The sequence below is a fragment of the Dermacentor silvarum genome, chromosome 6 (assembly GCF_013339745.2).
Source record: "Dermacentor silvarum isolate Dsil-2018 chromosome 6, BIME_Dsil_1.4, whole genome shotgun sequence".
Classification (NCBI taxonomy): Eukaryota; Metazoa; Arthropoda; class Arachnida; order Ixodida; family Ixodidae; genus Dermacentor; species Dermacentor silvarum.
In genome coordinates, this window is record NC_051159.1 from 120,319,511 (window position 1) to 120,391,599 (window position 72,089).

Consider the following 72,089-nt stretch of genomic DNA (forward strand, 5'->3'; position numbering starts at 1 on the left):
GCTAGTGAGCAGCAGATGTTTGCCAGTACTATGACTCTAATTTTGGTGGTTCTATCGTGAATAGAATAATATGATATTGCATAGGCTGCCGCACCCAATTCCAGCCATCTATTATCGAGTTGCCTTTAGGAAGCAGAGCGGCAAGAAGCATACGTCAAGAACGCTTCGCGTGTGGATCAATTCCACCACTGGCTGGCGCCTGCAGTTAGCTGAAGTTATGAGCGGGGTGCGTATGCCCTGCCGGTGAACAATGCTACCGCTCTTCATGGCGATAAAGAGGCGCCGCGTCATTACGAGTCGGCGGCATTCATTTCAGAACCTACCCTTGACCGGTCGGGTTGCAATACTGAAGAGACAGTAACCTTGAATGCTCCGTCTGAGTAAACAGAGGAATGTGCTAGACATTCCCTGACAGAATATATACACTGGAAGACAGAGAGCCAAAACTTTATTGATTATCCTTCCTGTGGTCAAGGGAGGCTGGCAGGCGTCAGGGAGTATTATAGAGGCCTTCTTTAGGGCATTAGGATTGCTGCATAAGACATATTGACGTATTCAGAACAACGCAGAAATAGATCCCGCGAGAAATCGAATTCTAGCGAGGAAAGGCCTCCTTCAGGATCACCTTAGTCAATTTCCATCTCACTTGGTAATGTCTACGGACGCAACACTAAATCTAGAGAAGGTCGGAGTGGGCATCTTTTCAAATCAGCTAAACTGGTTATTTGCTCCCAGTCTCGCTGATGACACCCCAATATTTCTTGCACAATTTCTGGCAATTTTTCTGGCCATAAGAAAATTGGGCCCACATAAATCTAAAGTAATAATTGTTACCGATGCGCTTTCGGTTTGTACACATCTAACTTCTAATAATCGGACACACCTGCTGAGCATATTTTCGACTCTTGCCCCGGGCGATTTGTCTGAAGTTCCCTTTGTCTGGGTCCCCAGTCATAGTGGAATCTTTTTAAATGAATCAGCTCACTCGCTCGCATCTTCGTCACTAAACTGTGCAGTCTTATGTATTCTTCCTGATTTCGCTTTTATGACAGGAGCTCGACTTAAACGCCTTTTATTTCCCAATTGTAATCAACCAACCCTACTTTCCCCATATGATTTTCGACATCTAGTGTTCTGGGGGAACACCAACAAACAATCCTTTCACAACAATGAGAGGTGACCTTAACAAGCTTCTGTTGTAGAGTTCCCCACCTAAATTTTTACCTTTACAGATATGGTTTATCTATACCTAACCTCTGCTCTTTTTTTTAATACGAAAAATTATGGGCCATTTCTTTTCTTCCGCCGCTTCTCCTCCATCCGCAGGACGTTCCTCATATTTCCAGCTAGTAAGCTGGGGTTAGCGCTTACTGCTCCAAATATTTTATCCTTTGGTGCCTGTCAATTAGGCAAAAGCCATAGGTCGATAAATACTGCTCTACACAAGTTCATTGAAGCGTCGGGAAGGTTTCGCTGCTAGGGTACCGACCATGAGACACTATTTTTTCTCCCTAAATTTAGGGATAGGCCCTCTCAAACTATCTGTTATTAATTAGTTGTTTAATGCTTCCTTTTCAATGTTTGCCATTACGCCTTTTCATATATTGTTTGGTGCACTTTTCAATCAACCCAGTGTGGCCGATCCCCCCTGTGGGTACGAGCCATGGCTTGAGGCAACAACAACGTATACCCATGCCTAGCATATCCGCCTTTCGTGCACGAGTGCGTTTCAGGGCGCAAGAAGTCATCCCTCCCTCGGGATCCTTCAATCAAGGCTCGAGTCTACTAATAAACGTTAATATGAGAATATTTCGAAGATCATTCGCAACATTTGGTGATATATCGAAACAAATTGTAGCCTTCCTACGCGTTTACGTTGCTTTACGTATGCTTATTTGCTGCTCATGTAGCAATCTCCAGTCTGAAGTAACACCTTTTTTGCGTGTAGTTTGCCCTATGGATACAAAAGAAAAAGCTTACACATGATTATGAAGCTCCATATTAAGTCCAAAAAGGAGCGGTGACGAGGGCCATCAATCCACTTGTGTAAGTCGGGTTGCCGGTTGGGATGGAAACCCACATGGATCAAATAACGTCGACGAGCCGCTTGCAGGTCAGGGCATGTCCATAGCGAGTGCTGCAAGTCTGCCTCCAGTACTGATGCAGGACAGTACGGGAATCTAGAAGAGGCATCGATATATCCCCACTGCGCGCAGATGGACGTTGTGACAGCCGCACTCACGCGAACTCTTCGGAGTGATACCGCCAATTGACGGGTGAGTGATTAGATATTCCTTTGGGCATAAACAGCGATCACACTGCTTGCCTTTACGGGATATTATTTACAAAAGAGGCACATCCCCGTTGAAGCTAATTCCTTTCAAAGCTTAACGAGTGTATTTTAACTGCCTGCATAGTGTGTCGCGTCGTTTCTCGAGACGAGCAATGCCGTAGCACTCAAATTCTGCGCCTCTGTGTGAAATGTTCTCTGTGCAATTGCTAACACTTATTCTAGAATAATCAATCGCTGTTACAGCGGCAAAGTAAGGGCCGGCGTACGGGACCAGTAAGATGCAGTGACCACTGACCGGTCCTTTTTTTTTTTTTTGCAGTTTCTATGGTTATTCCGCATATACTTCCCAGGTAATTTTAAGACCCGCTTATGCGCCAAATAACTATGTGCGCGTCATGGACGCTAGGAGGCCAGTTTAAATGGACGCTATATTAGCTACTGATACTCGATTGGTGGATGGCTTCAATGAACAAATCGTCAGTATCTCCGTTAGGAAACGCTTTCAGATTACGAGCAAAGACAAGACGCCACTACTTTGGCAACCTCTTTTTAGTTTTAGTTACCAGGAGCATCATTAGCTTTACAACTGGTTCGGCTTTGAATTTCAGCGGACGCTCTGAGCTTCTGCAAGGTGCGTACACAAATGCCTTGATATGGAATAATGACGTGGAGTAATGATAAGGAATTAAAGCCGCTTATGAAAAACGGTTCCAAAGATGGATGTGCTTCAATAACCGCTGAATTTTTTCAAATTTTTTTTACTCGCACACTATATCCTAATGACTTCCGGGGTATTTTAGTATTACAAAAGCGGAGAAGCCTGTGGAATGTACGCCCGAGACAGTCCGCATTATTACAGAAACCTGCGGAATAATGAGAGGTGTAATGCTTTTGTTACGCAGTCAGTCGAAGAGAATAACAGGCTATATGGCCCCAATGCATACGCAATTTTACGGTCATAGACTATGTTACTTTACGGTTGCATTTCCGCCATGTTAATTATTTATTACCAGCATATCACGTTAATCTCGATGGTGAAATAAGCGAACATGAGATGGTGCTAACGAAGCTTCATTCACTGCGGCCTCGGCGCAACTACAACACCGCTTGACAAGGCTGAAGAGGGCATTAAAACGGTTGAAATCCGCGCAAAGAAGTGATAAGCGTCTTCTCATCAATATCCGTCTTCTCAAAGATTTGATTGGCGCAGCTTCAAGCAGCATATGCCAGCACAAGCTCTTCTTCGTTCGTAGTAGCCAACGCCATTGAGACAATTGAAACGTTCACTGACTAATACAAACGCGCGAACGTGTAAAACCACTTATTATCTAAGCGAAATGAGCAATAACACTAATGAATGTCCCGGGTTCTGCGGGCCTTCTAATAAATTGTTAGAATGAACATTACAAGCCCCACAGCTTGTTGTAGGGCAAAGTCTGTGTGTACTAATGTCCTCGGTTTATTTTTTACCATTGTATTTATATGATAGATATTGTATATGTATATTAACTAGGCAATCATTCGTACTATAGCAATAAACTTACACATGCACGAACAATTATGAGTCCTGGTTCACGTCTCTGCGTACGAGCTCGCCTGCCGAGGCAAGTTAAACACACATAGAAGTTCACAAACAGACGAACGCATCAGGATGTTTGTACAGATCTTTGCCCACTGCTAAACGCGCCTTTGGAGATCAACTTGAGCAGTGAGAGAAGAAAACGATTAAGGAATTGTTAGAACTTCCGGTTCAGTTTCTCATTTCTAAGTCACAGGTTAGCACCTGGTTTAGCGGTGCTTTATGACAATCCACCACGAATCCGTCGCGAGAATACACTGCGTCAACGGCAATGAGAGCTCGACTGGCCAAGTTAAGTAGCACCACCAGAGGAAGCATCATGCGGAAAGTCTTTGAAATGAGCAAGGAATGATTTTACTACTCTAGCCGAACAGACGAACTATCGCCAACCCCGGACTACCTGAACACCTCTTCGTTACTCCTTTGTTTCTGTAGCACTCATCAGGCTCAGCTTCTGTCGTGATCTATGCTAGTTAAGAAATTAGGTAACCCTGCTTTCTTTTTCTGCAACAAGTTGTGGCAACCTGCGAATATGTTTCCGCTGGGTGCTGCTCTACAAGACTAGGGGGCCTTCAGACGACGACGATAGCGAAGTCAGGCATGGATTAAAACAATTTGGAAAGAAATATATTTACTAAAGAGAATGTATCCAACGAGCTACAACGAGAAATTCTAGCACTACAAGGTGCCCATTACCCTGTTTCATATCATGTAAGAACCTGACGTCACAGGCGTACAGTGCAGCAAGAAGCCAACCATCAAGCAGTAAGAGGCTCGGCTGACCAGCCCCGACCCTTAGGACTACGTGAGCCAGGATGACAGGGTGCGGCGGAATGTCAGGGCGCACGTCGTCCAGGACTGAGTACTCCACCCGCCTAGAGCAAGGACTTTGCCTGCTCTTTTCATCGATAACGTTTACTACTACTATTACAATACATCTTTAAAGATTGGTGATTTGTGGAGTCTCTCTTGAACAAAGGACCGCTCCAGTAGGGTCACGCACGCGGCAGTGACCAATCAGCGTGCGAGTTCTTGTGGAAGGATAGTCAAGAAATGACAGCAGTCATCGTTTGGTCCGCAGCCCCAATCGTTGGCTCTCACGTGCAGGTATAATCTTGCCCTTATCCGATTGGCTTCTGATGCTCCAATGTGTCGCGGGAAGCTACCGGAAGGAGGCAGTTGCTCTATGTTCTCACCCTCACCGCAAGCGTTCCCGGTAAGGTGACGCGACTTCCGGAAACGGAAGTGATGGTCCGTCTCAAGATTGGGGGCTTTTGTCCCTCATAAAATGAGTGCGGCACAATGAGGGTCTTGCCACTGGTCACCGGCTTGCCACAAGCGTCCCCGATATGCCAACGGCCCCACCCCCCTCCCCCAGGGGAACGGAAAGCAAGAGCCTGGCTCAACGTGTTGCACAGTTAGCGTGGGTGCGCAAGAGAAACTCATCAGGCACAGTGGCACCAGGTTCATAGCAGCCATTTTTGGAAAAGCAGTTATTGCGTCACAGTAGTTCGTAAGAGCAAACGTTATCACGTGCAAGCAGTGAACCAGCACGGCCATTAGCAAATACAAGTCAGGCTGTGTGGCAATCGTGAATGCAGCTTGACCATATATGTAAGAGCGCAGTGGAAAAGTCGTGCTCATCTGTCACCTCTGACAACTACCGGGAGCGATAAATAAGTTTCCCGGAAAATCGTTCACGTTCTCGTGAGCAACTACACATTACATGGTCGGTAGTTTGTAATGTTTCATTTCACTTTCCATTCTTGCTACGCGCTGGGCCGATTTGCCGATTCAAGTGATAACAGTTGCGCGCTGACTTCGTGCCCAATAACGAATGTAAAAACGAGTGCAAAATGAAATGGATCGTTGTGAAACAGCGCTCAGATGCGCATCTGACTAACGCCGAACATCAGCGTACGGGTTACGTTCCGATAATGGCAGCCTTCTCTCATCGTGCATAAGTTTGCCATAGCTAAAAGCGCTTTATGAAACCTAAGAGGACTTCGGTCGATGGCGCTGACCTGCATTTAAATTCAACGAACATAGCCCTAAACATTCCTCATTAGAGAAGCTGTTCAGAAACAGATATGAAAGAGGAGTGCTGTTTCTAGACGTTAGTATATAGTCGTACATAAGGTAGAAGATAGGCACGGCTATTTTAATACATAATGACCCCGAGATAAACTTCCTTGTTCAGTTAACGCTTGTCTATGCTTTAGTGGGTTCATAATTTGTATTGTTAACGTACCAATTTCGTTGCTTCTTCATGTTGCAGCACAATATTTTTTTTCGCGAATGCTTATATCTCTACGACCGTTCCCTAAAAACGAGTTCCAGTAATTCATAACTGCAGGCGCATATTCTACGCGCATCCACTTTAGTAATAAATTAGTACTAAGTACTAGAGCAGGTTAAATGTCAGAACGTATATGTAACATGGGTGTAGCATCAACCATATAAATATCTACTAATTTACCAGACAATACATAAAACAAGTTTACTTTCATTTCCGTGATAAAAATACGGGCGCACTAATACGGCGCCGGTTATTGGTTGTCTCTTGTGCAGCTGGTAAAGTTACACGTTTAGATTTCTGCACTTACACATAGCTTTGCAGAATGACCAGTACAAGAATAGTTATTCCGAATTTAACGACGTCAACATACAAAATTCATAAAACCTATAGCGGCATTGCAACAAAACTCTGAATGAGTCAACGGTAACAACAAGATGAATTAACCAGCAAAGCGGCAACAAAAATAAAGAACAATTTTTAGAACAAGACGCCTTTTGCGTCAGTTAATAATTCCGAAGAATGACACTGTCTTTAGGAATTGTCTTCAATATTTTCGAAGTGCCTTTTGGCGTAGACCTTCTTGGCTACTGGCCCAATAATGTTTTAAAACCTAATTGTCTGTAACCTGGTGTCATTAGTGATGATTTAAGCAAATTGGTGGTCTATTATTATTCGGGCATTACAGAACAACGCGATTTTTTATCCGCAAGGCCAAAATCACACTGGGGCATTTTAGCGCACCAAATGTATTTAAAATATTTAGCGCAGTGGTTCCAGGCCGTCATGGACAAACAAGTTTCTACGTTTCTACTTAATGTTAATGGAATGCTGAATTCCACAAAGGCATGAATATAGAATTGATTCAATCTGATCTATTTTACATTCATACATTTACGCCAAGTGCACGAGCCCTTAGTATTTTGTTCAATGCACGTCTTTCTACATAAACAGAAAGATGTCATCTATGTAGTATAGAACCATTCACGCCATGACAGCTGGAGAGAAATCATTTCGTCGCTTGTCGTGCTACGGTATCAGGTTTCATCAACACAGCTTCAAGTACTGTGTGGCCTAGAATATTGCAATCTCCTGATATGCACTCAATGTTGTTGAAAAATGCGCTTGGTTAGCCTTTGTGAGCTCTAGAGAGAGAGAGAGAGCAAGCAAGGAGAGGAAAGGCAGGGAGGTCAACCAGAAGAGCACCCAGTCCTTGTGAGCTCTAAGTTTTTCATGAACTATAATAACGTCAATTATTTGCTTATATGTCAAGTCACACTAAATTAATATGCGCCTTAGCAGTTGTGTTGTCTGCAATCTTTCTCCTGAGGCCACTCATTGAATTTGTCGCTTAAATCACCATTAGGGTGCACAGTATAAACGCAAATTTCTCACAAACAGAAAGTTTGCTAAACAATTAATTACGAAAGTGTGTCGACGCTTGAAAAATGGAAAACTAAATTGCAAATAGTTGACAGGGAGCATCAATCGTCACTAAATCATTGGGGAAATTACATGTGGCATCCCAGTGCAGGTCTAGATATATCGTGGTTTTCATGAAACATAAATAGCTTAACGATTTTATAATCACTTCACGCAAAGGCTACCAAGTTGTAAAAATACAATAGGGGGAGGTATTCGCGTGATATTTGATATGTGACGCAATATGATGAATACTTTATTTTTGATAGTGAGGCACTTATACCTTTGGGTCTTTCTTAGTTTTGTTTTTATCGTAACGTATTGCTCATTTTCTTTATATTGATCCGCACGGACATTTGCTTGATATACGTGCACATATCTTTCAATACCTTGTTTCAGTTGCGATTTGCTGCGTATGCTGCGATTCCACCGCGTCTAATCTTTTTTTGTTGCGCTAATAACAGAAACTTGGCGTTCTTGAAAGAGTTACTTAATCTTGAGGATAAATTACTTTTTTGGGGGGCATTCACGAGGCCTACATTTCTGGTGGATCGCGAGAGGGATTATATGGACACTCCTTCGAGCCTACTTCTCTCTTTCGCTTCAGAGCATTAAGCTTCTGCAGCAGCGCTTCTAAGAGGATACACCAGCAGAGTTCCGGGAGAACTGCTTCGATATAATCCCTGCCCATAGGCGGCTGTGATCACTTGTGCCTCCGTAGAAAATGCTACCGTTAGTGCCGATGCCAAAGACAAGGCTGCACACTCACACCGCTTCCTTTTACGAAGCTGTTAACGCTTCAGCGGATGAAGAGAAAAATATTTAGCCAAGTAGAAGCCACCCCAAAAAGGCTATCATCCAAACGACTATGCAGGCGTTCGTAAATTGTTTGCCTGTTTATGTCGCACCAACGAAGCTTGAAAGCTCATACGTGCATGATGCGACATATCAGTTTGTGTGCTGTTTCAAAATCTTGCATGCAAACTTTAATACATACGAATAGCGTGAAGTACGACCATTAATCAGCTGTAGAATCAGCAAACCTAACTGGCAGCAAACCTTTGCCAAGCAGCTTGTGTGCTACATTAATGACTTTCTTCGAAATGCTACGACTGATTCCTTGGCGCCTGATTATGGAGCAAGTAGATCCGTATTCTTGATAAATCCTTTCTCAGAATACCTTCACTTTTCGGGGAAATGGCCGACACTGCGACATATCGCTTGACAGCGACACTGCCTTTGCACTCGTCAATTATGAGAAGAGAAAAAATATTGCTCATGGCATGCTAACTGTGAGATGTCACCGAAAGCCTTTCAGGGAGAAAACAGCTTCTGTGGACCAAGATATAAAAATACAGAGACTGCTTCTGCATTTTTTTTCTGGTCAAAGAAGACGATGTTTAGGCTGAAAGCTACCAATGAAGTGCATTTTCAAATGTTGTTTACAGATTCGTGAAGCGTACGCACCAGGAATCCACCGAATGCCTCACACACCCGTGATCACGTTTGCTTCCTTGCCGTTGCTGTTCCCAATAATAAGATACGTGTTTTAATGTACGAGTCTTATGGGGTTGCATGGTTATTAGTGTTTTTTCTGCATTGGCAAAGACGAAAAAGAAAGTGCTGACCTGCTTTTTGATAGAAACAATGTATTCAAAAGGTATTCAATTGCGCGCTAGAATAGTGAATACAACCTTCAGACGCCCAAGCATTAACGCTGAATATTAAGGCGAGAGCCTTCGGTTTCTATGCTGGCGGTGCTCTTGGCCTACTCTTGGCAGTGACCTTGCTGAAACTGTACCGTGACCAAAAGTGGCCGACGCCGCAAAAAAAAAAAAAAGAAAAAAAAACCGCCTGGATTGACGTCACATTTCTCAGGCAGGTTGCTGTCAAGAATGTAAATTAGTTGGTTTGAGAAGAAAATTTGGTACATTTTGGTCTGGGTGGGAATCGAACCCGGGCCTCCGGGGGGCGAGATGAGCACACTTCCCTGAAGGTTCTGGCTTACTAAAGGTGCGCCTAGTGCGTGCGTGATTGCAGAAGTTACGTCGCAGCCATCTGGCTGACTAAAGGTATGGCCTAGAGCGTGCACTAACATGCTGTACGTTAGGTACTACGTTAAGTTTTCATATGCGGCGTTCAGGAGGCCGCCTTTGTGCAACACTTGTACTTCTCATAGCGGCTCGTTATGTCTTGAAAGAAGTATAGCCCTAATTGTGTAACTTCATATATTACCAAATGTGCAGCAGGCTTTCCTCTTCTCGGGTTACGAGAATGTAAAAGCTTCCAAAATTTTTATTTATTTATTTAGTTATTCATTCAATACTACGGACTCAAAGTGCAGGCAGGGTGGACAATACATATAGAAACAGCAGCAAAACACAGCTACCATAGAATAAGACCGATGCATGCTCAAGAATGCTAATTCACTGTCTGATCACTTGCTTCAGTATACAAGGCAATTTCATTCACGAATCGTCCTTGGGAAATAAGAAGATTTAAACAGGTCAGTGCGAGCAAAATATGGCGTAAGTTGGCGCGTTTGTTAGTGCGGTCGGGTGGAACTGCTAGTTATAGGGTTGATAAATACGGGGATAGGTCTAGAGCTTGCTTGTCATTCGAAAGTTGGGAAAAAGATTCTAGTCTGAATTTCTGCCTAACCTAGAATGGTGTAATCGATTGTCCTTGCTCTTAACGACGCCGAAGAGGGGGCTGAACTGAGTTGTTCAGGGCGCGCAGTGCGTACTTTCAATGCCATGCAGTAAGCTGGGGCTGTCGCCCGCAACGACGTATTGAGCGGCGCTAGTTTGTCCGCCCAACCCGCGAAATCGCTCGGCGGGACCTGAGGAACCGCAAGCGTCGGCGGCAGCGCCGGCTTCGCGCTCCGAGGCGGTCCGCGAGGGGGCACCTGGGCCCAGTCGACGAGGTTGTGACGTCATGCACCGCTTGCGAGACCTCGTGTGCCCTCGCCTGCTCTGAAAAGAAGCTGCGACCGGCTGGCGAACACGAGTGAGCGCCAGACTGCGGTCGAAGATGCGTCGCCCGTTTCTTTCATCTTACTAGAGCGGAGTTCTGTCTCTAGGGCAACTAAATGGCGAGCGGCGCCGTCGCGCTCTTTGGTTCGTGTTGGGACGTTGCGGCGACTACGCTATACTCCACTGGTGACACCTCTGATTTGCCTTTAATAGGAACTACTTCGACACCAGACTAATACGGAATACGTCGGGCAGGAGTGTGAAGTCATTCAAGCCAACCGGATGAGATACAAAGAATGCGCTGTCACGTTCCGGACCCGGAAGTGGTATTGACACTTCTCGATTGCTCGAAGAAATAGTTTAGCCCCATGGAAACATAGCCTGGCAATGAAGTGCCAGCTTTCTTTGGTGTTCCCGTTCGTCGTGCTCCTGTTGGCAGGTGAGTTGTGCTGGACGCTAGGTATTGCTGCCCTTTGCATGGTCTACACAATATGGGCTGCTTAGTAAAGAATAAACAAATAAAACTTATAGGCTTTGTGAGATGTTGCACGTCGGGTTCTAAAATACTTATTCAAATAAGAAACACAATGATTGGCCTGAAGGTGGCTATAGTGGGAAACAATATTTAAGCCCTCAAATACGAGGGTTGCTTGTCAATTAGGAACTAATTAAATGCACTCGCCGCATAGCATAACCCAGAAAAAGCTATGTATGAATGGATGTTTGTCCAGTGTTCGGTTCATTTCATGCTAAGGCAACATCTGTAGCCAATGACTCGACTAACGTTCTTCTAAACATATAACATGACGAAGAGTCATGCAATGCAACAGCTGCAGGATACCTTAACTGAGCTACCCTAAATTAATGTGCAGCGAACTGTCATGCAATAAATAACCTTCTCCTGACATTTGCTCAGCAGGCAGTCACTTCTAACTGGAGCGATGCCTCTTGCTGTAGAGACACGTTCACCAAAAACTGCACAGAAGCACATGTATTATCAGTAACGCTACCTTAGTTTTAATTGCCAGCAAGCATCTTTCGCTTACCCATATAAGCGGGTCAGTGGCCATAGTATTATTCAGCTCTTCACGAAATTTAAGGAAATTTCACGACTTCATTAGGCTCTTCAGAACACTTCTGCATCATCTATATCAACCAGGTGACACTTAATTCTCTCAAGAGTGTGAACTGAAGCAGAGGTGAGCATTAACTATAGTATTTTAAGGGAACAGTCCTGAGCGTGTTCGACACAGTACTTGACACAGACAGTATTCTCAGGCACAGTACTTGAAAGTTGGTGCATCGAGTGCTACGACCAAACAAAACTAAAAAAACGCGACGAAGTTTATCTCTCCAGTTAGCACCGCTTCAGAACAACCAATCTTTATTTTTTGATTTGCGAAGGCTATTATCTAGTTTTTCCGGTTTTAATTTTGTAGCGCAAGCCTTAGCCTTTCCTTCGTAATATTATTCTGTCCTAATGTTTCCGGCAGTCGGAATTTTAGCATTGTTTAAGGACGTAAACAGTCGAGGAAAACTAAAGTCAAGTAATATTTGAACGGTGTCACCGCACAACGACAATTAAGGACGAATGTGTCTTTTTCTCTGTCTACACACTTGAATACGAGATATTCAATAACACATTTCTCGCGCTGAAATTCTACTACGCAGTAAACAAATAATGACGCCAATGAGCCCGTATATATTATGACATCCACGTCACAATCTCTCGTTCGTGAATTGTGACATCGGTTACCATGCCTGAGCAAAACAGAACAGAAGCGACAATCATGCACCCACACTTGCATGTCTGAATTACCACCCGATCGTAAAACATTAAAGACATCAATAACGCGAGTAACTAGTGGCAACCTGCTCTCATAACATGACAACATTGGCGAAAGATATTGGCTGGCAGTGGTGGGAAGTAGGAAACGAGGGAAACCTTCCCGGAATTTTAAAACAATTTTTTGCTGTACCACTCACCAGTTTCCCCGAAACGCGCCGAATTGAGCGGTTCATCGCATCATACCAAAGGATAACGTTGCTTCTTCGCGCACACGATAAAGATATAGGGAAGTTTGCGCCTCACCGCCACCCTTATCGTTCGCCCTGCACACCCCGATGACAATAGCGCGTCGACGTTGCAACGGTATACGAGACTTCGCAGACTCAAATACGCGGTTTGTAAACTGCTGTGCCAACCTACTGATGTAGAGTATGTACCCATGGTGTAGCAAGCGATATGTTACAAGTTTCAAACGTGCTCAAGACGTCATAGCGTATTACACTGAATTCTGCAAGAAATAATACGTATTTCAAACGAGCGTTGAAATACATCTTGAGCAAACAGTTCTCAATGTCTATAAAACGTAGCAGTAGGTCGACTGGGTGAGGCAAAGCTGGCATTGCCTTGAGTCATTCATAATGACAACTTAAAAATTAATGGCTGAAAGAGACCGGTGATTTGTTCTGAAAACGCAGGACACGTAAGCATGAGATAAACTCTGATATAGCATCCGACTCTGTTGAGAGGAAAGACGCGACCCGGGAGGGAAATTAGGTTATTGGGTGCGAAAATGAACACAGAAGACAGATTCAAAAAAACAGAACAAATGTATGAACCAAAAGGCAAGGAGAAAGACTCCACGAGCGTTCACTCTTACATTAAATAATTATTTGTTTTAGAGAAAAGGCAATGCGAGCACATAAAGAAACGCGAAGACATTCTCCCGCGATATGCGCCCCCTCGGCACGATCTTTACTACCATATCTATACCAAAATGACCACTCCGACCCGTTTCCCAAGTCCCTGGGTAAATATGTAGTGGCTCGGCCCTCCCACAAGGCGTAACGTTTCGAGGCGCGCAGTGATGGCATTCTCTAGGAGATGTTGAAATATTGCGGCGCCCAAGTCACCAGAATGATTGCGGAAATGGGCTTGAGCAACAAAATTTTCTAGCTTTATATTTGGGGAAACAGTTCAGCAATTGAATAACAAAACTAACATTTTAGCGCTTCGGCGATGTTCTTTTTTTTTATCGGTTTCTGTATTTTCATGCGTTTATTCTGTGAATATGAACCAAGTGCCTAGTGTATTTATTCTCAGTTTGTCTAGTCCGCCGTAGCCTGGGATGGAACAAGAATGAGCGGTGTTGCTTGAAAGGGCAGTGGGGTTCAGCGCAGTGATTTGGATGTTGCAGTCTTCACCGGGCACTTATTTCGGGAATGTGACTTTCCCAGTGAAAAAAAGGGAATTGGATCAATAAAACAATAATGAAAGCAGCCCTTCTGTTGTCGCCATTTTCGTTGATCTTAACTAACTTTCCATTGCGTGTTTGATAAAATATTCAATCGTCGTATGAACATATGGTGCCGTCTCGCCTAGTGTTCTGAGCGAACTTTTTATTACTATATTTCGCAAGGTTAAACATCAGCTCTTGATAGCTGTCGCTGATATGGTACTTTCGAGGTTAACGAGTACTACTTGCATTTAGTGCATATAGCCTGAAGAAAACTGCGCAGTTCTTTGTCTTTCATGATAAATTTCACATTTATTGTATATTATAAATTCTTTTGGCTACATTTTGGCTACAAGCGTAGGACCAATAGGTCTTATGGAAGACGTTTTCGAAATTATCATAGGCGTTGTGCATCGCCTCTTACGTCTTTAGGCCCCTCTTGAAGTTATGAAAACGCAGGGCCAAGTAATTTTTATTGCGAGTGTCGCTGCGTGTTGATTCAAGTGAGGATGAGTATACGGCGACTCAGTACGGATCTTTGTTAAGACGACGATAGCGCGAAAAGACAACGATGGAGAAGAATAGGCACCTCAAGCGCTTGGGTTCCTATTATCTTTCTTGGCGCTCGGTGGCACTCCCTGGTTCTTGCGCCATAATCAAAATCCTCCGCTTTTGATAGTCTTACGGGCAAACTCACCACGCCCGGTAACAGCGCGTGCACGTCCACCGCTATCTCCGAGCTACATTTGTTCACTGCTAATTTTTAATACACATTTTCGATGCATTGCAAGCTATTCGTGAGACAGTAAAGATTCCAGATTATTTTTTTTGTGATGTTTTTTCAGCACTTTTGCAATTAAAAGACCCGATCGTTTTGCTACTCTAACCAGAGCAAAGCGAAACAGGAGGAAAAAAAAGGAAATGAATGGCGACGACAAGGACGGGCCGACTTTGAAATAAAGCTTTTGTCAAATAAGCTTACTTCCTTTCCCATTCATATGAGCACGGAGAAAAATAGGAGCTCAGTCAATAGCTGTCGGCAATATGCAAATCGCGCAATTGCTCTTGCGTTTCTCTCTGGTCTGATCCTCTAGGTCAAGAAATAGTGCGCGTAACACGTTATCAAACTTTTAATCGTAGACATGGCACACAGTTCACTCTCTCCACTTTGTATATGCTGTCCGCTGCTAGCTATGCGTTCATTGTGAATGAATAGTTACACTGAGCTTTTTAACACGAAAGTGTTTTATTCCGGGGTCCACCAAGACTTCACTGACGTATTTCCGTCACGGAAATACGTCATGGAACATAATACAAAGAAAGAAACCAGAAGAAAAAGTTCCACAACCATGCAAAATTTGGGAATCGAACCCACGACCTCTCGGTCCGCGACGATAGATCGCCGAGCGTTTAACCCATTGCGCCACAAACGCATTTGCAGAGAGCTACACAGACGCGCCTTATATATCTAACTCTCCTCCGTGTACCCGCGCTCTTGCTCGGGGCGGTGCCGCCGCCTACGAGCAGAAAAGAGAAGTACTGCATTATGACACTAACGCGCACCGACAGTGAACGCTTCGGTGGTCTCAGCTCTATGACGCCTCGATGCCAGCATTCGAAGGGACGCTGGCATCAAGAAGCACTACCAACGCCACCTAGGTGGCGTTGGTAGTGGCGTTCACCGTACTCAGCACAGCGGAGCGCGGCCTCCGCAATTAGGTCTGAAAATGTTTCTGAAGTTGATCGCGGAGGCTGCAATTACGACGCGCTGTACGCGCTGATTTGACTCGGTGACGATTCAGTTACGTGCTTTGTCTTGCGCGTTGTATTAGTGTGTCAGTTACGTGCTTCGTCTTTCGCGTTGTGCTAGCGTGTGCAGCGTAGTGCAGCTTCCATATGCACGACGGTTGCTCATGGTCATCGACGTTGGTAGTCGTGATGGAGGAGACGTGCCACCAGGCGTCAGCGTGGGTGCATCAACGCCTAAGGGCGCTTTAGCCACAAAACACCAATAGACATTATATATCAATGTGCAATAAACATTACACTACTTCTGTGAAGACACGTTTCACTTTCGTGTTCTATACCGATTCCTATATAAGAGGGATCAACCACATTTTGTTCTTATTTTCGAGCTACTGTGTAAAAAAAATACTATTCAATAGCGCAATATGTATTTGCGAAGTATTTTCTCTTTTTCTCCTAACCGCTTTCTTTCTCAAATCGATCAGCGGGAAGAAATGCAGCGATTTAGATTCTTAAATTATTCAATGTTTTCCTCGTCGCGAACATTCGCGTTTTAGTAGGTAAAGACCAAGACTTTCAGCGGCAGCGATTGACGCTGGTTGACACAGTTGCCTAGCAGACTTTAGATTGTCTATCCCACGTTCGAATATACGTTATTGATTATTAGTCGGAGCGGTACGGTAAAAATTTGAGAACTTATAATGCCGAATTAGTGAAGCACCAAGTTTATGGCACAAGGGTGAAATTGTCTGACCTGTGCCACCAACTTGACAGGTGGGCGTCTGCTCTTAATGTAAATAGGGATCTCTTGTAAGAGAAATCATGAAGACCCGAGCGCAATCTTCTAGGGGCATGGACAGAATCACGGTGCTCGCAGTGTCTCTAGGGATTTCCCTAACTTCATATCCTAATTAGTACAATATTACCATCTTGTTACCAACTTGTTCCTAAATGGACCATAAAGGGAGAGCGTTTCCAATACCTAATTAAATGAATATGTAACTTCCTTTCCTAGCTAAGTGAATGTTAGCAGCGGTCACCATTACACAATGGCAAGACCTTAATTTTTTCCAAACACATCATTTAAAAAATTTGAAGGACACTTTGTAAATTCCAAAATGTGTTCGGCGAAAGCCTGTGGCCATTCGACTGGCTATGTCTTTTTCTGTGTGCATGACACTCCCAGTGGAATAGGCACAGGCTTTCGCTGAACACACTTTGGAATTTGCAAAATTTTTTGACAAAGGTTGACATAGTGTGGTTTGAAGTAAACGATGGACTGTGTATTCATGAATTCTTTGTGCCTATGTTTTAATGCCCCATGAATTCCTAATGCTTGGCTGGGTCAACGTCTACGATAGCCGCCTTGTGATCACTGAAATTTACTGATATGTACTCGAGATCTTTGGGGGTAGGATTTGTCTGGAAGACGAGAACAAGACTGCCGCCATGCTGCGGGGTGGCTGTTGTAGTTGGTGTGACCAACTGTAACGCTAGTGAACTTTTTAGACCACTGACAAATGCATGTCTGTTCCAAACGTCTTGGTCGAAATCCCCGACAACGACCACCGGCCGATGCCTGACACTTGTTGGTACGACGCGATTCACAAAGGCAATGGCTGCTTCTTGTCCGAGGTTTGGCCACTCGCTGCTGCCGCTTTCGTTCTGCTTCCTTGGCCTTGGTGCCCGATGACATGTTAGCCCACCGCATACGCATTCGCTCATTCTTCTTGTGGCGTTTGGTATTGGGGGAATCCACATTCTTGGGGCGCTTCTCCGAACCGCTTGCCATGGAATCATCATCGGCCACTTGGAAGCCATCCGACTAACTCGACTGTTGCAACAAGACGTCCGATGAAGGAGCGTTGCCGCGCGCGCCGCTGTGCCATCACGTGATTGCTGAGAGAGTGTAAGGGGGAGAGGCCACAGCTGGCACTGTTCCAGGGCACGGACGGACGGATGGTTGGGCGCCGCGAGTATAAGCCATTAAAGGCTTTCGCCTTAAAAAATTAAAACCCCTCCCCTAGCGGGAACAGGGGTGCACGCGAAGCTTGTCTGGACCTAGGGGAGGAGTTCATATTTTTGAGTGTATAAGGCGTTCATGGGCCCGCGGCTGCTGTTGTTGCTTCAACGCAGCCTGCTCTTCGGCAGAACGAACCAAACGCGGTCTCCCCATCTGACTGCTGGGCCTGAACTGGCGGGAAACGGCGGGCGCGAGGTGAGTGAGCACGCGATCACACCCTTTCTTTCCAGCGCAGAGAGGGGATGCCTGTGATTGGCTGGGGGTATGGCGTAATCGCGCGCGCCATCTGCGGTCTACGCGTCTGCTTCTTCATGGATATGGTATGGTGCGGTAAAGCTTCATTGAGAGAGGGGTGGCTCATCGGCCTATTAAGGGTAATTGAGCGGGGAAATGTAGTGATGATGACAGGGCTAGCCACCGAGGAATGCTTCCCTGCACGGTTACACCATGCGGAGCATTCCCGATTCTGCAGCAAAGGTGAACAGCGCTCGCAGGACACTGTCGGCCTCCGTCGAGGGACGGATCCACTCCTCGGAGCTGGCCACTTGCTCCCGGTGCTTTCGTCGCAGGGGTGCATAATTTGGGCACTCTCACAGCAAGTACCTGATGATTGGCGCAGCTGCCGCTTTACACGCTGGGCAACTTGTTTATATAGGTGGTAGCTCTTCCGTAGTTTGCCCGGAAGGCGTTTTCTTTCCTTGTGTGCACGCCAGCGTGCAAGTACATCCGGCGTCAGTGCAGTACCGGTGCGTGCCTTAAAATTAAATTAAATTATGGGGTTTTACGTGCCAAAACCACTTTCTGATTATGAGGCACGCCGTAGTGGGGGACTCCGGAAATTTTGACCATCTGGGGTTCTTTAACGTGCACCTAAATCTAAGTACACGGGTGTTTTCGCATTTCACCCCCATCGAAATGCGGCCGCCGTGGCCGGGATTCGATCCCGTGACCTCGTGCTCAGCAGCCCAACACCATAGCCACTGAGCAACCACGGCGGGTACCGGTGCGTGCCATGCATGTGCACGAGTACTTGACACGCGCGCGACACGCGCGCGACACGCGTGCGACACGCGTGCGACACGCGTGCGACAAGCCTGCAGGCAGTGAATCTTCCTTCGGTGTATGCTGCTGTAGGCGTTCATAGAGCTGTCGTCGCCTCAGTCGTTATAGGAAGGATGTATCTTCATTTCCGTCATTTGGCAAGGGTAGAAAAGTTACTTCGTCGCTGCGGCGGTTTAAGGTTAGTATCGCGTTTGCAGCGGCGTGAGCCGCTTCGTTCCGTGGTACTCCGCAGTGGCCGGGAACCTACCATACCGGAGTTTCGACTGCGTATACCGTACGCAGCCTCCTGCTTGTCTCTGCTATCTTCCTTGCGATGCGGTCAGTGTAGGGGGGTTCGGAAGACGCGTACCACCGCTTGACTGTCGATATATATGTAATTTGTGACGTAGCTAGAGGTTCGCTTCGAGCAGTCCGTCACAGAGTGCCAGCAGTTTGACCAAGGGTATGTCCGGTGGTTCTTGATTACCAAATACGTACTCTTCGGCGTGCGTGATTCCGCTGTGTAGGCGGTGTATTCCAACTGCAACTTGCGTACTCTCCGGTGTCGTGCGGAAGGCAGCGTCCACGTAAAAGGGAGTGGCACAGGAGCTGGCTAGGCTCTCCACGTCCCGATTTGCGTAGCACTTTCTGCGGTGCGCGTACATGTGCCCTGGCAAAGGTCGTAAGTCAACCAGCTGCGTATGTGTCTCCCACGGTGGTGTAAGTAGAACGGGCTCCAAATCCGAGTCCTGAGTTTCGCCAAGAGTGCGTAGGAGAGCACAGCCCTCGTGAATTGAGTGGCGTCGGAGCTGCTCTACAATGCGCCTATGTTCAATAATGTGTTCAAGTGGTGGCAGTTAAGCATAGCATCGCAGATTGTCGAGCCGTGCGTGGCGCGGCAGCCCGGTGACCACGCGGAGTGCTTCGTTGTACAACACTTCCTGCTGCTCGACGTGTTGTTTCGTCAGTCGGTACGCAAGCGCTCCTTATGTTGTACGGTACACCTGCGTAACCAGGACAAGCTGGCGGGCTGTCTTGGTTCCGGCCCCTACGAGGCTCCACGGTATTCTCCGTATAAAATGAAGGATCAGGCGCCAAGTTGGATGTAACTGTTGGATCCATACGTTGGGCCAACCGTCTGCTGCTATCGGCACGCCAAGAATTTTCACATAGCCTTCAGTCACTGGGTGGATGGGCGTGCCCACGAAGTGTTAGGCCACATTGTTTTCAAGCGCGCGTAAGATGAATCGGCAGTGGCTGAATCGGTTAGCGCGGTGTTCTCCCAACCCGGAGGTCAAAGGTTTCAATCCGCTGCCCGACGAGCATTTTTTTTTATTTTCGCGTGCATGTGTTTTTCAACATCAACACCGATGCCGACACGAGCGGGGCGTCTGGTTTGTTCAAGTTTTCCGGCAACGGTATTCTTAGGAAAGCGGTGAATAGCATGGGTACAGAAGGGGTTAGGTTGAACGTGTTTGGGCCAAAATGACATTTACATTTGACATTTCCAAGGCTCAGAAGATATTGATTTTATTCGATAACTGTCTTGCTCGCGCGGCAAATCGATTGTCACGTTCGGCTGCTCACCTGGCTCTCCTCCTGCAAGTTCCAGATTTGATACTGACACGTGTATCTGTTTATCTTTCTCGGCTGACCGCGTTTCACCGTCTAACAAGTGTTATCGCTGAGCGCAGGACGCGCCTGCGTATATCGGGAGTTTCTCGAATGTTATCGATGGTTCTATCCGCTCTCTGTTGTCACCGAACCTTGTGTCATCTGATTGCATGTATGCGCGACGCGAATTGTGTAGTGCTTTCTGGAAGACATGTGGGCCCTAGCGATTATTCTGGAACCTTGGATAATACGTTTATTAGCCGACGCATTGGACCCGTTGATCAGATTTTTGACGACCGCTGACTGCGTTCGCCGTGGTCGTTGTTTTTTGAGTGCACCCCATTTTTGTGGGGACAAGTTCGCCCAATAAAAAGCTAGTTTCGTCATTCCCAGTATTGCTGCTGTTTTCTTCATCGCCACTGCTACGTGCAAATACGTTACAAAGCTGAATACAATTTGAGCGTTAATATCTGTTTGGCTAAGTAGAGAGCGAATGCCCCGACCTAAATCGCATCCAGTCCCTGCTGAGTGATTTTATCCCAAATGGAAGGAAAGCATCGCAATCGCCATTTATTGTCGCATTGTTGACGTTACTTACCATATATCCAGCTTATTGAACTTATTTCTTAGATTATTAACCCAACAACGTTCGCATGAATTGATAAGCTCTAACATGATTATCAATTACGATAGCACCTGGTTTGCAACTCATGCCAATTTTCGTTTACATTGATGTCGCACCAACTATGGAAAAATAATACCCTCTTTTCCTGCATTAAAACACTGGAATAGTCTTCCATGTGCACTTAAGTCCCCTTCATTCTTATATTCATTTAAATGTCATCTCAAAGATGGTTTTCTATAAAGCTGTATTCGCAAACTTGGATATGTTGTGTTTCACTACTTCTTTGTACAAAATACAGAACGTTCTGCATTATTTAGTGTTATTTGTTATGTATATATTGTGTGTTCCCGTTGCCACACAAAATTTCTGCTTATGTTTAAATGTATTCATGTTTTTTCTTCAGTTATCTGCTTTAGTGTTTTAAACCAAGGGTCATGGTGCAGTCTTCGACTTCGAACCCTTTTTGGTAAACTGATTTTATTTAGCAAATTGCGTCACTAATGAACAATAAAGAAATTTAAACGGAATACCAGCATAACTTCAGACTGTTCCTACAGCGTCAGGCTTTTCATCTCATGCCTAGAGTAGACAACCGTTGGTGTAATAAAGCAACTTACAGGAGCACAGTCGAGGCTAGCAGATAATCACGGTGATAGAGCAATTTCAAATATATTTACGTACAACAGTCAGTCATGCTTATGCTACATAAGGGTCAGCGAAGAGCGTTTCCAGATGCCGTTGTCCTACACTGTGAACATATATATATATATATATATATATATATATATATATATATATATATATATATATATATGAGTATGGTTTCTATCCCCTTCGTTTCGCTACCTAACGGCTGGCAAGTCAAAATAGTTGCACCTCTCTTTAAGCAGGGCTTATCAACACTGCATCATTGGAATTACCCTCCTACCTCCCTTACTGCTGGTACCTGTAAAATCCTCAAGCATATAACAGCCAGGTATGTAAACGACCTTTTAGCGGAAGGAAGTATATTTTCTAGAGCACAACGTTGTTTTGGCGAAAATACGTGCCCACAACTCCGGTAATAACTGCTGTTAATGAATTCACTGAAATGCACGATGAAGGCAGCCAGGTTGATATAACCTTGACATCTGTAAAGCCTTTGGCAGGGTAGTGCACACGAAGTCGGTATCTATAAACTGAAGGCAAGCAGTTTACCCTCTTAACTTACAAAGCTGATTAGGTATCTGTCTACCCGCAAGGAGTATGTTGACGTGAGTGAATCCTGTTCCTGATTGCAATATTTATGCGCAAATGTTCCTCAGGAATCTGTTCAGGAACCAATGATACATAAATTACCGACGTTGTCGACCTTCGGGTTGCATTGCAAAGATGAAACGACCACAAAAACAAGAACAAGACAGCGCACAAAGCGTTTTGCGTGTCGTCTTGTCCTTCGTGATTCGCCGCTCTTGAGTTGCTACCTCGACTACGCCAACGGAGCTTACTTCACTGCTGCTTTTGATGCTCTATATAGCTAAGAAGCGGTACAAAAATTATTGTTAAACATATTTCACATTAATCATTATAGCTTCTTCTAATTGCGGCATCAAAGAATGGGGAGCGAAGTCTGGATGTATAGGAAAGTTCGTTTGCAATAAACTCAACTGGGTAAAAGTTCTTTTGTTTCATTTTTTTTCCTTGATACAAGTACGACGCAACAAAATCGCTAGTCAGCGTAGCTCTAGAACTCGTCTGGTGTCCTCCGAACTACCACAACGCCTGTTTTATTTCGCTTATTATAGTTAACTGTGAGAAGAAAGGTGTACGAATATTTTTTTAGAAACCAGTCAGCGCCGAGCCGTCTCTTTAAACGACGGAAAGGCAAAAGCAGACGTCGTAAAGGACTGACGAACGGACGGACGGATGGCTAAAATTATTGCGACCTTTGGCTGATGTCACCGCCATTCCAGGTCGGCACGTCGTAAGGAAGTGGGCGCTATGAAAACGACCGGGAGGCGAATAGATTTCCGGGCCGTTCCAAAATGCAAAAGTAAAACTTGGCCAGTTTTAAATAATTGCCGGAACGTGCAACCACGTTCTCTATATTTTTTTTGTTCTTGTTTTCATGTGGAGGAAACCCCGTACATTTCTTCAATTCGGCCACTTTCCTTTCAGGTGAACTACAAAGGTGTTGTCTGAAGAGAAATGCATAAAGAAGTAAGAACTTCACAGGAATGTGGAAGTTTGAAGCGTTGAACGCTGGAAGAAAAAAGAATTTCGCTCGAAGACAAGTCGCTTTGTCGGAATGCTGGCTTCAGCCTGAGGCATGCATCCTGTGCTCTCTTTGAACACAAGCGTAGTGCAAACAAGGCGAAGACACAATAAGATTGCATGAACACAGGTGCGGCGCCAACTTCAAACTCCAATCAATGTACAGCTGCCATGTCGTACATTGTGGGGTTTGTTGCGCTCCCCATCACCCCTGGGCAGGCATTCGCTTATTTTGCCGTCCATGCACCTCTGCCTTTTCACCCGCGCTTAGGTGAAGCGGCAGCCGGGATAACTCACCTTTCGCTCCGCCCCGGAAGGGCCCCTGGGTCATTTCCACCGCCCCTAAATTTGTTGTAGGAAATCGCACCCTTGACATCCGGCCGTGGCGGCCCTACCGGCGCGACCGGCCGATTGAGCGCGCGGAGGGGCATCTCCGGGACAGCACAGAGTGCGTACACACGGTTTTCGTGCCATCCGCCGACCACTTTGGGCATATAGTTGTGACTTGAGCTCGCCCGCGGCGCCTCGCACCTACGGCGCGCGCGTGCCTGGTATAGCTCCACTTCGGAACGCTGAGCCAAAGAGCGCTGCCTGCACTATGAGGCTCGTGAGTGGTCGCATACTACGCCGAGCCGCACTCACCAGAGCCTCAAGCCGACCAAGATGGCCCTACGCTCTTGTGAGCAAGTCTATTTGTCAACGCGAGAGTATACGCAGCACAGCCGCCGGGACACTTTTCTCGGAGATGCGTCGCTGGGAGCCATCATTCCGCTGCGACGTACCGGCGGCACCATTTCTGTGCTTTTATCTTTTGCGCGGTAGCCTCTTGGCTCACCGCGCCGCTCCGGGACTGGGTGTTTGTGCAGAGTTGGGCGTCGTCGGAGGCAAATAAACGTGTCTCCGTTAACTCGGGGCCGCACTGTGTCTCTTGCGGCGAAGCCTTGGGCGTCCTTTGCAGGTTGAACGCGCCGGCACCGCGGCACTGCAGAGCGGATCACTAAGCCTGAACCCGTGGTGGTCGGTGCTGTCGTGAGTATATGAGACGCCACGATTTACATCTTCGGCCTCACGCGTGACAAAAGATGCGTAGTGTGTACGTCAGTACTTGCATAATAACAAAAATCAAGAACATGTAAAGAAATGTTGTTGTTAGTGACGTATCTCTGTGTTATGTCGCTGTTGTCGTGTTTACGTGTCCTCGTCTGGTTTGCGCTGCACGAGTATACCAAGCGGGCGTACCAACGTGCCAACATTCCAACCGCAGATGAATCGATTGAATAATGAATTTTATTGGTACAAGGAAGAAATATGGCCCGAGAGTGCCGGAGCAAAATTATAGTTACAACCTTGCTTGATTGTCGATCACTTAACAGTATCTCCACAATCTAGACCGATATGCACAGTGTGCATTTAAGTGAAACAGCATGATATGCGCTTAGCGCAAAGCCTGTTCGTAACGACGTCGTGTGTGTATTTAGACTATACACCATACCGGCAACAAAATCTCCAACGCTCTAACAATGCAAACAGTAGAACTTAGCTTCCATTGTTTGTGTACAAGAAAGAGGTCGGGACTTTACCGTGTGTCCCAGCTAATGTTAGCTAAGCTGCTCAACAACAACAAAAAATATTTAGAGGACATGGTGCAAGATACAATAGTAAAACCTATCCGAAGACCCAACACCGTAGGTCTTAAGATCGTATCTTGAACCGCGCATTTTTACTCTTTTGTTGCGTTGAACAGCTAGGCTAACGCTAGCTGGGACCCCCCATATAATGACAGCGGCTGGCCGCGTTTTCCGAGTACACCAAGATCGATGTGTTTGAGTTCACAATGGCTTTGACTGTCAGTGTAACAGACAAACACATAGATAGCGTGCCAACGTAGAAGCTGCGCGTTGTTGGTACGCAGGCGTAAACAGAAGGAAGCGGTGGCAAATTGCACTCTCTTTACGCAGACCTTGTCAGTTCATTCAGACTGCGTGGTTTTTGTTTGCTCCATGTTCCGATCCCATTTCCGAGGAGAAACGCGAGCTCCGCAAATTGTCGGCCGCGTCTTTGTTTTCCCGCACAAAGGGTGTCTCATTCGTGAACTTAATGGCACCCAGCTGGGAAGCAAAGGTATAAGAAGACATGAATCGTTTTCGTATCTAGGCACAGAAAAAACCGTGGCTAAGAGAAGAGAAGCCGACAGGAACATATAATGCAGCTAGTGGCGTCCCTCTTGCTAACTCCCACTTTTTTTTTTTTTTTTTTTTGCCGCATAAAGGCGAATAAAGCTTTCGCAGTAAATCCCGGTGTTCAGCAAAGGAGTGGCAGATAATAGGTTGATGTTACCGTAGCAAACTAACGCGTTGTTCTGGGTGGGTAGACAAAAATAATAGGGTCTGCACAACCAACAATCAACAACAAGTGAGATACACCTTATGTGGAATTTGGTCAAATATGAAATACTTCTCGAGAACATTGTCGAAGCGACACCCGTATAATAATAATAATAATAATAATAATAATAATAATAATAATAATAATAATAATAATAATAATAATAATAATAATAATAATAATAATAATAATAATGACAAAAATCACGCCTCCTTACACTGCTGTGAAGGTGGATGGCCAGCGAAGCTCTTTAGGGCACGACGCAGATGTGAGAGAGAATTTTGAACAAAGGAACGAGCATATTTATTGTCCTTATTGATTGTCATCGTGGCGATAAGTACGCACACACATTCACGTATCACCTCTGTTATTAAATCTATCCGTCACGTAAGACAATGAATGGCTCATACCCACGTAAACGCGGCCTCTCCATTACGACGACAGAAGAGAAGGGAAATTCTACGCTGGAATGATGAGCCGCAACGCAGCCAGCTGTGGAAGGAGACAACGACGATGAACGCGTGAGCAGAGGCACGAGAGCGTTGGCGCGGTTGCGCCGAGGGTAGTTAACGTGCCAGTTCACAGGTTGTTCGCGGAGGACGGACTCGCGCGTTGTACGCGGACGACGGATTTGCCCTTGCCATATGCGCCTTCACTGTGAAAAAAACAACAACAAAAAAACAAAAAAAAAACACCGCATATCCACGGGGTGAATGATGATGAGTGGGCGAAGCTCCGGAGGGAATCATCGGTAAACCGTGAATCTTCCGTGTAATTTGCCCAGTCTCGCCGCACTAAATCGAACGATTGACTTCCACCAATGACACGCGCCATATGTGACGTCAATCCTATTTTATAACAGCGCCCTTCATTATAATTGCACCATCTCCCGCTTAAGGGGACGCTAGCACAAACGCGTTAGAAACGTGCAGTACTCTAAGGGGAAGAGGCCACAGCGTCTTACGCAGCCGTTTACACATGCCGGAACGTGCACCGCGTTTGCCGACGCCATCAGCGTTTATGAATACGGGGGTAAGGCGGAGAGGCCACAGCGTCTTACACCAGCTTCTTGCACAGGCCGTAACGCGCTAGCACAAACGCGTTAGAAACGCGCAGTCTTTCGTTAATGTTGGGTATTTATTGCCATCGTGGTGCGTCTGTCCATGTGCGCTTCGTGGCGTAGTGATTAGCGCCACGCGTTCAGAAGCGAGGGGTCCCTGGTTCGATTCCGCTACGGCCACAACTCCCGGAATTTTTTTTTTCTCATAAAAGTAGACGTGGCTACCTACTACGACGACTACTACTACTACAGAGGAGGGACAGACCCACACCCTAAGGAGCTTCGCCCCTAAAAAAAAAAGCAAAGGCGTGGAGATTAACACGATGAGTTTCCGGTTTACTAAACTACACTGGGGTGGGGTAACTGGGTTCGGAAAGGAGGGCAGTAAGAGAGATAAAATAAGAAAAGGAAGGTCGTTCAAATTCGAGCTGTTCACAAATACCGGCCACTAAAGGCGCAGTATATAGCTTGCCGGCTTTCTTGTGTGATGCTAGATCCTGTCGATGCCGCAGAATTATTTCTTTTGAGAGGGGACAGTCGTGCAACGTACTCAGCCCGACGGAGAGTGATCGTCTCTATTGGTACTGCTGCTACCGACAGAGCACATAAGCCTTTGTTTTCAAGTCACCACAGTGGTCACAGGCTGCTCGGTCAGCCATACCTATGCGGAACGCGTAGGCATTGGTTAGCACCATTCACGCCCAACCATAGCCTTCACAAAATGCTAGCACGTCTTAGGGGAAGTGCTGATGGAAACTGAAGGCTAAAGGTATACGAGTGAATAATGTAGGATCTGGGGAATATAGTCAGTCGCGTCTGATATGTGGTCCACTCCATTCACGTGTACTGCACTGGCGAGCAAATACGGGGAGCTTTCTTGCAGTTTCTGTCCTAGAAAGCTATCTTGATAGTGGTGGTCTTCTTCGTGGACTGAACGAGCAACATCATCTTCCTGTTAGTAGCCTATAATCCTACAGTGACATGGTATAGCATATACAGTCGAACCCGGATATATCGAATCCGTAGGAGATCAGAAAAATGTTTTATATTTGGTAATTCGATATGTAAAAGAAACATTTGATGGAAAACTTTTGAAGGGTATTTTACTGTTGTTCGTTATACCCAATTGTTCGTTATATGTAGATTCGATATGTGCGGATTCGACTGTAATAAAATTATTTTTCGCCCTTTCTGAGCAAGTGGCGTATGATCTGCAATTTCAGACACAAGCTGGCTAATCCGTATCGCGCCGCGAGCCATACGGTGAAGACTGCAGTGCCACCTTCGAGTCGCAGAAAACTGACCATATGTGTGTCGGCTCGTCATCAAGAAACGCTGCATGTTAGGCTGCCGTAGACGTTGCCAAGTGCGAAGTTTCCTACGACGTAGGTGGTTTCTGCGATTGTATGACAGCGGTGGTATACAGCGTTTCGGCACGACGGAGCCGTTGGCGCATATGAGCATGTAGGTATAGGTGTGGTACTTAAGTTCTTCCGTAAGGTGGCAAATGTTATCTCTTTAAGGACCAGCGACAACAAATTGCATATATTTGGACATCAAGTATTGTGATGTTTATCTGGGGTTGAATGGAGCGCGTGAGGCACGAAGCCGGATGGAAATATCTCACGATGCCCGGTCACCGTTGTGCAGAACGGGCTATGTGACTTGTCCACAGGAAGAGGGGACAGATGGTGGCGAGGAGTCGGTTCAAGGTGTATTATGTGCACCCTTAACGCTTCAACTGGGATAAAGGTCGTGGCAAGGTCTAGCAATAGCGATAGCGCTGTTGACGCGCTTCGAGGGAAAACCAGAGAAATCTGGATGATCTGGAAATTAACAACTTTGCATTTATATATACGCCTGTTTTGATTGCGTTTGTTAGGGCTGGCAAGCTGCACCATGCAAAGCCAAGACAAATAGCGTCCTACATATAGCAGCGCTAGCGGCGGCTCCATGAAGGGCGTATATCTATTCATCATCCCTGTCATCATCATCATCATCTTCTTCTTCTTCTTCGTAATCATCAGCAGCATCTGCCGCCGCCTATGTCCACTGCAGAGCGAAGGCTTTCTCCCAGCGATATCTAATTATCCCTGTTCTGCGCCGGCTGGCCCTATCGTATATCTGCAAGTTTTCTAGTTCAATCGCACCACCTAATTCTAAAAAAAAAAATCAGCTCTCTGTCTCTCTGATTATTATGAGAGCTGGAAATCCGCTTTATCTCGCGTACGTTAACGTATGCGCATTGATTGTTATACTATACTGCGTCATAGACTTACGTGCAGACGCCACAACAGCGACAAAAAATTATGAAATTTCGAGCAGGTAGGACGTCCGGAGTAACACGCCTGCAGATAGCGCGCGAGGCTACAGAAAGCTGCCGCTCAGACTACACTTCACCGCCGAAACCAAGACGGGAGAAAAGCTACACCTGCAGGCCTTCGATAGTATCGACATTAATTTTGTGAATTCTACAACTTAAAATCTATTAACTGCCGGCAACGTTTGGCTGCATATACCCGGCATAGAAGAGTAGCAGTAATCATAATGGGGGAACTTATTTGCATGGGGCTGTGCAGAGCGCTCGCTATAAAATTAGTGGATAGAATATCACCATAAGTGGTCTACAAATGCATACCTGAAATGGAAGAAAATGAAATATATATTCAGTTCGCTTCTAACAAACTGAAACACAGTATGCCTGTTGAACACAGCAGGCATGCTGTGCTTCTATTCTTGCAGTTTTTTGACACAAGACTCAATAAAAACTCAGAAATTTTGGATAAAGCGTATGGACCAGTTTTCTTTGAGGCCTATGTGCTTCACTAGATTCTTGCTTGCTTTTTCTAAAGGAACTGCGTTTGAATAATGAGATGTAAATGAAGTTGTGGTTAACTTCTGGTTTGCAAAGTGAACGCCATCATTTTCCCTAATGATTCTTGCGGAAATGTACTTTTCATTTTTTTTATTTTCCTTTAGATATGCTAATACCTACTGTTATTGCAGGCCTTCTGTACATTGGAAATAAAGCACGAATATGTTCGCTCTTCGAGGAACGAGCGCCCACTTTTGGACATTTATCAACGCTGTCAAAACTTTTTGAGATAACAGAAAACCTTTCCAACCATGAGAACATACTGGTTAATGGTAGAGGTACAACCTGTCGCAAGAAGTTAAAGGACAGTCTGCCGTTGGTAGCCTTTACGTTCTCGTTTCCTTTTTTCTTTTTTTTTTGTTCTCGCGAAATGCCTAATTTGGTAACTGTGAAGAAGGGTTTGCTACCCGCAGCACTTTTTTATTTCTGACCGAACAGTAAAGCCTGATATTTGTTCCATGCATAAAGCATTGGCAACGCGTAGCGTGTCTATTCATCCGTAACCGATCGAATTAAACCACATGGTAGTCAATTTCGAATCATTTGTATTGGTGCAATATATGTCGAACATTTCGTGACGGGCGATATACCTAACATTAAAATTTAATTCGCGGGTTTTGCTCGCCAGAACCACAATCCTATTATGAGGCATGCCGTAGGAGAGGGGAGGGAGGGGGGAGTGCAAGGACACCGGATTTTTCACTAACTGGGGCACTAACGTGCACCTAAATATAAGTACACTGGAATTTTCGCATTTCGTCTTCAAAGAAATGCAGCCGCTGTGGCCTATATTGAACCCGCTTCCTCGTGATCAGAAGAGCAAGGCTATAGCGTTTCGTTTTAATTTTCAGCACACAGAAGACAAAGAAACTAAGCTACCGCACTGCCTATCGTTCTCAGTGAAGGGCGCTTGGAAATAAATTTGTCATTGAAGAAACTGCAAATAATTCGCCATCGAGCAGGAAGCTTTATGCAGAATTTTTTATGGTCATGCTTGACGTATCTTCAAAGTGTTGGGAGATAGCATTTCACGCGGCTCTACCAGCGCTACAACATGGATTGAAGCGTATTGCTTCATACCTTGCAGGGTGAGACGATTTCAGCATCACTGCGACAAAGATTTTGTGTTCCCAGAAGGCTGCCAGATTGTGTGAAAAATATTGCGCCTTCCACTGGTGCGAAAGTGGCGCTGCAGGCAATACAGGAACTTCAGGTGGAGCAATTATCGGCCTCGAGCACCAGACATTACTCGCCTGTTCCCCGACACCCCCAACCACTACTATCTTTGATTTACCACACATTCTTCAGCCGATAGAACGGATGTCTTTGTTTGAAAATAATAAACGCGAGCTCTTAAACTATTGCCTGCGAAGACTAACTATTTTCCTTAATTGAAAATTTAGTTTCCTTACATTTCTCGCATAATCAGAATTATGAAAAACGTACAGCTGCAGATAGAAATAAGAATTTCGTTGTTCAGCGAGTTTTGTCATCCGTACAGAATCCGCACCCCGTGGAAGAACTCTGTACTTCAGATATGAGAGCATCAACTGTTTCCTCTGTACAGCACACTTAAAAAGCAGCTATCCAGTCAGTTGAACAGTATGCCGGATGTAAAAGAAAACGTTAAGAAATAGCAGAATTTATGCCGTTAATAAAACCAAATATTGATATAGAGAACAAACACCCAGCATTGTCCTTCTAACACATTTTCACAAAAATAGCCTACACTAAACTTTCAGACTTGCTGCAAAGATACAATCAGTGATATTTCCAGATGTGTGCCACACATTTATGTCTTTGTCAATGTTTTTGCTTTTGACGCATTATTTCGGTGCGCACAATTGTACATACAGTGCTTGAAGCAGTTATGGCTATTTTTCATGTCTCCCGAATTATCCACTCTTGCGGCTACGTTCGAGACCACTCCGCTTTCTTTCGTGGTGTCGTCCAAATAGACTCCTCGTGACGATCCAGCTTACGGGAGCGCCAGCGTATAGAGGCCCCCCGAAGCTGTAATATGGGCGTTGCTAAGATCGGCGTGATTGATATGGCTCGAGGGAGGGCTGAAACACGTCATTCAATATTCTGCCGGTTCCTACCGGCGCTTTTATCTTTGCCTCCTCTGTCGCCTTTGTTATCGCCGACATGCCAGAAAATGAGAAATGCCTGGCACGACATACATTATTTGCAGGGCACATTATTTGCAGGGCACATTTTTTGCTGTTATTTTCTTTGCGTACAGAAAAGGTTAGAAAGAAGCAAAGCGGCTCGGCAGGATGCGGTGGCGTGCAGCCGCCAGTGCACGAGTTATACGTGCCCGCCATCAGAGCGCAGCCACTTCTTTCTGGGGTTTTACGTGCCAAAACCAGTTCTACGTGAGCCTGTGTTTATCTCTTAGTTGTTTATCATTCTTTTTTAAGTCGTGGATCGTTGCGCGTTTTGGTTCTGCATTTGCTTTGTACCGTGCCTTTTCGCGTGACTGGGGCGTCCCATATAAAGGATTAATTTTGCGCTGTGTCACGTCGGTTCGGGGATTGCATGTCCTGTTTGCGTTCCGTACCAACCGCCTCTGCCTTAGCGCTGCTTGTCACGCGAAGCAGTCAACAGGGTTTGGGTCGATGATGAAGTACACCAGCATCACAATTAGGAAACGAGTACCCCACGGAGAGCTGACGATTGCTGGTTGGCAAAGCCTGCGCTTGTGCCTACAGAGCAGTTCAGATGCTAAAGCTTTGCTGAAGTACGGATGGCGCCCAATTCAGATAACGAACATTAGCAGACGATTAGATATTACCAGCATAACTTGACATAAATATATAAATAATATGTTCTTGGGGGTGCCAAGTCTATTAAAAAAGTGCAGGTTCGACGGGTCAAGATATTATACATATAAATATATTGCCAAGTCAGGTAAGTCTGAAGACGACCAATACAGTTTATCACCAGAAGTCTGAAAAGAGCCTGTTTATTTGATACGTGCCCTTGACTTCTGTTTTCAAAGCATCCCGGCAATGTACCGGGTGTTCAAAATAATCTTTATGGTTTTGTTAAAACTAGGCACTGAGAGGCATGCGAAGATCACCTATGCAATAAAGTTATGTGGCCAGGGGGACACAAAGTGAGAAGATAATTATCACTGTCAGCAGCCTAATTAACTAAAATTGAATAATTAACTTTTTATTCACTGCAGTAAGTGTGTATGTTTGCATTCAAAAGTTAGAGGCAGTCGTGTTTTTACACGGTTTCACTTGGAAGAATTCTTCTAGCATGTCTGTGCTCCGAGATATCCGACTCCAACTTTCAATTGTCGTTCGCATGATTACGCATGCAAAAGATGTGTGGATCGGCGCAAAGCTCCTCCCTGATGTGATGCGGCTGTTCCGTGCGGCGTTTAGTCTGACAACGGGGCGGAGGCATTGACAAAGATGATAACTGTCCCGCTCCTCCTCTCGGCTGTCGAAATCAAGATATGACAGCACTATGTGCCGTACGCAGTACGCATGATCCTATTAAAAGCGCTAACAGGAGATAATTTTTCGGCACATTTTTGGAGTACTGGAGATCGCACCAGGACATCATGGGAACGCGTTAGCTTCGCTGTCATCTACTAGAGTGTTTCTGGATTAGTGGTGCCTCTGTATGGAAGGATAACCAACAATATCTACGTGGAGTCCCTTCGTGATAATATGGCTGCTTCTGGTGGGACGAGATATTCTACCAAAAAAATAGACGTGGTACTTACAATGGCTGAAATGAATGGCAACACTTCATTGACAATGGAGCTGTACGCGGCTCGCCACCCACACCATCCCATTCAAACTAGGCCTACCTTCATAAACGTGTTTCTGCGTTTTCGCACAGCAGAGTCAGTCCATCGTCCAAGACTACCAGGAAGACAATCATCGATGAAGACTTCGAAATTGACGTTGTCGCATGCGTAATGTCGATGCCACAACTCAGCATCCGACAGATTGCCGATCAGTGCGGTCGCAGCGTTGGAACAGCCACAAATGTGCTATTAAAGCATAAGTTTCATCCCTATCATGTTTACCTTCCCCAGTACCTAAGTGAGGCGGACTTTGAAAGGCGTGTTGACTTCTGCAATTGGGGCATGATCAAAATTTATGAAGAAAAGGACTTCTTACAGAAAATACATTGGAAAGATGAAGTTCCGTTTTGCCGCAATGGCACTGTGTATATTCACAACGCGCATTATTGGTCACAAGAAAGTCCACACTGGCTGCGGCAGCACACGCATCAAGTTCGCTGGAGTGTTAATGAGTGGTGTGGCATGCTGGGAGACTGGGTCATTGGACCTTACTTTTTTTGGGACAACTTGAGCGGAACGTTGTACACGGAAGAGATATTAGGTGTGGTCGTCGACGACTTCGCCTCCAATCTATCCCCGAATGACCTGCGCCAAGTGTGGTTCGAGCACGACGGAGCACCAGCACATTTCTTCACCACGGCAAAAAGCTGGTTGGACACACGTTTTCCACCACAGTGGATCGGGCGTGCAGGAGCGATGTTTTGGCCACCGAGATCCTCTGACCGTTTCTCCGCTTGACTTTTTTTCTTTGGGGCTACGTTAAAGATGGAGGTTATGCAACAGAATCCAATTATAATGATATCAAGCACAGGATAACATCTGCCTGTGCGAGCATCCGTCCAGAAGTACTGCGCAGAGTTATCGAGTCAACGCAAGAGCTTCTTCTTTCTGGTCGAGAGCGGTTTATGCTTTGCGTTGCTGTGCAAGGGAGGCATTTTGAAATATTTTTAGGGCATTCACATCTTGATGGGTGAAGTGTTCATGAGATTTGTGCATGACCACACCAAGCTTGAAGCGGCAGTATGAAAATATTCGTTAGCTAAAGTTGTTTTTGTTGCTGATGGTGCAGTTGTTGCTCTTGATTTGAATTAAACTTACAATACTTGCGAATCCGCAGTCACTTTATTTGTGCAGCCCAGGAAATGACCATGCCCGCTCGTCTAGTCACCATTACGCACGCGCACTGCCCTCCGCCTTCTCCGCTCGCACCATTATCTCGGCATGGCAGCTGCCGCCATCATTGCAGGCTTTAAGGGCGCGTGTTACGACTGCGGTTCTGGGTGCTTCGATTTCTTTATTTCGCCAGCCGAGAGGAGAAGGGGGTCAGTTATCATCTTTGTCAATGCCTCCGCCCCGTTGTCAGACTAAACGCCACGTGCAACAGCCGCGTCACATCAGGGAGGAGCTTTGCGCCGATCCTCACTCTCTTGCATGCGTAATCATACGAACGACAATTAACATTTGGAGCCGGATATCTGGGAGCACAGACACGCTAGAAGAATTCTTCCAACTGATACTGTGCAGAAACACGACTGCTTCTAACTTTTCAATACATATATACCCACTTACTGCAGTCAACAAAAATTAATTCAATTTTAGGTAATTGGGCTGCAGACAATGATAATTATCATCTAACTTTGTGCCCCCCTGGCCACATTACTTATTTGCACAGGTGGTCTTCACGCGCCTCCCTGTGCCTCATTTTGAGAAAACCATAAAGCTTAATTTTGAACACCTTGCTTATTTTTACTGAAGTTTTCTTTGCCGGTTTAATTGACGACTGCACGAAGTCCTCTAGTGGCATCTTAGTGTGCAAACGATAATGGTGTCATGGGCTATATTGCTGCCCAGAAGCCCAACATAGCTAGACACACAACAGGGAGGGATTATTGTACAGTAACTTTCAGCATTACACATTCCCAATATCACCGATAACGTGCTCGAATTCCGACTAGGAATGGTCACAAAACGAGTTGAAGAAACCAGCGCAAAATATGGCTGACGCCTCGGAGAGGCTGTGCAGGGACAAAGTAATACCTTAATTTTATCTCTGGAATTCCTGCATCGTAAAATGGATGAAGCAAGGCACAAAGTTTACAGAGCGCCGTAATCTTGTGCCTTTCATTATGTCTTCGTTTTGCTGGCATTTGTTCCCTAAGGTGCTCCAGGATGGGAAACAAGAATTGTTATATCCTTGTTTTCAATTTTATTCGCACTCAAAAGAAACTTTTGATCTCATCAAGCTCACCAATTAGCTAAAAACGAAGAACTAGCACAAAATTTAAAATTTGTCTGTTGGTGTTCCGTGTTCATGTTGCCGTTGCTTGTGCTCAGTTTTGGCACCCATTCTTCGTGGTATCAAAGCACCAACTCGCCAGAGAAGAAGTTTTTCTGCTATTTATGTAAGCGATGACGAAACATCCAATTATGATTGTCAAAGGGGCAATAAAGGGGAAAATAAGGAGCTGTATTATAATTTATCATTCTACAATATCAAAAATGCCGCTTGTATTATACAAATTGGCTGAATAAGCCAGAAAACACGCAGAAACAAATGACGGTTGGCTGCACTGTCTTAAGTTGGAACGCCATTTAGCCATGACGCCATGAATTATGACGGCGTCTGCTTGCGCCTAGTGAAGTTTTTATCAGTAGAGACTGAAATTATATTCTAAGAGAGACATATATTTAGAAAGTTCTAATAACTTTCACTCAGCCACAATGAGAAATATACGAGAGACAGAGAGAGAGATGAAAAGGGAAAGGTAGGAAGGTTAACCAAGGACATGCACGGTTGGATACCCTGCACTTCGGGAGGGGGAAAGAAGAAGAATAGATAAGGAGAGAAAAGAAAAAGTATCACAGTTTCGCTTTAAGGGCGAAACAATGAATGCGATAGCAACACAGCAATGTCATACGAAGTAAGGTGAGCGGCTTTGGTAGCAATATGAATTGTAGTAAACATGAGCTGATTAAGTAAGCAGGTGTGCTGCGGCGTAAGTAGACCGACATGAAGAGAGACTCGATGACCACGAGAAGGCGCGTGTGAAACGGTGGTGTTGATGAGAAGCGCTTACCGTGGGCAGCGCTTGCGAAGGGACACACCTGTAGTGCTGCACTGCCGATCTGGGCAGCATTGCATGTGTAGCGTGCCTTGGAAAATGTGGCCCGACTATTGCTAACTGAATGAACAAGCGTGGTGTGAGCGCGCACAAACAAACATGAATAGATCTCACTGAATGACTGCAGCCAACGGCTGTCAAAACGCTGGCAGCGAGCGCATACGCCGCGCAGCGGGCGAAGGTACGTGCGGTTTATCGCTTCAACGGAAACTGAGGGCGAATGCACGGCGCATAAAGGTCAGAGCCGTGTGAAGACAAGAGACTGTGCGGGCGAGCGAACGACGAGCGCGGTTGTTGGCAGAGTAGAAGTGCACCCCTCCCCTCCCCCCCCCCCCCCCCGCGCTTTCTCCGGCGCTGGCTTCCCGCTTCCTTGCTTGCGCGTGGGTGATTGAGTGCGTTCGCTCTCCGTGATAGCGCGCGTCCCCGCACGCTTCCGCTCGGGCATACGGCGCGCGGCGAAGATTTTATCTATAGGGAACCTCACGGCGACGGCGACGGCGACGACGACGGCGACGCCGACGGCAGAAATCCGGTTTAAGTGTCCATGTAATTGCTATCGCAATAAAATAATGAGTGTTATTCGCAGAGACCGTCACGGAATAATCTCCGCTGTCACAAGCGTTCATATTATACAGTATTATTCACGAACTGCAGAAGGGATTTTGTGGTCTTTTGCATGTAAGAATGCATAGGCCACGGCCCAAGGATCTTTTTTTCCGAGAGCGTTCTGTTATCGAATAGGTTGAGTTAGCTTTGAGAGTACGTCGTTGGGTGTCAAAGGATGGACAGTGGCACAGAAGGTGCTCGAGAGTCTCATCGCACCCGCACAAATTGCACGCCGCACTGTTGGTCATCCCTATAAGGAACGAAAAGGCGTTGGTGAATGCGACGCCCTACCACATCTGACACAGTTGTTTCGCGACGGGGCAGTCCAAGTGGTCGGCGAAGACTCAAGTTAGGGTCAAGAGAGTGCAAGCGTGAGTTGGTGAAATCCGGTGAACTCCATCGCAGAAATGTGTGGCGAGCAAGCGATTGAAGTTGCCGCGCAGCATCCGTTCTTGAAAGTGGTAAAGGAGCCCGCTGATGTTTTTGATGAGCCAAGCGTTCAGCTTCATTTGTGCTGTCGTTGCCGACAATTCTACAATGGCTGGGCAACCATTTAAACATAATGTCGTGACCTTCTTCGAGCGTGTGATGACGAGCGTGCCTTATTTCGTGCACTAGCTGCTCCCGTAGCCCATGACGTAGGGAAAACTGCCAAAATACGAAACATTACAATAAATGCATGACCTCACAAGTAATCTGAAAACTGCTATGTTCACCTTCATTTCTGCTAAGGATATTCAACCCTTTACTACAAATAAACAAAAGTTGAGCTTGAAAGAATACTTAATTAGTAAAAGGTGATTTACAGTTTCTTACTGGTGTCCTCTAGGCTTCGTCAAATCTGTTATGAATAAATAACATGTGTTTGCGTGCAACATATCGTTTCAGATTGTTTCGCGCTTTGTCCTTAGGCCTTCCTTATAACCTCGAACACCTCGCCCATAAGTTTTGTTTGTTCATTGCGCAGGTTTTTGCCGAGCTGTGACCATTCGACGCCTAATCGTGCCGCGCTGGGTGCGCAATGGGTCCGAGACACCCGCTGTTCTCGACTGCGAGTACGTGTACAACGAGAACGACCTCAAGCTGGTGGTCAAGTGGTTCTTCAATGACGGCGCGGAACCCGTGTACCAGTGGATACCAGAGATGGGAGTCCGCGAGGCGTTCGGAGTGCTACGGCAACGCCTGGACGACACGTTCTCCGTAAACTCTCGCGACGCGTATTCCCAGTACCGCGCCATCCGCATTTTGAGGCCCACCTGGGAGCTTAGCGGCAAATACACCTGCGTCGTGACCTCGCTCGCTGGCCAGGACGCACGGCACCAGCACATGACCATATTCGGTAGGTGGCCTCCCCTTCCACCTCCCCCCCCCCTTTTTTTTGTGTGTGTATGTGTGGAAATGCTTGAAAAAGCAGATTTAGTCACCGAACAATGGCGAATGGTAGTATTCTGCGTAACAGGGTTGAAAATAAATAACATTCTGAGAAGAAGCAGCGAAGGTCAGCAATTACGCAAGAAAAAATGAGACTACAAATGTCAGTCTGATATAAGTAGGACCATATATGTAAAGGCGACAAACGCTGCATTGACACGTTATAAAATATTGCCATAGCAGTTGTCGCCATCACGGTAAGCTATAAGGGTTTTATAGGGGCTTGTTAACACTTCTGACGACTGTTTAATAGCGCATATTGATAACTGATTGAATGCTCTTTTCAGGAACAGCGCCGATTTGGTGGCTGTGCAACGTTGTCACTCCCATAGGCAAGCCAACGGTTACGATAGGAAAAGCGCCATATGAAAAGCGCCGATAGGTAAACATGGCCAGAGGGTATATGCGAAATCCAGTAGAGTGTCTCACACTATTAGGTTACACTACGCAAGATGGCCGATCGATACCTCAGGACACTGTTGAGCCGAGAACAAGCTCAGCAGGCAAACTGGAAAAGATAGCGACACCAACTCATGCGCACCTAATTCGCTCTTTTAAGGCGACGCCCCACATAATGTGCAGTTTATGCGTGTTCATGATGACGGTTTTCGCAGAGCGAAGGCACCACTGCAGTTTACAAATCCTTATACCGAGGCCTCCCAAAAGCAGTCTAACGGCAGTTTTCATAACTAAATCAATAGTCCTTCCAGGTATATTTCGTTGAACAAGATTCGCACGTCGATAAATTATTGTCTTCTAAGAGAGTATTTTGCGATGTTCATTGAAACATCTGAGGTGAAGAAAGAAAGCCCGATAAGCTGCTTCCTCGAAAAGCCGGTGGGTTTATTGACAAATGCAGGGCACGTCGTCGTAGCAGGGGCCCAGTGTGACATTATTGATTAGCTGTCTGCGAGGCTCATCGGAAAAGCAATGCGCCGCCGGAACAGAGGCGTGCGCCGAGTGCACGCTTTGCGGCAACCTCTTTGGTCCCAGAGCTCCGTTGCTTTGGGACTCAGAATCGATCAATGTTGTCAGCTGATTAAACACGAGAAACGGGACTACGCAGGTCCCATTTCATGCGTTTTACTGTGGTTGGGGTTTTACGCATGTTGGATTTGTTTTGCACGTGACGATTATGTATGCGTTAGGTGTCTCTTTCTCGCACGAAAGAAAAAAATTACTGTATTTGATTGTGTACACGTTAGTTGTTATTTTTTGCACAAAAGAACGATTACCCACATACAATGTACACATTGGAATCTACACGATGCGAAGCATCAGTTAAGTTGGTATTGAAATGCTATACAACTAACGATAATACGCAGAATAGTGTTTGCTTTTATCCTACGCAAAGTGTATTACCATGGAATGTTTATTTTTATGCACCGCTAGCTTGGTAGCTTAAATATTATGCAAGAACTTGTGTTTATGTATTATACCTTTCACAAGCTCTACATAAATGCAGCCATTCTATCAGGTGGATATACAGCGTGAGACGTCGGTGGAACGACGTCATGAGCACGAAGGCGAAGCACGACGGTGTAGAAATGAAGAGTGGTGATGAGAGGTGTATGGCACTGAGAAGAGAATAATTTGGTCACGTGGGGTTCTTTAATTTTCAGCTAAGGCTAGGCACACATGCGTTTTTGCCTTCCTGTCTCATAGCGGCGCGGCCCCTGCCGCCAGGACAGGAACCGGATACCTCCTGCTTAGCAGCACACCGCCATATATCTGCTGACCAGCGGTTAGAGAGACAGAGAGAGAAAGAAAAGAATAAAATGAAGAATGAAAACTGCGATGGGAAAAGAAAGACAGGGTGGGGTGTTTCGTTCAATCCACCCGGTGGCTTCCTTTGAATGATCCTTTTTTTTATCAGAAGGAAGGTAAGTTGGGATGAGTTAAGAGAGGACCTCGACAAACTGAGTCTGCCCACTTGTTGCTGGAGCAAAAAAATATGTGTTCTACTGAAATGTTCTAAATGATCGTGCACAACAATGGCTCTAGAATTGCCCTGTCCGTAGGAAAACATTAACGCACGCAAACAGAGCAAGTTAAACAAAACAATACTGAATAAAACCAGCGAGCCAGTGTAGGCAGGTAAAAGAAAAAGACGACGTTAGAAATGCGTAGGCGGTGCGAGATGACCTCCCTCTGTTCGTCTCCCACTACTGCGTCTAAGCGCATAGATATATGTGGCGCTGAAACCCGGAAAGAAACCACCAAATAGAGCCTTTCAGTATTAAACAGGTGAACAGTCAACCGGCATTACTGCGTTTGGCAGATAAAGCCTAGGGTAACGTTGTTAACTAACTGTAAACAGCAGAGCCGTATAATATTAGGCATAATTGTTTTGTTGGACCAATACCCTCAGGTATAAGATAATGGTAGACACAATGGTATACCGTGCCTTTCCGCCCGGCCGCTGTATCTTTAAAGCCATCTGCGGCGGTTGACAAAGTCCGCCTTGCGCCGTGTTTTCGCAGCTTAGTTCACGTTGATGCGAGTGGCCGCCGAAGGTCAATTCACTCGCTGCTGCTGCCGCGATCACTCACTGCTGCTGCCGCGTTTTGACTGCGAGCTTCCGTGGTCATCGAGTGGGATGCGTTCATGTTTGCTTGTGCGCGCATGACACCATGCTTGTTAATTTAGTTAGTATGCCTCTGTTGGCAAGTTTGTACGGCTGATAAAGCTACTATCCTTACTTCGTATAGCTGTCCACTCCTTTTCGGTCACAATCGATGTTTCGCCTTTCGGGCGAAACTGCAACATTATTTCAGTCATATCAATACTGTAAACTGCGCGTGATTTGAAATTTCTGCTTATATTACTCGTCTGAACTTAGGCTTCTTAGTTTGGCTGCACCCGCAGTAGTCAACCGAATGCTATGGCAACATTCGTCTGAAGAACATGCATCTTTAAGTCCACATCACGAGAACTTCACAGCGATTCTACAACAGCAACTGCACAGCAGCACAATCCCAACATCGTAATATGCACGTGTTGACGTCAATGACGCCTATCGCTTCAATTCCAACACCTTGTATCAGAAGAAGGAGCTTCAACTATCCTATTGGCGGAACTGCGGCGCCGGTAGCAATACTTAAGTTAAATACTATAAATTGCGCCGCCATCCATGATTCTAATTTAGCCCTTCAGTGCTTCAAATGAGTATTCTCTGTGCCATTCACAGATGCAATTGTTTTGAAATAGGCTGTAGTTAACTTGTTCCTATTGCACTAGTTTACTGCCCTCAGAATTCATTTTTTCCGGTCTGTTACATAGATGTTTATGTTCACTTAACTGTGTATTTATATCTGCTTGCTTACCATTGGGCGAATATTTCTGTCAGGCAGTGCATTTTTTAATATTGCACTACTCATTGTATCCTCTTTTGATTGCCCCAAACCTCCCTAATGTGCCTATATCGAGGGTCAAATAAATAAATGGCAAATTAAATGGATATGCTGTTTTCTATTCCATCTCCTCGTATGCCCTTTAACGCAGTGCCGGCCAGGTCATTCTCGTTCAACTACAGTAACTCACGGCCTCCACTAGACCGACTGCCCCGGCCACAATCTCCGGAGCTCCCTCTGAGTCTTCTGTGCGTGGCACGAGGCACGTACCCAAAGCCGGTGCTGACACTGTTCCTACTCAAGGCAGGCAGAAGGAGACCTGCCACCGAGGCCGGCCTTCGAACATTCACGACGGCGACAATCGAAGACGGGCTCTTCGACGTCGCACTGCACGCCGACGCATTCGAGAGTCATCTCTCCTCACTCGCAGATCTCTTCGAGTGCGTGCTGGAGATCCCGTACAGCAACTATGTGCTGACGCGCAGGATGAGCCTCGCGCACGGTGAGAGAGTGCATGCTTCGATCCGTTCTCTTTTCTATGATTTTTGCAGTCGACCGCACTTACGTCCTGGCACTCCACCTAGTCTGTTAAATAGTAGCGGCTTTAACTCCGTGCCCTGCTTTCCGCTTTCTGAGTTTTTGTACGTTGTATGCGCACCAACAGCCAAGAGAAGGAAAGAGCAGTCGAGGACGACGTAGAATTAAATGGGGCGCTGAACTTGGGAAATTCGCAGGCTTAAAGCGGGGTCAGCTGGTGCTAGAAAGGGGTAATTGGGAGATCGATGGGAAGAGCCTTCGTCCTGCAGTTTGCATAAATTGGTTGATGATTATTAGACACGAAACCTCCACAGTCATTGGCCGAGACGTCTTGTAATTTCAAAATTCCTTTAGGTCTACCAGTGGTGGTGGCTAGCTGCCTTTTCCGTTTTCTCGTTCTGTTCAAAGGCAACACGCGTCTGCTGCTGATTTTTATTTTAGCACGTTAACGAAACAGTATTAAAGACAAAGGAAAAGCAGAATGACTGTCATGTTGAATACTGAACTGCCACTCTTTTGGTTTTCTGTTCACATCGTTGCCGCCCACAGAGAATTCTTTTTCTTTTTCTTTTTTTTTTGTCTTTGCATGTAACTTTATCGCCAACAATTTTTTTATTCTAGCGACGACACCGGCGGACATCGAAACGACCAGGGGAGTGACGAATAACAAATATCGCTCTAACCAAGCCGCGTGCGATGTCGTCCTAAACACCGCAATGTTACAAAACCTACGGCAGTTTTTTTAATTTTTTATAAAACAAATCGAGTGTTTGACGAACCCGGTAAACAAACCAAATTCTAAAGTCGGGTAGGCGAGCATTGGGACCTTTTCTTTTAATTTTTTTATCGCCGTGAAGACAGATTTCACTAGAATATAACTGATATGCATAATATACGTAGTTTAACAGCAAACGTTACGAAAACACATGGGCTAGACGAGCGACTAGCACGTTTTGTGTGTAGTTTCTGTCCGGGTAATCTACATGTTTGCAGAGCAGTAGCGTTTGCAGAGCAGATGACTGCATGTTTCTCGTTCCACTTCGCAAACCGAGCCGCCTGCCTTTCTAGACACGGTGCAGCCGTGTTTGCGGGACACGCTTGCCTCGCACAACTGATCGACAAAGCAAACGTCAGTTATCCTGAGCGTAACTCGCTCGCTACCCTACAAAACTGTTTTGACTCACAATTCAACAGACGCGTTCTGAGCAATCTTTTCAACAGAAAAAAAAACCATTGTGCAAAAAAAGACAGAGCATTCTCTCGCATTCGCGCTATTCAAATATTGTACCTTGAATTGTTCAGGTTAAGCATGGTCGCATGCTTTTATGTTTTACCGTAGGTGAGATGTGCTCTCGACAAGCTCGGCACAGTACCTGACGTATTTGCACACCATCAACAATGCCGACTATACGACTAAGTAAACAATAGATGGCGCGACTCATGGAATCGAGTCTGGCATACTGGGCGCTGTGATGCTGCATTTCTTATCGTTTTAACTGTTGCAGAAACACAATTTATTTTTCAGCAAGAAAAATAAAAATAAAGTAACAACGCGGTGCCTTTTCATGCTCTGCGGGTACTTTTGATATGTTTTAAGCCATATAGTTTCTTGCAAGAAGCTACAAACCATTCAATAACAACTGCGACCAAACACTCCTAACATGAAATTTTGTTAGTATACACCAAATACTATGACTTATCTGTTTGATACCGGCTGCCGATTGTAATATGTAATCATGACAACATATGTTGATACTAACATGCGAATATTTCACCGGTATTGTTGAGAAGAAGAAAAAAGCGTTATCGTTACAATTGCGATTCCACTTTTTTTATCACCCTTTTGAAAATGAGCATGAAGTGATGCATTCATAGAAGTACATCGCAATGCTTTCCTATCACGTGCTGTGACGTTTATAAACTGATTCTTTGCCTTTTCTATTCACAGAGCTTACGTGGGGAGCTTACGGTAAGCAGCTCTTACTTACCGCCGTTTCTCTATCAATGACTACCTATAACCATTCATGCAGCAACGCAGATATTACATTAGCTGCCGACAATTGAATAACACCAAGATTTCGTCCTACCAGCAGTAATTAAATGACGCTTATGTTCAGCTTTTTCACTATAAACGCTTTGATACACCTGTATTAGCAGACCAAAGATATAGAGAGAGACATACTCGTAGGTAGATAGATACCTACATAGATAAAGACTTGATTGATTGACTGATTGGTTGGTTGGTTGACTGATTTAGCTAGGGGATATGGTGGAAGGTAGTAAGCATGTACTTCCCACTATACCCAATTTAACTTCTATATGAGCGTAAGGACCATAAGTGATCAGATTTAATCCAGAAAACCAGCTGAACAACATGAGCCAGTTGCTATATGTCGAGCTTTTTTTGTATCAAGTAACATTGGAAGGCTTTGCGCTACCTAGTGAAAACAAATGAATCATGAAAAGCCCCACTATTCGAGGCAGTTTACGTGCCCGAATAGTAAAGATGTTTCCCACGGTTTTGTCAACGAGGACAGATTAAAAATTGCAGTTATATAACGTTTCGCCCCGTTTTCACGTTTCCTGCATTCTTAGTGAAATCTTACCATACACTTTCTCACAGCTACAATAATTAAACAAGGTTTTTTGATTGCGCTCGTTTTATGACGAGGTCAATTCGTGTCGCACTAGAACGAACGAACGTGTTACGCACACTTCAACTCATCTCTCTTTTTTTCTTAAAACCGCGGTTGGCAAATTTGAAAGTCCACGAAAAGAATGTTGTACGCGAGTCTGTCTCAGGACGAGCTAGCCTATAAAAGTGCGCTTCCTGTGTGCAGCAGCGTCCATTTGCTGCCGCATCGTGAAATGCCTCCCTTTGTTGCGTGGATTGTTTCGGCGCAGACCTTTCATGAAAGGTCTGCGCCGAAACAATCTACGCCAGTATGGTGTTCACGAAACTTGCAAGTGGCGTGAACACCATACTCGCAACACTACGCTTTTGTATCGTGGTAGCGTATATACAATAAAAGTACACACATTACAATCGTGGTGTTGGTACTACGGAGGACTCGAAAATTCTTGTCTTTCAATAGTGGAAAGCGTTGTTTTGGTTGACTTGGCGGAATAATTATAAAGCTCAACCTAAAATGCTACGAAAACACGCTACGGATCTTACATAACCTTCCCTAGGGTATTAATCTGCGATTGCTATCGATCCTTAGCGCCTCCTTCACGGTTTGTTCTCACGCGCAGGGTTAAAAGTTAGAAACGCAACAAGAACCTTCCACTAAAACCTTTAACCTGTGGAGACCCAGTTTATACAATTCATGCTGAACAAGTGATGTTATATTCGTTTTTTTTTTTTATTGCGATAGCAATTATATGGACACTCAAAAGCAGATTTCTGCCGTCGGCGTCGCCGTCGCCGTCGGCGTCGCCGTCGCCGTCGCCGTCGCCGTCGCCGTCGCCGTGAGGTTCCGTATGACGTCAATGGAGATGAAATCGTGGCCGCGCGCCGCCGAACGCTGTATGTGCGAGTGAAAGGGCGCGAGGGACGCGCTCTTTCACGGGGAGTGAACGCACGGCGGAGAACAAACGCGCGTTCTGCGCCGTGCTTCCTTAAGGGCTGCAGAAGTAGGCGTCTCTTTCCTCCTTTACAATCACCATATATGTAGAGCAAACGCGCCTTCTTCAGACGCGCGAGAGGCCGTGGGGGAGGGGGAAGGAAGGGACGCGACGTTTAGCTGCGGCACCAAGTGCCTATTTATATGAGAGGCTCCAGCAACAGTCACCAACGCCGCACGCATTTTGAGCTAACGCGGGCAAAACGCCGATGGCGTCGACAACAGTTCTGCGTGTTGTTGCTACCAAAGCCGCTCACCTTACTTCGTATGACATTGCTGTGTTGCTATCGCATTCATTGCTTCGCCCTTAGGGCGAAACTGTGACATTTTTTTAATTAGTCACATTCATCTGGCCCGCCTTTGCTGTGCTGTGTGAAGGCAGACTTATAAACCGTATACACATACGATGACTTGTACATTGTGTGAATAGTATGAATTACTTGCGTGGAACAGCGCATACGTAAACTTATCAATACTGAGGCAGTAAAGGGTACTTGCTTGGCCTTCGTACTGGGTTACTTCTGTAATGTGCCAACACGCGCAAGGGTGGCGAAAATATCGCATAGGGTAAAAGGCAAGAACGCGCGTCTGCATTGGTATTCGCTTTGTTATTAATTTATAATTGTATTAGTTATTAGCTTTATTGTGCTAGAGTTCTCTAATTTCAGATGTCAACACGTTTTGTGCCCACTGTTAAAGAGACAAGTCCCAGTGTCAGCTTGGCGAACATGAATGATAGCTGTAGTGCTTAAAGTCTGTCGCGGGTGACAATTTCTGTTCACGGCGCTTACCTATTTTGTGTGTGATTATCGCTCATTTTATAGTTATAAAGTTCTGGATTTTCAAAACGCTCACCAGTTTTGCGTGAGCTCATTTACCTCCATGTAACGTGTTGTCACTATCATAGTATGTGTGGCAGCAAATTAAATGCCGGTACACAGCGCAGCAATTTAGTGAAAAGCGACCAAAGAAAAAGCATGACTCAGTCATTCTATAATTTTCGACATGGTTTGCAAGGTGAAATAAAATGATTCCTATAAGAAATTATGTAACAGTGCACGTGTCCAAAAAAACGTAATCAGGATGTCATACATTTTTCTCCGAAAAAATGAATCCAAGATAACAAACTAAGTGCCAGCAAGCAGCCCAACCTTCAGAATGCCCCCCCCCCCCCCCTCGCCTGAGTGTGAAATTTCACCGTACACATCGCATTTGAATAGCACGTTCAAAAACCCAAATACCAAGCAAACCATTGCAGTTTTCTACAATTCGGGAAGTTATGCGCTATTATATTGTTACGTGTGGCAACCTTTAGGTGCAAGGTTGCCGCGCGAAAGGCACTTGCGTCTCGTGTTCAGCCATCTCAAGAGCCGTACGTTTCATACATCCTAGACGTCTTCGCTCTTTGCCGCAAAGCAGACGGCACTATGTCTGAAGCAGATAATGTGGCACATGTGTTAAAAGGCATCGCCAACGACGCTTTCAATTTGCTTGTTTTCGGCGGCTCGTCTCTTGAGCATCTCTCGATGATATCGTAATAATGTGTGCATGGTCCCTTAACAGCAAGAAAATGAAAAGTTATAGGAGAGCCACCGTCAGACTTCGCCCGAACAAGGAACAAGCATCTCCAGTGGCGTAACTTTAAATAACGCAGGCTGTAAGAAGCAAGCATTCGATGTTTTGAAAGGAAGACGCGTTAAGCCATGTCATTCAAGGCACCCTAATCAGAAATCTCGAAACTTTTGTGCAGGAGAAGCAAAAAGCTGCTTAAGGCGGTGGTCCCACTACGGCGGCACGAGCCCCCCCGTTTTCAGTACTTTTGGAGTAACCGTGGCGGCTCTTTTACTTAGGATATAAAGTTGTGGTATATACCATAAAAAGCTTAATTCTTGTAGATTCCATCTATATATATTATAAGAAAATTGATTAATGTGATTTAGAAATAAATGTTCAAGAACAAGCATGAGATACATGGTTTTTGCGAACTGTGTCTTAGTTGTGACCATATTTAAAAGAAACTGCTGCACTTACTGCATTGCGGCTTGCTCTGTAGCTTTAGGACATATTTCTCTAGTTCCTAGACGTAGCAAAATATTTTAGAATTCTTACTTTTTGGATAATTTGCTTTTGAAAATTGCCAAATATCGCAATATTCTGTTGTAAACAGCCCGGCAGCTGCATGCTCAAGGAAGCTAAATTTTGGATAAAGTAGAGTTCAAGGAATTTACATTTAGGACACAAAATTTCATTCATGTAACTTGATTAGTTTTAAAGCACAGCTTCGCAGCTTTATTACCTTCCCGCAAAACTGGGCAAATATAAAACCAGAATTCTAAATATTGCTTCTTTTCGGCCGCATTATTAGGAAAGCTAATAAAGTTACACGAATGAAATTTTGTGTCCTAAATGGAAATTCCTTGAGCTCTACTTTTTCCAAAATTTAGCTTCCTTGAGCTTGTAGTTGACGGGCTGTTTAAAACAGAAGATTAGAATATTTGGAAATTAAAAAAAAATTATATAAAAAGTAAAAATTCAAAATTAATTTGCTACGTCTAGGAACTAGATAAATATGTCCTAAAGCTACAGAGCAAGCCGCAATGCAGTAAGTGCGGTAGTTTCTTCTAAATATGGTCACAACTGAGACACAGTTCGCAAGAACCATGTATCTCATGCTTGTTCTTGAACATTTATTTCTAAATCACACCAATCAATTTCTTTATATTATGTACAGTGGGAATCGACAAGAATTAAGCTTTTTATGGTTTATACGACAACTTCATATCTTAAGTAGAAGAGCCTCCACGGTTGCTCCAAAAGTACTGAAAACGGGGGGCTCGTGCTGCCGGAGTGGGACCGCCACCTTAAGGCTTGTTCGCGTTAGGAATGGTGGTGGCGGCACATTTACGCTGTCACGTCTGCGGTGTAATAGGAGCACCGCTGCTTCACACCGTTGGAGTATTATTTCTTATCTCCACTTACAGCAACCTCAGCCAATCTGATGTGACTGCTTGTGAAGTATGGGGTTTATAATAACGTCACGTAGCAGAAAACCTAATTTATTTTAATGGGAAATAAACTTTAATTCAAGCGTCATGCGTACATAACCAATCACATTCCCTGCAGGTGCATCTAAAGGGTCACGCCTGCCCTTCCTGTCACTTTTTTACATTGCCTTGAGCATATGCATCTATATCACTTCTGGGCCGCATAAAAGAGGTGAGTCATCTAGCCTTTACGTTTCCATAGTTGGCCTAGCTGAGACAGTTTGGGCAAAAAGAAAAAAAAAAGAAGGCGATGTGTAATTTATTTCAATGTTCGAGAAAAACTCCCGAAAGAATCGCCTTTTTTCTTGTATATGCTGTGCGAAGCCTCCCTAATTTGACCGTGACATTGTTTATTAAGTGCTTATTGCCACTTTTGCCATTATAGCTAAAGCTTTCGTTCTCAGCAAACTCGCACATAACAGCGCTCAGAGTCAGCGGACTGCGCAGCGACTTTCTTACGAATCGTACTTTAGTGTACTCAAATAAAAGCGACCGCAACAGTACGCATCTTTGACAAGTTCAAATTCTGGGGCCGAATTCATGATGTTTTTTCTTCGTAAATGTATTTATTTTTTATTTTTTTCTCTGGCAGGTTGCCTGCCTTCACTAATAATATGCCTACCATTGAAATCGGCAGGAATTTGCTCTTAGGAACACTTCTGGTGTAAAACCATTTTTTTTTATTACGGGCCGTGTTCTTTGACGTACCATAAATTTTTACTCCCTAATAAAACAGCGCCTATAAAGGCGATTAAGTCAGATTAATTTCACGTACCTGTTGACACGTGGTCTGGTGTTTTGTACCAAGAGAAGGGAAGCGTAGTCGAGGATGGCAGAAAACTAGGTGGGGATGATGAAGTTAGGAAATTTGCAGGCGCAAGTTGGAATGAGCTAGCGCAAGACACAGGTAACTGGAGATCGCCGGGAGAGGCCTTCATCTTTCAGTGAACATAAATATAGGCTGATGATGATGATGAAGGTTAACTAATAATTGAGCCCGGATGATTTGAAATCGTAAGTCAGAATTTCTGTACGAGAATTCACCATGAAAAAAAGCAGTTTACCGTTTACTCTTACATTCTTTTCAACAGGCGAGAGCTACCCTACAACACCTTTTCTTAGTTATAACCTGCTCATCATCATTCCGTGCAATGCGTGGCGAGCAGTAGTGTTAGGAATGTGTCTTAGCGCCAAATGTCCCACCTAAAGAGGCAAAATTAGTCGCAATATCTACAAATCTCTCAGCAAATCTGGTGGAGTATGTAATCTGTATAATTAGTTTCGGGCAGCACTGTTGAGGCGACGAACGTTGCTGGCCAATAGGGAGGGGGAATGACATCGAAAATATGTTCATCAGCGCGCTGCGTCTGTTCGCTGTTTGCTGGAGATTCCATCACACAGGGCCGACATGATACCGATACCGGAAGACACCGACGCTGACAATCGGCTGCCTATATAGTGGGCAGACCGTATCGCTGAAAGACCATTCATCATACTGCTTCAAGATTCACGTTTAATTGAGTTTATCCTAACATCACTAAGCCGACCACAATAATGAGCCGACCAACGATTTGGATTCATGGTAGTGTGACGGGCTTTTGTGTCAAAGACGCGTGCGAAACTATCCTGACCACCGTTGATCGACCAGTCTCCATGCGACCGAACGCTGAGCGAAAGCATCGCAGCGTTTACGCGATTCAACAACTCCACTTGTATTTAGTCGCGCTCAAGATAAAACGATGCAGGCTCCGTAAGTTGAAATGCATCAACGTCAGCTTTAATTTAGCCATCGCTAGCCACCTACATAAAGTTTGAGCTGATGTCGGTCGCTGTCAGCGTAAGCTAACTAACTATAGCTCATCTGACGACTTGGGGCACCCTGTACCGGCAGACCTGAAAGAACTTTAAGCGACCAGGACGAATAACATAATTTTTATATTTCAGTTTTGGTGATGGTAACTTGTTGTAACCAACTCTGTTTTTACTGTACGCACAAGCAGCAGGAAGTAGCGACACTGCGTGCTGCCAAAATTAGAATACATCACTGCTACCCAAGGCTGCCAGTGGAACGCGTCAGCGCTTCTCTGAACGATATAAGAATACTCAGATTGTTGGTGATGTACGTGTTATGCCAACCCAATAATTCGCGAGGTGCACTGTTATCCAGGTATTTCAAATGGGCAGCCAGTGACCACCGATTCAATAAAACAACGTAAACAACCGACTATTTCTACCGCCACATCGCACAAGGCAGTGTAAAACCCAGCCATCGACCTCTGTGCTATTTCCCACAGCGTTCGAAATAAATATTTACTATCTCCCTTGTCACATCAGCGAGCTGAACTGTTTCTCAGGTTGAATAATAAAAATGTTATGCAGTGGATCATCTCCCCGTTGGCTTGTCTGAAATATGGAACGGACAAAAATAACTATGTGCTGTGTGTTCATGCGCCTTAGGACGCAAAACAAAGAAAGAATTTCGCACCAATAGATCGAAACACTGTTTTCGTGATTCTTCATAGTTCGTTCGACTGCACTTTGTCAATGGGCGTGTTCTTGCTGTCGATATGAACAATAAGTGTTTGTATCGAACTCTATATGCAGCGTGCCAAAGCAATGCCCCAGAAAATTCTGTAGCCCCCATATAGTGCTGCGCGCAAATACTGAGACAGAGTTGTGCCTAAAGGAAAAGAATAAATGAGCTGCGGTTCTGGCGCAAGGAAAACTAAACGAAAAGAATAAGTGGCGGAAAGAGCGCCAAATAATTAAACAGCGTGAATATCCCATATAATACTAATGTTTTCAAGTTCCCGATGTAAATGTACGCCCAAAATGCAGTAGACGAAATGATTATTTCAGTATTTCAGTGTATTTACATTTTTACTTAATATCATGAGAAGGTAAGCCGCCGACAGGTCGACTATTCGAATCATCAAAATTAAACTCGATCGACTATATTTAAACAGTAAAGAAGGGATAAAAAGAAAGCTGGAAGCAGTACATGTCGATAGCACACAATATGCCATCATAGAGCTTCATCTTTTGTAGGTTTTCTTGGCTATTTGCAGGCGGAGAAGAAGGGGTGCACCAGACAACACGGGATTTCAGTGAGGATCAGCGTTACACGTAGCGAAAGCTTGGACTGTTGACGGTGGTTGTTACGTTGACTGTTGCCATTTGATGTTTCAAGCGGCCTTTGTAAATGATGGGCCGTTTCGCGAGTGGCTCCATCGTCACCCCGATGGTGTTCATAGTGGACGGGTCACAAGCAACATCACGAAAAGAATGACTGCATCCTCAAAGACTTCAGTTGGACGAACTTTGTGCCCACAAAGTGTCAGCGCTGGAAGTGGCTTGATGCTGCGGTGCTCATCAATCTTCGTCGTTCGGGAGGCGACGCTGTCGAGCTGTGCTTCTGACTCATCCTAATGTGACGGGTGCAAGTGTTACGACACGCGTTATCGCGTTGAGACTGGTAGGCTAAGTCCTATCATGCGCACTCTCCGTGTGTGAAAGATGTCGTTGCTTTACGTGGAAGGTGGTTTTCTAAAAGCGTCCGCCAAAGACGACATCAAATGAAGCTATAGCGTACTAAGGAAATTGTTGAAGCACCACATTAGTTTTATTGCAAGAAAAAAAAGGGTAATCAGTTTACCAAATGGGTGAAAGCGTAAAAAGACAGTGAATACACCCCAATACCGTTTCACCAGAAAAGTCTAGTCCCGAAGAACAAGACTCGGAACCACCAACAGTGGATGATCATAAATCAATAAACCTTTCGTTACAACAAATGCGAGGGTATGGCGTGACTCGAGGACATTGCCGTGAAATGGCGTCTGTGAGATTTTAAACTGTTGTCTATACAATCGCTTCCCACATGGCCAGTTCTATGTTGATACTTATAGAAAGTGCATATTTTCGCGCTATGCTTACAAAATAATTGGACCAGAATAAACATTACGTCTAAAAAGTGTTGTTCAAGTTATTTCCTGCTGCTGAACAAGAAAATTTGATTTAGCATTTGCGCTGTTTTTCTAGACCAGCATTAGCGGGCACGCTCTTGCTACACAGCAGTAAGAAACTAATTTTTAAAGAATTATTTACTGAAACAAAGGCTATTTAAACCCACTGATGTTACCGTATGCAATGATTCCAGATAAAGCAGTGTACACAGTTGGTTGAGGTAAGCAAACTTTTCTCTGTTGGCTCCGCTCATAGAGGCTGTATTGTTTCTGCAGTGAATGGGGTTCATGACACAGAATAAGGCTAACAATATGAACGGAAGTTTCGTAACTGCGAATAAAATAATCGCATATATATAGAAGAGCACAGAGCTGGCCTCGATAGCGAAAAACGTCGGAAATATTTCACCACCACATTTTTCACCATAGTCTATTCTGAAGTACGGAGATAATTCTATGCGCAGATTGTGCTAACCATTAGTCAATTCTGTTTCCACGGAATTTTCAACTGAAATGAAGGGGAGACCCGATTTTTCGCAAACACACAATGCACAAACAAGATGCATCGGTAACGCTTGCTAGGACCCCCCCCCCATCCCATAATTTCATTCAGCAATACCATTTCAAACGACCCATTCAGGCAGACAGAGCAAGTTGGAAGACTCCAGCCACATATCCACAGCCGCTCTTCCCGGAAAGCCACGCGCTTATGTGGCTCTCATGAAATTCTTCGACGCTCTATACGTGGTAAGGCAACTTTGTATAAATGAAAACCCGCCACTCAGTATTTCTTGCAGACAGCTGATCACGCTAAGAGGGACTCAAGTGAGGGCTGCACTCACCAAAAGTCAATAGCCCTCAAGGTTTTATGCTTGGCGTTACGTGGGCGTCACGCAGAAGCCAAGGCGGTCCCGCTTGGCTTCTGCCCTCTCCCAAGTTACCTTTGCTGACTTATAGATTAAAGCACTTGTGTTGCCCCAATGCCACTTATCAAGATCCCACTGCATATCCTGGTTGTGTGGTAAGTTTTGGCAACACACTAAACATCCGTCGATTGTTGTTACACAAAACAAAAGCTGAATAACTAAAAAAAACGCTGTTATATTGTACTGTGTACTAGCTACTGTAATTGTTGACCTATGCGGCGAATGAACACTCAAGCCATCATTTGAACGGTTTTTCCCTCCGCCTACTCTTACACTGTACTGTGACGAAGCAAGTAAATTAATCTACCGGACAACAATCAGTGGATTTATGGTCCACCCAATATATCTCTTATAATCGAATGATCACAACGAGCTCTATGTGTTACAGCTCTATGCAGTATACATTGTATGACAGAGCGCTAACTCTTAAGTTACAAACGCAACAAGAACACTGCGCTGTTCTGACACCTACTTTCTGAATAATTAGATATCATATTGAAGTGACCTTTACGGCGTTGTGGTGAATGGTCGCATTCCTATGCTCTGATTGGTGATCTCGATATGGAAGAAATGCTTGCACAGCTGTAGAGAAAATCAAAGCAATTTCCCTAGTCTCTCGAGTCTAGAGAAGTTATCGCTGGAAATGCTGTCGCTAGATGCCGCTTGAGTGCGGCCAGAAAAGAAGATTGACAGGTGGGGTGCTTGAAGTTTCAGCTTATGGTGAGAGCAAAACATAACATTGCTCTAAATGAAGCGTTCCTGACTACTAAACTCGACCACTGATGTCCCGAAGCAGGAAACAGTTTGGTGACGCGACGATGACATGGTGAGTGCAGCGCCCGGTTTGCAAAAGCAGTGCCACGGAAAGGAATTTGGGCTAGTGATGTGTTTTCACGGTTATAGGAGTTAACTGGTTAAAATGTACAAAGCTTTGGCATAAAGAAAATAACCTTAAGGTAAAAGAAGAATGCTGTAAGGCTTTTAACCCGACAGTTCCGAAGTATTCCGCAGACTATATGTAAGCTTGTTGCGCCTAGTTAGTTTTTCTGCCTTTAGCCAGGCCCCTTACACGTGTATGCTTTCAAAAGACATGAAAGAAACATTCTTTTTGCTTGACCTGGCGCCATTATTTTTATTTAGAATAGCAGTTAATTGTCATGAGCAGATGTGATAAAAAACGTGTTAGTAAAGTTAGGCATCAGGTCGTTGTCCTTCCACACCACCTATACAGGGTGTCCCTGCATCCAGGATTCGAAAAGATGCAAATGCCACGTAGCTGGACAGAACCAGGGTAATGTTGTTTGCCGTCGTTGGGAGATACTCAGATTATTTTTTGCAGTCCGCCTAATCAAAATTATTAGTCTCAATTAATTATTAACTTCTGAAATATTATAATTGCATGAATAGTGTAAGTGAGAAAATTGTAGAGCAACATGAAAAATTCCCGATGCAGCTTTCTGTTGCTCAATACGTGCTACATAAAATGTTTTTCTGAGCATGAAAGAAGCCCGCGAATACACGCAACATTGCCGCGCGACTGGCAGCTCGAGACACTTTGCGTGTATTCGTGGGCATCTTTCACGCTCACAAAAACACTTATGTAGTACGTATTGAGCAACGGAAAGCATTATCGGGAGTTTCTCCTATTGGTCAACAATGTTCTCATTGACCCTTTAATTGTAATTACAATAATTGAGTAATTTGAATAGACTAATTATCTAATTAGGTGGAATGCAAAATTAACTGAGTACCTACAAACGACGGCAAACAATATTACCTTGGTTCTGTCCAGCTAGTCCTGTACGTACATTTGCATATTTTGAAAGATTGGACCAAGTTAAGTCAAACGCCCTGCATAGTACGAGTACGTGTCCTCAGTTAGGCATTGCAAAACGAACCGTAAAGCTACAATAGGCATCCAAATGTTTCGGGCGGCCAAGTAATCAAATCAGCAGGTTCTGGCATAGTGGTTGTCTTCGTTAGCAATAAAGAAAAAAATGTAGGAGTCAAGCCGGCGAGAATAATTATTCGCGAACATAGTAAAAATCGTTTGTTTTCATTTTTTTATACTCACATTTGCTAAAATCTGCCGCAGGAAATGATTACATCTCAACCTCGAAATCAGTACCGGAGAGCTGTAAAATTACAGTCCATTTTTTTCCCTCGGTGGATTCTAAGGACGCCGATGCAGTCACCACGCTTATGTGTCCTCCCCGACTATAGTCGATACGCAGTAAAGCATGCGGCGAGAGAGACCATCTTTTTCTTAGGCGCCCGGGTGGAAGTGGCGCATGCATGCAGTATGCATAAAGTTTCTCTCGGAAGTTTTCAAAAAAAAAAAACGCGGCTCCATCCACACCGAGCACGTAGTGTAGATGCACCACTATCTCAGAACGTGGGTGTGGCTGGCTTTGGCGTAGTGCCTTGGGTGCACACTAAGCGGTATTCATTAAAGTGGTTGTGCAAAGGCTCATCAATCTGATTTTGCTTCATTAACTGTATTATAACGCCATGCACAATGAAAACTGCCTTAAAAATATGGATGTATGGTTCGAAAACAAGAGCGTACACGTAAACACATATTGCCGTACATGACAAAGTTTACCTATGTATGAAGTTGGACTGTTTTTTTTTTTAGTTGTTGATATTAATGCTGTCAAAGTGTTATCAAAAATACACGAAAGAACGCTTATTATTACAACGGGAGATTTCTTAGGCAACAGCTATTACCATGGTAAAAAAAGTGTCACAGTTTCGCCCTAAGTGCGAAGCAATGAATGCGATAGCAACACAGCAATGTCATACGAAGTAAGGTGAGCGGCTTTGGTAGCAATATGAATTGTAGTAAACATGAGCTGATTAAGTATTCAGGTGTGCTGCAGCGTAAGTAGACCGACATGAAGAGAGACTCGATGACCAGGAGAAGGCGCGTGTGAAACGGTGGTGTTGATGAGAAGCGCTTACCGTGGGCAGCGCGTGCGAAGGGACACACCTGTAGTGCTGCACTGCCAATCTGGGCAGCATTGCATGTGTAGCGTGCGTTGGAAAATGTGGCCCGACTATTACTAACTGAATGAACAAGCGTGGTGTGAGCGCGCACAAACAAAAACGAATAGATCACACTGATTGACTGCAGACAACGACTGTCAAAACGGTGGCAGCAAGCGCATACGCCGCAGCGGCGAAGGTACGTGCGGTCTATCGCTTCAACGGAAACTGAGCGGCGAATGCACGGCGCATAAAGGTCAGAGCCGTGTAGAGATAAGAGACGGTGCGAGCGAGCGACGAGCGCGGTTGTTAGCAGAGTAGAAGTGCCCCCCCCCCCCCCCCCCGCTCCCTCCGGCGCTGGCTTCCCGCTTCCTTGCTTGCGCGTGGGAGATTGAGTGCGTTCGCTCTCCGTGATAGCCCGCGTCCCCGCACGCTTCCGCTCGGGCATCCGGCGCGCGGCCAAGATTTTATCTATAGGGAACCTCACGGCGACGGCGACGCCGACGGCAGAAATCCGGTTGAAGTATCCATATAATTGCTATCGCAATAAAAAACAAAAAAGCTTAACCTTGCGCTCGGCTGCGCAACGCTTGAAGCAGCGAAGTTGGGCGATAGTAGCCCAGCATTTTCAGTAAGTGCGCGCGAACTTTTCATCTTATTACTCATGATGATCACAATTTATTTTCGCGCGTCTCAGACTTACGGCCGTCACTGCACGTTACATAGCGCAGCTTGCAACACCGACACCGCGTTCCAATGCAAGCGTTCCAGGAGACCCCTTCCGTGAATGCGTCTCTCTCTCTCTCTCTCGCTCTCATAGCGCGAAAAACCTCTTCACCTTGCTGAGCACGAGCATGCGAAGGGGCCAGCTGTGGACGAAGACGACGACGCTTGAACGCAATCGTATGGTTCGCATAAATGCATGTTCTGCAAGCGTGGCTGTATAGCCTAGTGTTTACAACGCTCGCCTTGGGACCGGGGGTACGCGGGCTTGAATCCCGCCTCGGCAAGAATGTTTATTTTCTTTTATTTCTAGATAGTTTCTTGATACGAACCACCAATTACGGCTGGCTTAAACAGCTTCGCTGTTAAAAAGCATTGTACTACGTGGCCATGGCCATCAAAGCTTAGCCGTATAGCAAGATGATTCTTTGGTTCATTGCCTGTCTATATGGCATCGCTGTGGAAGCACACAGCCCAAGCTTACTTACTAGACTTACTGCACTAGACGCCCACGTGATTGCGATTGATACGCACGTTTAAATAATGGCCTCTACGAGATGTCGGCTTGTGTTTGATTTTCTTCCTAAAGACTACTACCAGGGTCCGTCTACTACTTTCCCCAACTGATGGTAGCGGCAGCAAAAATCGAGTCCTTCCAAAAAAAAAAAAAATCGCAGTTTCACCCGAACGGGGAAGCATCGATTGCGATACCAAATTAGTGGACAGCTATACGAAGTAAGGATAGTAGCTTTATGGGCTGTATAAACTTATAAACATAGACCTACTAACTAAATGAACAAGCATGGTTTCACGCGTGCACAAGAAAACATGAACGCACCTCACTTGATGACCGCGGAGACTCGTTGTCAAAATGCCGTAGTGAGCAAGCGCGGCAGCAGCAGCGAGCGAATTGACCTTTGTCCCGCCGCTCGCATCAATGCGAACTAAGCCGCGAAAACACATCGCAGGGAGGAAATACTCTACCCTACTCTAGCTGGCACAACCAACCCGCCTCCGCCGCTATCGTCGTCTCCGATGGATGCTCCTTTTACACTGAGAGAGATGGAGCTAGCTATGAGCAGCCTCCGACGTCGCTGTGCGGTGGGACCTGACCGCATAAGTAATCAGATGCTGACGAACCTACCTATTGAGCAACGACGTGACTTGCTGGCATTTTTTAACAAAGTGTGGGCTAGAGGGGATATCCCACATTTATGGAAGGTAGCATGGGTGGTACCGGTTCTGAAGCCTGGAAAGAATCCTGCAGCTCTGGACTCATACAGACCGGTATCGCTGACCTCCTGTGCAGCGAAGCTAATGGAGAAGATGGTGTACACAAGACTCACTTGGTCTGTCGAGCAGGGTCGAAAACTACCGCCGTGCATGACTGGGTTTCGCCAGCGTCTAAGTGCTCAAGACAATGTGCTAGACCTGCTAAGCCACATAGAACATTACAGTGCGGATGGCCTGTCGACACTTGCTGTTTTTATGGATATTTCCAAGGCTTACGACTACGTGTCTCCAACAGCCATCATCAGCCAGTTACAAGTTATAGGCGTCACGGGTCATCTCTTGCACTTCATACATACGTTTCTCAATGATCGCCGTATCAGAGTCCGTCTTGGTAACACTTTAAGCGATGAAATAGGTATATTTCGCGGCGTGCCACAGGGAAGTGTTTTATCTCCCTTATTGTTTAACATCGCCATGGCTAGCCTCCCAAGAGTACTAAACCATCGAACACCAGTGAAGATATCTATATATGCCGATGATATCTGCATATGGGTCTCTGGCTACCAGCATCGGCGCCTCGCACGAATAGCCCAGGGAGCAGTAAATGCCATTCAAGGCCACTTGGCAACGCTTGGACTATCACTATCAGCAGAGAAATCATCATTCATACTATTTCCTGGAGTTAAAAGAAAATCTACACGCTTGAAGCTGAATATGGACGGATACCACATTCGACAAGTCACCAACGTCCGATTTCTTGGCGTTACCTTGGACCACAGGCTAATCTGGCGCCGCGCTGTTGACCACGTTGTGGCGTCATCGTCACAGAGGCTACATGTGCTCAAGCGAGTCGCTGGCATACGCTGGGGCAACCACCCGACATCGATGCTACGGCTACATACAGCGTTGGTTACCAGTCGGATCCTGTACCAGCTACCCCTGATGTCACCCTCAGATAGCCAATACGAGCGCTTAGAAGCCATCCACAGAAAAGGTATTCGACTTTGCCTTGGAGTTCCTCAGCCAGCGTCGAACAAGAAAGTGCTCTACGAAGCTGAGTCACGCCCTCTGCGACTTCAGGCTTCCCAGAGTCTCATGATCCAGTTACTACGATTGAGTGAGTCTACGCCCGGGAAAGCCCTGTTAAGACGTATAAGTAACAGGCCACGGTCACATTTTTATGCAGCACTGAACACACTTCGCGTCTTAGGATTGCGCTGCTCGAGACAGAGGGAAAAGATAGAACCGCCCTGGACATTCGAGGACATCACATGCGACTTAAGTATACCACGATTGCAGTCAAAGAGCTGCATTCCATCTGCAGAAGCTAAGTCATTAGTCCTACAACATTTGCACACGACTTACCCGAACCACCTACAAGTATACACAGATGGCTCTGTCAAAGTAGACGAAGACCGCTGTGCAGCTGCATTCTGTATTCCCTCTCTGAGGTATACATGGTCTGGCCGTCTAGACTGTATGGCCTCGTCGACAGTTGTAGAAGGCGTAGCAATAGCTTCTGCGCTGCGCAAACTAAAGTCTCTGCCTTCGCAGAAGGTGGTTGTCCTTACGGACTCAAAGGCCGCGTTACAACAACTATACCGCGGTCTGCCATCCACCAAGTTCCCACGCAAATCACTAGCCCTTGTGAAAGAACTCAAGAACAAAGGCTTCACGGTAAAGTTTCAGTGGATTCCCTCCCACATTGGTATTACTGGCAACGAAAAAGCTGATGCGCTTGCATACGCAGCGCTCTATCATCCTCCCAAAATCAAGGCTCCAAAGAGTAATCAAGTGAAAAAATCGGACATTCGAAATCACTTTGGGTCGCTTTGGCTTCCACCACATATGCCCTGCGTAACCAAGAGATTTCATCGAGAGGAAGCATCGCTTTTATATCGAATCAGGACAGGATCTGCTAGTACACCGGCCTGGTTATTTAAGACGGGACGAATCAATTCTCCGAACTGTACGGCATGTGACGAGACAGGAGATATTGAACACTTTCTGTGGTCATGCCAGCAATTCCAAGTTGAAAGGGACGCTCTCCTGGAGAATCTACAAAAAAAGGACCTTCCGCATGCGTGCCTGCAACACCTTGTATTTCCCGAGGGATCAGTTATAGCCCGCACAGAAACTTCACGTCTCCTTATGGAATTCTTAAGAGAGACTGGTTTGATGGACATATGGTGAAACCATTCAGCGATATTGTAAGAGACGCTCAGGCGGAGCAATTGCCGGCCTTGATCGCCAGGCTAAACCCGCCTGTTGCTACAATTCACCACCACCACCACCACCACACTCTACCCACTCCGCAAATGGCTTTCAAGATACCGCCGCCCGGGCCGCCTGGAGTAGAGCTCTGCACGGGCCCGCGGGCCGGGCCGGGCCGTCCGAAGCTTTTTTTGGCGGGCTCGGGCCGGGCCCGGGCTTAAAGCCACGGGCCCGGGCCGGGCTCGGGCTTGAGGCCGCGGGCCAGGGCCGGTCTCGGGCTTGAGGCCGCGGGCCCGGGCCAGACTCGGGCCCGCTCATTAAAGGACTTAAGTAGGCCTTCGATCACACGCAACCGTTATGCATTGCAGGGTTCAATGCATTCTGTGCCAAGCTGAAGTCACACGTGAAAAATGACTGTCATCATCACCATCAGCCTATATTTAAGTCCACTGCAGGACGAAGGCTGCTCCCTGAGATCTCCCATTAACCCTGTCTTGCAATAGGCGATTCCAATTTGCGCCTGCGAATTTTCTAACTTCATCACCCCACCTAGTTTTCTGCCGTCCTAGACTGCGCTTCCCTTCTTTTCGTATCCATTCTGTACCTCTAATGGTCCATCGGTTATCCATCCTACGTATTACATGGCCTGCCCAGCTTCATTTTTTCCACTTAATGTCAACTAGAATATCGGTTATCCCCGTTCTCTGATCCAAACTGCTCTCTTGACTGTATATCTTATCGAAGAAAATAGTAAAACAGATGATGTTCTCATTTTAACAGCCGAGCTGTTTCAGCCGGGCGCATTGTGTCTGCTGAATCCAAAAAAAAGTGTGCCGATCCTGGTAGCAGTGTAGAAAGGGTCCAAGCGCAATGGCACATACACCTGTGAACTAGCGAAGCTGAGCCTGGATAAGTCTAGCTAAGAATGGTGGGGACTACTTAAACTTAGTCAGTCATCGATAGGCAATTGATAGCCAATCAATAGCTAGTCGATAATTGATCAATAACCAATAAATTCCGGAAACTTCTGTAGGTGACTTGGTTGTGCTTAGCCTAGCCCAAATACCTGGCCAATATCTTGCGATAGAAAATCAAAAGCCAATAAATAGCTAACCGATAATCAATCAATTATAAATAAATTACGGGCAATGCTGGGAATGACTTGGTAGTACTTAGCCTAGCCCAAAAGCCAGGACTAGTTAGGTACCCATCAGGTCCGCTGTCTCTTTAGCATTGCGCCGGCAGTGCTACGCTACTTTTATTTTCCACAAAAACAAACATTGTTGCCGCGTAAGGAAAAATAAATTATACAAAGAACTACTCCTCAAACCATTTCCATGTTACCGCTTTTGCGATTGCACTATTACCAGTGTCGATACTATTGCATTATTTTAGCGCTAAGGCCAGTTACTTTTGTGCTTCAATGTATAAAACAGCGTTTTCCTCAAGAAGTTAACTGGAACGCCCATTCATTTCGTCGGACACTTTGAAAATTAATATCTCGAAACTGGTTCAGTCCTGATAATTCATTCCAAGTGGATACGCCTTGCGAACGCAGCGGCTATAATTCTTTGATTGAAAGATGTGCCGTTAAATGAATAATTAAAAAGTTATTTAGCGTAATTATGTTAAATATTCAATTACGCGTTTTGACCATTCATTAGGCCAGCCGCGTCAGAATTAGCTTGGAACTACATAAAACAATTATCCTCCTTAGAGCGTCGTCACATTAATGCGAACACAAAAAATCCTGAGATATGTTCAATTCCATACTTCAGAACACTCTATAAGCATCAGTCGTTAATACATAACCTACCATTCACTTTGAACAAATACAAAAATGTCGATAATTTCAGTAAGAAAGAACTCAGCCCATACGTTGGTAGCTTGTAATATATCTGATGTGATTATTATTCTGCCTTCGTGTAATGGCTCCGAGTATGTAATGTACATCCTGTTTCGTTTTATTAGCAAATGTTAATCTTGTAAAATTCAGTCTCATGCTATGTTGTATAGCTGGTGTTCCCTTCTTTTGTATAGCCAGTATTGCTATTGTATACTTTATATAGGCTGATGATGATGATGATGATGATGATGACGATGGTGATGATGATGATGGTGATGATGATGATGATTACTATTGTAGTGTGGTTTAATATGCATTCTGTTAAAACTTTTTCTAATTCTCTTAACTCGCCGTGACGGAAATATTCTGTTTTTCCGTTCATAGTTATTTCGTCCGTGAGGAATTCCAGCGACAGCTGCAAATATATGTGAATTATTGTACATGTGCGCACACTGTTTGCTGATGTACTATTGCCTTGCCTGGTGTTTTGGGTCACGTCAAGCTACGTATGTAGCTTTTAGTCCAAAATGACCGTCAAGCATGTAAATTGGAGAATAAATTGATTTGATTTGATTGATTTCGTTGGACACTTTGAAAATTATCTCGAAACTGGTTCAGTCCTGAGAATTCGTTCCAAGTGGATACGCCTGTGAACTCAGCGGCTATAATTCGTAGATTGAAAGATGTGCCGTAAAATAATTAATGAAAAAGTTAATTAGCGTAATTCTGTTAATTCTTCAATTAGGCGTTCTGTTTTCTCTTGGAAGTAATGAGCGCCTCATCGAGTAGTTTAGATCAAGGATTATTATATAATTGTGCAATCTGCAACAGGCAATTTTTGAAAATTTGGTTCAGCTAAAATAAAACACCCTGTATATTTTCGTACTAAATGACATCATAGAACCATATCGTACAAATCAAGGTAAGTGCATGGGCACCAGCGGAAAAATAGCAGCACAGGCAATGGGCCGGATTACTGATGTTCCCGTGGGAGAAACAAAGATTTCGGCCTTTTATTGCTTATATGCTGCAGCTGATTAAACCTCGAGAACGTGAGGTTGAAAGATACGGTACAATCTGTAAGTAAAGAAAGATTTTTTTTCTCTCTTACAGGCCGGGCCTGGTCATGCACACGCGGGCCCTAGCTAAGCTTAGTAATGAACGCCCGGGCCCGGGCCGGGCCCGGGCTCAATAGCACGGGCCCGGGTCGGGCCCGGTCTGGGAACCACGGGCCCGGGCCGGCCCGGGCTGGTCTCGGTCATGTACGCCCGGGCCCGGGCCGGGCTCGGGCTCTGTATTACGGGCCCGGGCTGGGCTCGGGCCTTGTAAAGCGGGCCTGGGCCGGGCTCGGGCCGAAAATTCCGGCCCGTGCAGTGCTCTAGCCTGGAGTAGAACGCTACCCCCCTCTCTCTACCCTCTCCCGGGAGCCCTGCGGCCCGGGCGGGCGCCGGTGGCCGCGCGGACCTCCTGGAGTAGAACCACCACCACCTAGATATCAGAAGGCCTGCGCACTCCGATCCATGACGTCATGCTACCTGGCCCGACTGCCATAGAATCTAATGGGGATGCTCCCGCGTAAGCAACAGTGGTTTTGAGGTCACCGCTTTCATCACGCCAGCCTTGGCAATGAAAATTTCGGGCCAGGTAGCATGACGCCACGGATCGAGGTGCGCAGGCCTTGTGCTATCTAGGTGGTGTTGGTAGAACGCGCCTTTTTATCTGTATACCCTCTGTGGATTTATGGCGTACAGCAGCCGCAGAATAACTCGATTCCATCGATATAATGGAGAAGGGCTTTTAATAGTACTGATACGGGCCGCGAAGACCCTGCTAACAGGCCAGAGTCCCCGTTTTCTCCTCTCGTGCTCGCCGACGCTTCTCTTGTTGCGCCGGCGCTTCAAGTGAAAACAACATTCCCGGCCGCGCAGTGAAATTAATCACGTAGTTCAAGCGGGTATAGCTTTTGGATATGCCTTGTTATAATAAGACCTCCTTGTTGTTTCAACTTGCATGAACGGACATGACCGTCTGAACTTCTGAATACTTGAATCACCCTGGCGAGTTTCTATAGTAGACGGAGTAAAGTCTCGGAATGCACGATAACAACGTCGCCTTCCTTGAAGTCCGTAGCTGGTCGATTGGCCGCCAAATTAGCAGATCGTAGTTGCAGTAGATATTCTTTTCGCCATCGCTTCCAGAAGTTTTCGGTAGAAGCTTTCTGTAGGCGGGTCGACGAATGGTATCTGCTCGCCTCGAATTACTGTCAACTTCAACCGTATCGTAGGGTATAGCATTTAGTCGTCGTCCAAGCAACAGGTCGGCTGGAGTCAGTGTGCACGGTTCTCCTTCGTCTGTCTCGACAAAAGTTAGAGGCCTGGAGTTGATTACTGCTTCGACCTCGGTCAGCACTGTGGTGATTTCTTCGAAATTGAGACAGGCTCTGCCGAGTATTTTACGCAGAGAAGTCTTCACAGATCGGACCAGCTGTTCCCGCCATCCGCCCCACCAAGGAGCATTCGGCACTATAAACTTCCATGAGATACCGTTAGAGGTGAGGTGGTTCGTCACGTCCTTTTCCGCGAACATGTCGAAGAGTCTCTTTAAATCTGCTAACGCTTTTTGAAATGTTCTTGCATTGTCCGAATTGATAAAGCAGGGTAGTCCTCTTTGGCCGACATACCGCCGCAAGCACAATATGAATGATTCAGACATCATGCTTGAAACGAGTTCGAGGTAGATTGCTCGCGACACAGCACACGTGAGAAGGTTAACGTAGGACTTGGCGTCACCGTCTTGCGTGCGTGTTAGGAGAGGTCCGGCGAAGTCAGCACTGGTCAACACCAACAACTTCGAAAGGGTTTGTCGGCACCATTCGGTGAATTGGTAAAGGAGCGGTCGGAGCACTTCCTGGCCTGGCAGTGAAACGTTTGCACACATTGCAACTATGTATAACCTTCTTGACTAGAACACGCGCTCGACAAATCCAGTAGTACTCTCTGATCTGTGTAAGAGTTTCTCGTACACCTCGGTGCAAGACTTGTTGATGAGGTCTTATAGCCACCAGAGTGGAGTAATGGTGATTTGCGGGGAGAATTATTGGATGATTCACTCCTAGCGGTAACTTCAGAAGTGACAGATGTCCACCGACTCTGACGATTCCGTCGGCGTCCATAAACGGGCGGACATCGGCAATGCGCAACGTGGGTACTAGGGGTCGTCCTCGTGCTTTGCAGTTGAGGTCTGCATAAAATTCTTGTTTTTGGAAGCATTTGGCCCAGTAGTGCTCGGCCCGAATTACTTCTGTCGCGTTCAGGTGGCCAATTTCTTCTGTCTTGTGTCGACAGCGGTCTGTGAATCTGAACACCCAAGCTGTTATTCTCAATTGGGGCTGAAGATGCTGAAACGCTCGATGCATACAACTGGACTGTGTACATTGGCTTCCATTACTACTTGAACAGTTGCTATCTCACTTCTGACAGCGTCGTCAAAGTCCGACGAAATGGACGGTTGGAGAGGCTACTTTTCCATGGATCCGTGTAGCCAGTGAGGACCACGCCACACTCTTGAGCACGAAGTCACCTTGTCTAACGTCACTCCCCGCGTTAGCAAATCAGATGTATTCTCTAATCCTGGGCAATATTTCCACCGGGTTGGTTCTGTTCTGCCCTTAATTTCCGTGATACGATTAGCGACAAACTGTTTCCATCTGGTGCAGTCTCCTCGTTTCCATGACAATACAATAGTAGAGTCGGTCCACATAATGTACTCAATACGAATGTTATTTAGGGCATTCTTGACGTATGTCAGAAGTCTTGTGCCAACCAATGCACCTAAAAGCTCCAAGCGGGGTAGCGTTGTTTTCTTTATAAGAGCCACACGTGCCTTGGATATCAGCAACATGGGTCGTTCCTCTCTGGCCGCAACCGCGTAAATCGCCGCTCCGTACGCAGCTGGGCTGGCATCGCTAAAGACATGCAGGTGCATCTCACTTGGCAACTTCCTTCCTCCGTCAAGGTAACGAGGAACTACTATTTCCTGCAGTTGCGGGAGCTGCCGTACCCAACCTTGCCATTCTTCTTGAAGTTCATTGGGTAATTTCTCGTCCCAGCGTATTCCTCGAGTCCATAATCTCTGGAACAATATGCGTATGGCAATGCGTATGGTCCAACGAGTCCGAGTGGATCGAATATTCTCGATGCCGCTTGTAAAATAAACCGTTTAGTGTCCAGTTTATCTTTCATGAACATTAACAGGCTCTTAACAGAAAAAGTGAATACGTCCTTTGCAGGATTCCAAACAACGCCGAGAACTTTGACCGACTTCTCATGCAGGACCACCATTTCTTGACTGGCAGATTCCTGATGGCGTTCCAAGGCAACCGTTAGGTTGCCAGAATTTGTGGTCCATTTGCGTAGGACCATGCTCGCCTCTCTCATAATTTCTTGCGCCTCAGAACAAAACTTTTCTGCCTCTTCTTCCGTGTCGGCGCCAGTGACTAGGTCATCCACGTAAAACGACTCGGTCAGTTTAGTCGCAGTTTGTGCTTTGGCCTTATGTGCTCTCTTCACATGGTAAATGATGGTCGCTGTGAGCAGGAATGGGCTGCACGTAGCTCCAAAGGGAACACGTGTCATCCTCCATTCTTGGAGCGGAGTACCCACTAAGTTGCCTTCGGCAAACCACAGGAACCGAAAGGCGTCTCTGTCTTCCCCCGTATTGAAATCTGCAGGAACGCCTTTTCAATATCGGCGATAACCGCTATGGGGTGTGTTCTGAAGTGCAGTAGTATTTTTCCAGGGTCTTGGTACAGGTTGTCCCCCTTTTCAAGAGACTCGTTGAGAGACCTACTACCTTTTTCATGCGATGACGCGTCAAAAACCACCCGAACTTTCGTGGTCAACGCTTGTTTTCTGATGACTTCTTTGTGTGGCATGTAATACAGCTTTCCTCCTCAGGAGGGAGGTCGTCGACGATTTTGGCGTGACCAGTTCGTACATACTCACGTATGGTGTCATCGTATATCTGCAGTAGCCCTTTCAGCCTCGTTAGTACATTAAGAAGCTTCTGCAGCCTTGTGACAGTAACCTCTTTGTTGTCCGAAAGCTCAAATACATCTTTCCTAGGCAGTGCCACTTCATACCTTCTGTTGCGATATGTGACGGTGCTCTCAAAATATTACGTCACCTTACTGACTTCATTGGTTCTGTCACCTGCATCAGAAATTCCAAGGTGATCAAGTTCCCAAAATGTCTGTAAGAACTCGTCCGACTCGTATACTTGAGTTTTCAAAACGCAAACCATCATGCCTGTTGTTGCTGGCAGTGATGTCAAACAGCGGGTGCGTCCTTGAAAAGTTCAACCAAGCTTGGAATTCATGGCAATCAGCGATTCATTGCCTTCAAAACGTAGAACGTCGCCCGTCAGGACTCTCCACATTTGATCAGAGCCGATCAGCACGCTGATTTCGCTTTGCGTGATGACTGATGCATGTGTCGGTTCATCGGCTACGTCTCTTCCTAGTTTCTTAAATGAAGCGACAAAAGACACTTCTACTTTAGTTTCTTCGATGTCTTGGCATATATGTGAAATCTCAATGGCGCTTAGCACAACCTCGATGTCAGAAAACTGATTTCGTAAGCGCAGCTCCACTATTCGTCGGCTTTCTGCCGCCTTGTCTGAGGCGCTGGCGAATGTGTTGAGAGCTATCTTTATAAACCCAACACACGTGAGGTCCAGGTGTCTTGACAAGTCTTCGGTAACAAATGTGCGTTGACTTCTGCCGTCGAAGACACCTCGTACGTAGCGGCAAGTGTTGTCTCTTACCGTCCAGGCTCGAAATGTTTGCAGGGAGACGCAAGTCAATCCATCGTTGGTTCGTCGTCGTCCCCCTACCGATGCGCAAACTGTCGGGCTTGCTCTGTCATTGTTGAGTCCCCCCCGGAGCGTTGCGCGCAACGGAACACGGTGCACTACGCTCCCACTGTGGTCGCTGCGCGCGCAAGATTGAGCCGCGATCACCGGCTCAACCGCACACGTTTTCACTCGCACATACAGGATACGGCGCACGGTGACGATTTTATCGCTCTTGACCTTTATGCGCAACCTCACGGTGAAGACGACGGCCGACATACACCTGGAGTATCCATATAATTGCTCTCGCAATGAAAGCACAACTGATGTTGTAAGACATACACATAAAAGGTAAAAGAAAAACCCAGAAATGCGCGAGAAACAACCGTTCTACGAAAACAGGATTGAAAGCAAGAAGCAACACTTTAGTGCAGGTTCTTACGTTATATTTATTGAGTCCGACTGCGTGCGATTATATAGTGGAGGATTCATTTGCTCTTAATTTCTGGGTGCCTCTCTTTCGACTGCCATCTTGATCATACTTAAGTCCTCTTGAGCGCATTTTAACGGATAAACAATCTCTTGCTAACATATATGGCGCCTATGTCGCTTTATATATCTTACAAACTGGTATCGAAAAATAAATACAAACCAGTGCACGCCGGATTTGACGCATCATAAAAACCACAAAAAGCGGCAATATTTCAACAACATGATGCTCAAGCAGGAGACATCAATGACAGTTTTGCAGCTTTTGCTCCACATCTGCGCGAGAAGATTATGTACAGGTTTATACTCAGTGACACGCAATACGAAAGTGCGCAAGACTCCAGGCGCCGAAGTAGGGGAAGTCGATGGTAGGAATGATCAGAGAAACTTTCGCGAGGCGAAGGCTACATTTCGGCAACGTTAGAATGCACGGCATGCAGATAAACGAGCCAGCCCTCCAGGGAAGGCAGCTGCCTTTCCTTGAGCGGATAAACATTTCTCGCACGCCGCGACGCGTCGCAGTCCTAGCAAGATGGAGAAACTTTCGTGTGCAAGAACGCGCCGCGACGTGAGCAGGATGTTCAGGGCAGCCGAGAAACTGCGTCCCTCGCTGATCGCTAGAACGAACACCCGCTAATGCCAGAACTTTTTTATCTTTTTTTTTTTCTTTTCTTTTAGCTAGGGAATATGTGGTACGCTATCTTTATCGGTTCGCTGTTGGGTCGAAAGGGCGCGTATTATTAGTTTTTCTGTAGACGGCCAGTATTCAAGGTAGCTGTCAAAGAGAGTTTGCTTCACACGCGATTATGTGTGATGACGTAAACAACCGCATTAGTACAGTAACACAACCTTGGCTTAAGTCAGGTGGTGTTCTTGCCGGGCTGTTGGTAGACCAAAGTGAGAAAGGAAAGATACGTACACGACAAAATGACACGCCCGGGACAGATGCAGTCTGTCATTCTGGGACCTTATTTCGTGGGCCCTGGGTTTTGTTTTATTGACACAACGGTGCACTTCAATGGAAAAATTTGCCAGATACACTTACGATTGCTTACGCGTAATGCGAGTCTTACGGTCCCTTTGCTGAAACCTTTAGTCAGCCTTATGACTACGACGGGACGTGTGCAATGACGCACGCTCTAGGCACACCTTAGTAAGACGGAACCGTGGAGCCTCGTGGCGTCGGGGAAGCTTGCTCGTCTCGCACCCCGGAGGCACGACTTCGATTCCCACCCACACCGAAAAGTACCACATCTTATCTCCAAGGGAATTGATTTACTTTGTTTACACCAATCTCCCTGAGAAATCTGACGTCAATCCGAGCATATTTGACGTGTTTTTAATATTGTAACGTAGATCGAAGACGGAGTCTTGAAAAATAGATGCTTCTCTTTAATGGCGGGCCAGAAGAAAAACGTGCAGCCTACGCGCTTCGTCGTCTTTCACGGTGCCGACCTTCGCGCGCGCCGTCCCGCTGTGCGTGAGCCCCACATCATTGTGTCAATTGCCCCCCGTGCGAAAAGCGACCGTCTCGGTCGCGTCAAAAAGATCTTTCAGCCATGACAAGAAATGGAGTTCCTCAGGTGCATCTGGGCGTTCACGTACGCGCATGGTATGGTTTCATGCGTACTACATGAACAACTTCAGCGCGAGGACGACGACGGAGCGAACGGGGGTCGGAACTGCAGGGGACGACTTCGTAAGTGACGTCGCTGAGGCGGCGTGTAACCTTGTAGGGACCGAAATACCGGCGGAGCAACTTTTCCGAGAGTCCACGGCGACGGATGGGCGTCCAGACCCACACGCAGTCGCCGGTATTGTAATGGACGTCGCGGCGACCCTGGTTGTATCGAAGGGTGTCGGTATGCTGTTGGCTCCGGATACGATGTCGAGCAAGCTGGCGGGCTTCTTCGGCTCTTTGTACGAACTCTTCCACGTGTTCGCTGGTCGGGCTAATATCATCCACAGGTAGCATGGCGTCAAGTGTTGACGTGACGTGGCGCCCGTATACAAGTTCGAACGGTGTAAACTGTGTAGTCTCTTGTACAGCAGTGTTATACGCGAAGGTGACATAGGGTAAAATCTCGTCCCACATTTTGTGCTCTACGTCGACATACATGGAGAGCATATCAGCCAGCGTTCTGTTCAGACGTTCCGTTAATCTATTGGTTTGAGGGTGATAGGCAGTGCTCTTGCGGTGAGAGCTATGTGTTAGCTGGAGAACGTCATGCATAAGTTCGGCTGTAAATGCTGTACCGCGATCCGTGATGACAGCAGAAGGCGCACCATGTCGCAGGACGATGTGGTGAACGAAGAACTTGGCCACTTCATACGAGTTTGCTTGCGGAATAGCTTTGGTTTCGGCGTACCGGGTTAAGTAGTCGGTAGCGACGAATACCCATCTGTTGCGCGAAGAGGTCACTGGGAATGGCCCAAGTAGATCCATTCCTATTTGTTGGAACGGTGCTTGAGGAGGGTCCACAGGGTGGAGAAAGCCAGCCGGTTTAAAGGGCGGTTTCTTGCGGCGCTGACAATCGCGGCAGGTCTTCACGTAGCGTTGAACAGAAGAAAAAAGCCGGGGCCAGTAATACTTCTGTCGTATCCTTGCTAATGTCTTAGCGAATCCCAGGTGTCCCGCGCATGGCTCATCATGGCAGGCTTGCAAAATGTCTTGGCGCAGCGCCGACGGCACGACAAGGAGGTACGTATTTGGACCGCTTCCGCAGTTTTTCCTGTAAAGGACGTTGTTGCGCAAACAGTACGATGATAAGCCACGCACGAGCGAGCGAGGTAAAACACCTTCAACTCCTTGAAGGTGCTCGATCAGCGGCAGCAGCTCAGGGTCAGCGCACTGGTGCTCAGCCATCTTTACGGCGTC

The 72,089-nt window shown here is 45.9% G+C and overlaps 1 protein-coding gene across 1 annotated transcript; it reads left to right on the top strand.

The window, feature by feature from the left end:
- The first annotated feature begins 10,610 nt into the window (after nucleotides 1–10,610).
- On the top strand, nucleotides 10,611–52,110 carry LOC119455916 (uncharacterized). The gene is made up of 4 exons (XM_049669105.1): nucleotides 10,611–11,004; nucleotides 37,957–38,328; nucleotides 41,925–42,275; nucleotides 52,049–52,110. Exons 1-4 carry the CDS (start codon nucleotides 10,953–10,955, stop codon nucleotides 52,108–52,110), a joined length of 837 nt encoding a protein of 278 aa, XP_049525062.1. The 5' UTR covers nucleotides 10,611–10,952.
- Nucleotides 52,111–72,089: the final 19,979 nt, after the last annotated feature.

Excerpts from the sequence above, each read along its gene's own strand:
- LOC119455916 (XM_049669105.1), top strand. The coding sequence starts at position 10,953 with ATGAAGTGCCAGCTTTCTTTGGTGTTCCCGTTCGTCGTGCTCCTGTTG. Across the intron at positions 38,329-41,924 it reads CCAGCACATGACCATATTCG|TGCCGGCCAGGTCATTCTCG; the intron begins GTAGGTGGCCTC and ends CCTTTAACGCAG. Across the intron at positions 42,276-52,048 it reads CAGGATGAGCCTCGCGCACG|GCGGAGAAGAAGGGGTGCAC; the intron begins GTGAGAGAGTGC and ends GGCTATTTGCAG.